Here is a 72,089-nt window from a genome sequence, read left to right as displayed (position 1 = left end):
GAAAATATCACAGAATTATCTACTTCATTCTGAAGTACAGTCTCTACCCTACCTAGGATGAATGTGCCTCAAGCATTGGACACAATTAACTATTTAAGCCTGAATTAAACTACCCCTGAACTAGTTATGTATATATGGTTAATTTCATATTATATTGTCTCGGGGATTTAAAGTTTAACACAAAATCCGAAATCCCAACAACTAATCAAACTAGTGACTGCAAAGCTGATCGAACTTACTGGAATTTAGAGTTCCCCAGGCTTCAACTCCATAAACACAGAAATGCTTCAGCCAACAATACACTCAGGGGGCCCCTCCACTGTGCCAGCCCTGAAGGAAGCCCACAGGTACATGGAGAAAGGACAGACCATCCGAGATGAAGGCCAACACTCTCTCCCTGTGCCTGTCGTGTGATAATTCAGCGCTTATACACAGGAACACAGCCACTTCTCTAGGCACAGCTGGGATTGTTCTCATCACAAGGTGCTGTTCTTGGCAAATTCAGACACCACCACTGACCAGTCAACAGACCATTCCCTGTGGGAGGCAGGCAGTGTAGAGGTCATCAGAGACACCCCTGGACTGAATTCCAACTCAGTCACTTACTAGTGGTGTGACTGTGAGTTTCCATCCTCTCATACATAAAATCTCATCTAGTTCACAACTTATATTGAGGATTTGAGATAATGTAAATAAGGTGTACCCCTAGAGAAGGAAATGGAAACCCACTCCAGTATTCCTGCTTGGGAAATCCCACGGACAAAGGAGCCTGGCGGGCTACAGTCCACAGGGTTGCAGAGAGCCGGACACAACTGAGTGACTGAGCAGGCACACAAATAAGATATAAAAATATATCTGTGGCAACAGCTCCCATTGCTCATACATAACTACAGTGGGCTCCCACAGAATGGATACTGTGATTTGTGGAGTGTTCTATCAAAAATAAAAATCCAGTAAAGCCCCTCCTCTAATACAGACCTCACTCTAGGCCACAGGTTACTTGTCCCAGAAGTCACAGGGAGACAGCAGACTCTTCACTTTAAGTCAGACTCTGATCACACAGGATCAATTGTTCCTAGCCTGTCTCTAGTACCTCAATTAGTCAGCGGATTGGAAACAGTCCCCATGAGAGGCTTGATGTAAGGTTTGTGTCCTGAGTTAACCCAAGTCACTGTAACAACTTTGAGCCATAAGACTGTTGGGTTTTTTTTTGTTGTTTGTTTGTTTGTTTTTTGTCCTCTCTTCACAATATTTCCTGGTATTTATTTTTAGTTCAGATAGGGTGAGGAATGTATGCCAACCACTAGCCAGTAGTCTATTGTGTCCCCCAAACCACTTTTACCCATGTCCACACAATCCGCTCTGCTCCCCACAGATTCCTCCACCACCCCCAACCCATCCTCGCCCTCTCACTACCACTCCCAATCCACCGACAGCCAGGAGTGACTCACTCCTGTCACCTCATCTCACATTTGCTCTCCCCACCCTTCTCTGACCAGACTCTGATTGCTGATGTCATTCTTTATTAGGTATAATTAATCAGTTCATCCATGTAGGATCAAGGAAACCAAGGTCTGAAGAGACCTAAAAGGAAATGAGCATGTTAACACCAAGTCCACACACCAATCCTGCAACTGTAAGTAGGACTTGCAAGCTGCCCACTCAAGCATACCTAACCAACACCAGAAACCCACATTTGTTTGATGTTTGTATTCCCTTGGGGGTATAACTGGAAAAGTTAATGATTACAACTCAACATAAAACAATGACAATGGTGAACAAAATAAACAAAAGTCACTTGGTAAAAAAAAAAGAACACAGGTCTAAGTCTGCCTCCCATACTAACTAACTACCTGGGTAACCAGGTAGTTTCTTCTGCATCCTCTACCTCATCAAAAAATTTGCCTCCACTAGTAAAGAAAAAGAATGTGTACAAAATATAATTTATGTTTCATAACAGAAAGGCAATATGAAAACTTAAACATGTACTTGATTTTCATTTATTCAACATATTCATCCAGCACCTACGGTGTTAGACTGTGAGTAAACAAAGATGAATAGTTTCTGTTTTTAAGGAACTTATTACTTTGAGAAGAGGATTCTAAAACAAACGAGTGATCCAAGTAAAATTTGGAGTAGGGGCTAGGGGAGTAATTACATATGGGGTTAAGAGGAGGTAGGAAACATCATCAGGGCAGATTTGTAGAGAAAGCAATAATCAACTCGAATGTTGAAGGTTCAGCAGATCCAAGGGAATGTGAGGGAAGTCATGACTGTATGAATGAGTACTGCATTTTCAAGAACAAGGAGGCGTGAAACGTATGCCTAGAGAACAGGCTGGTATACAACGGTCATAAGTGAGGCAGTGAGGAGACTGAACAGGCAGGCAAGGAGATGTTACCTACAATTGCACAGGACTTTGCTCTTTGTCCAGTAAACAATATATCACCAGTGAAGGCTTTTAGGCATATTCTTGGCTGCATACTGTGTTGCAAGGACTGCGCTGGTTAGTTGATGCACATTATGTTAATCCTCACAATATTCCTAATAGGCAGGATAGAATCACATTTAAATTTAAAAGCCCATCCTCCCATTCCCAGAAGCAGTGCTAGGAGATAAACTAAAAGGACATGCATCTGGGAGAAGGGAAATCAAGAGACTGATTGTAAACACCCTGACACAGACTTCTACAGGTCTGTACTAAGCCAGTGACAACAGAGCAGAGAGCAGAGTCTAAATACTCTGGACTATGACGGTGGTCCCCAGAAGCAGCACTCCTTAGCTTCTGCCAAATAGGAGAAAGTATCTTCCCCAGGGGTTGCACCATCATTCTGGCTGAGAACAGGCCCTCAGAGCACCTGATGCTTCTGGCCACTTAAGAGCAGCCCCCTAGGAGGGTTTTATACTCCAACTGGCCACCAAGCCAACAGGAGATGCCCTAGGGCTACAGACATTCCAAGGAGGCTTTTGTTCACCCTTGGCCACCACTTCAACAGGAGCTGCCAGAGGTCTGCACCAGGAGCTGCCAGAGGTCTGCACCAAGCTTCTTCTAGGACACCACTGGCACTGATCCCAGCATGTTCTTTAATCCCCTTTACCTCAGTCATCACCAGAAGCCCAATCTGCCCCATCTCTCACCTCCTCAGCGCCCCCTCCTTCCCAGTTAAGCCCTCTAGAACTCAAAACTATCCTTTTCTTCTCCAGATGTTCCTTTTGCCAGGTAATATCCTGAAAACATGGAGAAAGCAAGATTTAATCTGAATTTTGAAGGCTGAAGCCTACTAACGCTGCTTTCACAGCATCCCTCAAGGGGAGATTATTTATACTCACATATTTAAGTCTACTGTTCAGCCAGTATAAACAGGGATGGCTGTACTGCTGCTAAAATACCAAAACACCCCTGAACCAGGTGATAACTAGCCCCTTTCCTGGGAACTTCCTTTGATTAAGTGACTAAAAAGTTAATGTCCAGGTTCACAGAAGGCTCCCAGGACTCCTGCCCAGGCTAAAGATCTGTACCTGCAGTACCCATTCCATTTTAGTTGTAAATACTTTAAGTTAGACTCCTGCTTCCATTCTGCAAATCTCCCAGCCAGAAGATCTAGTGTCTCCCCATTTATCTTCCAATTTCTCCTCAATCCTCTCTCAAATCCTCTCTCGATTCTCTCTTACCTGTTTTGAAGTTCATGTCATTAGACTTACCACCCTTCATCCCTCCTTGCTGCCATCTACCCATCTACTGCTGTTTCTTTTCATTCGCTGATTACGTAAGCACCTGGCTCTTTCCCCTCCCAAGCTCCTGTCTTCATGTCTTCTGTCTCCCATATATACAAGGAGGTCCCAGTTCCTAAAGCTCTTCACCTCTGAGAGTGTTCTCTTTTACCTTGCCTCAGCCACCTGCTCTCATTGTCATAACCTTTCATTTTAGCATCATTATTACTTGCACCAGCTCTGAGACTTCAGCTTCCAGCATCTTACATGTGAACACCTCTTTTTCCAGCTTATCTACTCTGGTATTTCCATTCCAACATCTTCTTGGCATTACCTGGTTTTCCAATCCATTGGCAATTTCCACTACAAAGTTACATACTCTCTTCCTTTTCTGTCCAGCTTATGGTCAAGGTCCATCATTGTACACTTTCCCTTGAAAGTACCCTTAACTCCCTTGCTCCTCTCTTTCTGCTTCTAACTTACCAGGCAAATCCTCAAGTTGATTAAGCCCAACTATCTGCCTGCTCCACACCTCTACCCAAACAGCTAAAGAAACTGCCTGGAGAAAAAAAACTTCATCTACAACTAGCTCAGTTACATTTGTGGCTACAGGTCTCTAATGGGCAATACATATTGACCAGCAATCCTATTATTTCATTTCCTAGGATGTTTCAAAATAGCCATTTCACATCAGCTCTTTTCCCACCACATCCTCATCACACATCATTGGGAAAGTGGAGCCCATGAGGTAAGAACTTCATCTTCCCACCACTCAAACAGACCTCTCAGCCTCTCTATGCATTCTCTCTGCAGAGCTTCCTTCCTTTTTCATCCTTTCCTGAATGAAATGTCCCTGATCCTAGTGAAAACCAATCTCTTCACTTGTCCCTAAATCTCCCTTCCTGTCTCTTCAAGAATTATACTCCAGCAGGTATCCACTGCCTGCCTTCATTAGTATCACTCTCGCCTGCCTTCATTAGTTTTTCCTCTCTAGTTAATCATTCTATTAATATCATTGCCTCTCTACTTAAACTCATCCTATTACTCTCTGGTTCTAAGAAGCCCTGCCTTAGTCAGTAACTCCTTCCAGGAACTTTTCCATTGCTCTGCTTTTCTTCATGACACAATTACTTGAAAGAGTTGTCTCTATGCACTGTCTCTACTTTCACAACTCAATCCTATAAACTTTTGAAAAACATTTTAACCACTCCTTTTAAAAACACTTTGAACTTTTTTTTTTGCTTTGGGACTTCCCTGTGGCACCAGACTCAGTAGTTGCGGGACATGGGCTTAGTCACCCCGCTGCATGTGGGATCTTAGTTCCCCAACCAGGGATGGAACTCACGTCCCCTGCATTGGGAGGTGGATTTTAACCTCTGTACCACCAGCAATGTCCTTAAGTTTAAGGATACCACACTCTCCTGGTTTCCCTCATATCCACTGGCAACTCCTTCTCTTTCACATAATACAGTATTCCAATGGCCCTATTCTCTACCTGCACACTCTTCACAGGTAATTCCATCCAGCATCAAATACAGCCTATACGTAAATAACTTTTTGCTCCTCATCTTCAGCCAAAACCCCTCCTACTACTACTACTAAGTCGCTTCAGTCGCGTCCAACTCTGTGTGACCTCACAGATGGCAGCCCACCAGGCTCCGCTGTCCCTGGGATTCTCCAGGCAAACACACTGGAGTGGGTTGCCATTTCCTTCTCCAATTCATGAAAGTGAAAAGTGAAAGTGAAGTCGCTCAGTCGTGTCCGACTCTTCGAGACCCCAAGGGCTGCAGCCCACCAGGCTCCTCTGTCCATGGGATTTTCCAGGCAAGAGTACTGGAGTGGGGTGCCACTGCCTTCTCCAAACCCCTCCTAGAATCTCCAGATTCCATTTATCTGATTGTCTAACTGACATCTCCAGAGGAATGTCTAAGAAACATCTCAAATTTAACACAGCCAAAACAGAACATCTTACCGCTTCCTTCAAGTACACAAATTGCTTCTCTCCCAAATCTCCCCTTCTTGGTTTTATGGTCCAATAGCTCAGTTTAAAAATGTAAGCTTTTGTCTTGATTCCCGTTTCCTCTCTCCAGATAATTAATCTGTCAGAAAGTTCAGTCAACTAACTCAACTGCAAAGACAAGTCCTAAATCCATGCACTTCTTTCCATCTTTAACACATGCTTGTCTATACAACTGTAATCCCTTAGTTAGGCTACTAAAATAGTCTCTTAATTAGAGTACCGCTTCTAATCTTCCCTCTCCCACCTACCACAATCCAATCCACTTTGTGCACCCAGGTCAGTCTTGGATAGCACCCATGCTCAGTGGGAACAGTAACACCTACAAGAGACAAAGTTGGTTCTTGGGGGATGAGGGGAGGCAAAGAAAAGTCTTACATGAGTGTTGTCCTCCAAAGCTCAACTTTGACCAACAAAATCTTATTTTTTAATATTTAAGGAATATACCCTTGCTGGAGAAGGAATTGGCAACCCACTCCAGTACTCTTGACTCTTGCCTGGAGAATTCCGCAGACAGAGGAGCCTGGTGGGTTGCTGTCTATGGGGTTGCACAGAGTCGGACACTACTGAAGCGACTTTGCGGCAGCAGCAGCAGCAGCAGCAGCAGAGAAAAATTAATTTAAAATTTTAATTAATTAACTTCAACTTAATTTTGCTTCTTGGAATGATATAATGGAAAAAAAAAAGTTGAGAGACACTGTTTTATAGCAAAACCATATTTCATTTACCAGTACATAATCCTCCAATGGGTTGTACAACCTTAGAACGAAATCTAAATATTTTATCTCGGCTTGTACAGCTCTATAAGATCTGACCCTTGCCTACTTTTTAAAGCTTCTCTTGGACACTATGGTAGGTTGAATTTGTTGTTGTTTAGTTGCTAAGTCATGTCCAACTCTCTTGTGACTCCATGGACCGTAGCCCACCAGGCTCCTCTGTCCATGGGATTTCCCAGGCAAGAATACTGGAGTGGGTTGCCATCTTCTTCTCCATGGGATCTTCCCAACCCAGGAATTGAACCTGCTTCTCCTGCATTGGCAGGGGAGCCACCAGAGAAGGCCCTATTGGCATGGAAAGGATGTCACATCCTAAATCCTGGTACCGATGAGTTATCTTACATAACAACAACAACAACAAAAAGACTATGCAAATGTGATTAAATAAAGGCTCTTAAGTGGGGAGATTATCCTGAATTATCAGAGTGGGCCCCAAATGCAATCCCATATATCCTTATAAGAGGGAAGCCGAGGGAGATTTGAAAGGCAGTATGACCACAGAGGTGAAGACAATGCTGGGAGCCACGAGCAGCTGAAAGAAGCAATGAACAGCTTCTCCCTTAGCACCTCAGAAGGGAGCATAGTAACTGGACTTCTGGCCTCCTGAACTATGACAGCACACATTTCTCTTGTTTTAAGCCACCAAGTTTGTGGTAATATGTTTAACAGCCACAGGAAACTAATACATATACTAATATGTATTAGTATATGTAACTAATAATAAACTAATACCTCTCCCTCTCACTAAGTTTTGGCTATATTTACCTTCTCCTGCCCATCAGATTCATCAAGAATACAATTAGGGTTTTGGCACCGGCTGTCTCCTCTGCCTGGAATGCTTAGCTCATCTCTATACAAGTCAGCTTCTGCTCACTCAGGGCCGGGCTCAAATGTCAGCTCCTCAGAGGCCTTCCCAAACCATCCAAATTCAAAATAATAATATAGCTTCCATCAGTTCATATGTCTCATCTTTATTTAATCATTATTATTTCTTTCCTCTACCCGCTAGAATGTTGTTGGGGCTCAGGACAGGCCATCCCCAGAACATATAAAATGGCATATCGATTATTTTGGATTCAAGTTACTTAAGAAATGGTGAATGCAAGAGGGACAGTCTAACTCTCCCTTTTGTCTCTCTAAAAAATAAATAAATAAATCTCATGAGGGATTTATTTCTTGCTTTCAGGAAAGGTACACTCCTTACATCTAGAGGGAGGACACCCTTTTGGACAGAGATAGGAATTTGGGCAGAAATTCCTATGTGAATAAACCTTGTTACTTCTTTAGTACTACCTCAGGCCCAAACGTTTAGGTTCCTGACTAATGGAGCATCAAAACCTAAATTTTTTGCCCTGCTGATTTCTCACAAATGTATTGTTTCTTTGTCTAAAAAGTATAAAAGCTGCCTGCTTTGGCCACTTCTTAGGTCCCATTTCAATGAGACCTCTGTATGCACAAATTAAAATTTATCTCCTGTTAATATCTTATGTCAATTTTATTATTAGTCCAGCCACAAGAACTCTAGAGATGCAAACTCTACCAGAGAAGAGACTGTATCTGTTTTGTATACCAGTATACTTTTAATTTGTAGAAAAATGCCTGGCACATGGTAGGTGACTGATAACGAATGAGTTAGTGATATAGATGGGAGAAAGGATAGTGGCGCTCTTCAATGAGAGGATAAATAGCATGAGAGAAGAGTGGTGAAGAGGAATTATCAATCTTGTCTGGACTGTGGGACATCCAAGTGAAATCTCTATAGTCTGAACCCAGGGAAGAGGTCTGGTTGGGGATGCTGACTTGAAATGATCGAAAGCAAATATACAGATGTACTCGATAGTACAGAGAAAATCTACAATAAGAAGACAGTGAACTAAGAACAGACCCTGGGAACTACAACATATCAAGCAGAAGGACCTGCAAAGAGACCCATAAGGACTAGTCCAAACAGAGAACCAAGTGTCATGGTAGCCTAGTGAAAGTTCTGTTTCACAAAAGAGGAAATCAGCAGAATCACAAATGTTTCAAACAATAAGATCCATGTATTTGCCAGTCAGGAAGACAACAGTAATTGTAAAAAGAACAGATTCCTCTGAGGTACAGCCAAATTTTCAATGGTTGTGGGGTGGATGGAAAATAAGGATATAGAAAAACAACATAAAACACTTTCAGGAAGCGTAGCTTGAAAGGAGAGAAAGAGCACAAGCAAGAGAGGAGGGCAGATCAGAGGAACGAATAAGTTGGGATTTTGGTCTTTTTACTACTGTGATGGGAGAATCCTGAACATTCTTGTAAATATTTAGAATGCAGGTAAGGGACTTCCCTGGAGGTCCAGTGGTCAAGACACTGTGCTGCCAGTGCAGAGACCATGGGTTCAATCCCTGGTCAGGGAACTAAGATCCCGCATGCTCCTCGGCATGGCCAAAATTAGAAAAAATAACAATAATAATAACAATACAAAATAAAATAAAAGGCAAGTGAACACAGAGAAATTTCACAGAGTAAGCTAGCTGAAGAAATGGGGGATCCAGAACATTGGGGAAAGCATAAACTCTGGAAAACTCTAAGTTGGTTGTTAATGATAGAATTAATGGATTCAGATATAGGGAAGATGTGGAAAGGAGGACAAAATTTTAAGAGTGGATGTGATATCTCTGCATTCTCAGTATAACAGGAGGCAAGGACACTGTAATGGAGACAGCTAACTTTTTACCAAAAAAAAATCTTTTTACCACAGTCTCTTCCTCTCCCAGCCAGACTACACTTGCCAGTCTCTTTCGTTCATAAGTGTGACTGTGCACCTAATTTCTGGCTGATGCTACGTGAGTGGAACTGTTATCTTCATTTCAAGACTAACTATTTAGAGAGTGAATAGGCTTCTTCTCTTTTAGAGAAGCTGAAGACAGTTGAAAACACAGCCCTAAGGGACAGCAGAATCACAAAATGAAAGGGTCCAGGGTGCCTGAGTCACCAATTAGAGGAAAGTCATCCACCAACCAAGAACATGACATGATTGAGAAATAAACGTCTGCTGTGTCTGTGCTTTTATCTATTTTCAGATCTGTCAGAACGGTTTAGTCTGTTCTAACCACTAACGATCATCTTCTGGTAAGGAAATCCACAGTGGGGTAAGAGGCTTAAAGAAAATAGAAAATATGGGAAGTTTGGGAAAATTATGGGGGAAAACCATAAAAGGAGCTGTCTAGAAACAGGTAAAGATAAGAGAACTGCCCTGTGGCTAAAACTGGAGAACATAAATTTGTGGGTGCCTCCAGTTTGCACGACTGTGTTCATTTTCCTAAGAGCATTTTACAAGCCCAGGCATACAAGCAGAAAAAGCAGACTGATATCAAGTTGCAGGTTGTTTCCACAGCCATTAAGACTAAAAAGTATTTTAATAATGTCCCTGATGCTGGGAAGGACTGAGCACAGGAGGAGAAGGGGACAACAGAGGATGCAATGCTTGGATGGCATCACCAATTCAATGGACACAAGTCTGAACAAACTCCAGGAGATAGTGAAGGATAGGGGAAGCCTGGTGTGCTGTGGTCCATGGGGTCGCAAAGAGTCAGACACAACTTAGGAACTGAACAACAACATCACGGTTCCCAGAAGACAAGTCAAAAGGAATATTGTCTCAGGAAGACATACTGTGCTATGCATTCAATGTCTGAACAAGTTTAGCATCACTGGCGGAAACTGTTGAACCACAACATCAACTATTAGGAAGTACAAAAGGCAAAGTTCAATGAGTCGAGGAGGGGAATCCAAGGTAGCAAAAAAGCAGGAAATATATTACAGAAATGTAAGTGGGACTATCTCGAATCTATTATTTTCTTTACACAGTTTTCAAGGGAGTTTCTGTCCGATCAGAACTTGGCTGTGGCTTTGAGTGAGTCACTTAGGTTCTTTGGAACTCAGTTTCCTCATTGATGTAACAGAGTTCACTGCTGATGTATTAAATAATGTGTGCAAAGTGCTTAGCCTAGGGCCTAGAAAAGGGTGGTTGCTCCAAATGATACTTAACATTACCATTACTATTTATTATCAGTAATAAAAAGACAGGGTTGGGTTAGATCTTTAACCCTCTTCCTATGTTAAAATTCTGTGAATCTATATTTTTTTAGATAAATATCACAGTTCCTTGGATAGAGGAAAGACTAAGACAATGAAAGAGCGAAGTGAAAAGATATCTATTTTAACAGATCCTATGCGCACAAGCCAGGAGGGAGATACAGGGAATGTAGTATCCTCCCACTATGAATGCTACATCTGAAAAGGCTGAAAGGACATTCCAAACTCCGGGAAGTAAGATGAACAGTTAAACCAGGTCCAGTGGAGAACAGAGCCCATGTGTTCTCCCCTTGGAAGACATGACAAGAGAAATAAAAATACCTCTCTCTTTTATGGTTTTAAATTCATATAGTTCTATCACCTTATTTTACAGAGGAAGATACTGACAGGAGCAGAGAACAACCAAAGCCACAGGTAGGTGGCTATAATATGACTTCAGGGATGCAGAGAACTAAACATCACCGCTCAAAACTCCTTCTACCTATCCTACATAAATGGTTTCAAAGTTTTGTTCCCTTAGAATCCAGAGACTTTGGAAATAGTGACAAGCAAATTTTTATCAATCGGCTTCCCTGGTAAAGTGGTAAAGAACCCGCCTGCCAATATAGAAGATGCAGGTTCGATCCCTGAGTTGGGAAGATCCCCTGGAGAAGGGAATGGCAACCCACTCCAGAATTCTCCCCTGGAGAATTCCCATGGACAGAGGAGCTTGGTAGGCTACAGTCCATGGGGTCACAAAGTCGGACATGACTTAGCAACTAGAAACAACAATTTTATCAATCTTCTTGTTATAAATTAAATTTCTGGACTCTTTCTTAAAAGAGACTGGATTAGTTGGGCAGGTGGAGAAGAAGGGAGAAGTTAGTGAAGAGAAAGGAGTCCTAAGGGCTCTGACAAAGGTGACTCTTCAGTGGTTAGTATATGACCTTCCCATTTGCAGATTCCTCCACTGATGTTCTTCACAGATTGCTTTTATAACTTTGGTTCAAAACTTTGGTTCAGCAATTTCCCTTTCCTGCTCCTAAAACTAAAATCCTTTAGATACAAAAACTGCCAAAATGTGTAAAGAGGATGCCTGAGAAAAAGCTAAAGATTCCATTAAACTCATTAGCTGAAATGTATCTGCCTGTGTGTCACCTGCTGTCCAATCACACCCCACTCATATCTATCACTTACTCTTGGTAATTAAGGGATGAGTGAATTACGAGTCAATCACTAATTCAACAACTATTTACTAGGTGTCCCCCAGTAAAGGTGTCCCATTTCCAAATACACGCAGGGACTTGGGTTGGGCACGTGAGGGCTATAAAATTGTGTAGGATCCAGCCCTTGCTCTGCAAGACCTTCTGCATGAAAGGAAGTGATGCATGTTTTCAAATAATCACCATACACAGGAGTAAAGGAGACATTTAAGAGTGGCATTAAAAGAGTAGTTGAAGGGGTTAGGACATGTACAAAGCACTTCTGGCTGGGGCAGGGAAGGAAAGCGTCACAAACTGGTAGCCTTTGGTTAGAACATTCAAGAACTGCTAGGATTTCAAATAGGTGAAGTGGAAGGAAGAGCAATAGCATTAGGGGCAGTACTAAGATTAAAACACATCTAGGGAATTCCGCATTGTTTCACAGAGAAGAGAGGAGAACTTTAATAATGGGGCAAGACTGGAAAGGGCCATGAATTCAAAGACAAATATTTAGAATTGAATGCAATAGAGCAAAGTGACCCACGGAAGTGTGGAGCAAGCAGTGACATGATCAAAGCAGTTTGGTTATTATCAGAGTGACACAAAACTTCCTTTCTTTCTTCAGTAGAAACAAAAGGAAAATAACTTTTGAGAACCTAGTACTCTGAGCCACACTGTTTTTATCACTTTCCAAATACATTTAGAAGTTTATTGTGTTTTATTGAAACGCATAAAATCCTAATGAAAAATTTCCTAAAATGTTTACCTTGAACATCAACTTCTGTTCCTATTGTGAATAACCAACCAGACTTAGCCATCACTGGTGCATATAAGGCAAAGTGATACTGCTTTCTAAGCATGTGTCACCCACACTCATACCCATAGGCCATGTCATTTGACAGTAGTAGCTTCCAGAAATCTCATTTTCAGAAACAGTTTATCTGTTATAATTCATGGGGTTTGAAGCATATAGGTGGATAATCAAATATGGAATTCCACAGAAGACATATCACTATTTAAAGAATATGAGGCTAGAAACATCTAAATGAAACAGTTGTTGCTCATCCATTAATAGTCTGACTGTTACAGAATAAAGTACATTAGTAATCACTTCATTTTGTCAGAAAAAAGTAAAAGATAGCCCCAAGTAATTAAGTTTTGTTAACATATTTTGCCATAATAAATTTTTACTTAGGAGAACAACAATTTAATTAATTTTTCCCAGTAATTTTAGCAAACTAACAGAACCAGAACTTGATCTAATTAAAATCAGAAACCATGTTTTGTCTGTTGCATGAATCAGAAATCTTATTTTGAAAGAATCAACATAAAATTTTCAACTGAAAAATGGAAAACAAGAATACAGAAATGAGGTAGGAAGAAATATTTAACCCAAAGAACTAGTAAGAACTGCCAGCAAAAGAGGAAAATTTTGGAAAACAAGAAAAAAGAAACACATTCATGTCAGGACACAAAATTAGAGTTCTGGACAAACTCTGACCACAATCATCTTTAGGTATTCAAACCATCTGCTCCTCATTCTTCCTTTTCCTAAAATGCTCCTGAGACCAATATCTGGTCAGGTAATACAGGAAGAGGTCTGAAGTTATTAGAGATTTCCTGGCTTTTAGCCATACTGGCCTTTGCCTCTCTCACTTGGAATTGAATCTGATCATCTCTCCCTCCTACATTTCTTTCTCCCATCATGTCAACAACTATAAAACAAGGAAATACACAACATGCCATTTATTACATTCTGCTTTCTCTATAAAACAACTTCCAAGTTTCCTTCTTAACTCTAGGTGATGAGCCCTGATGGAACTTCTGAGTATTTTAAAGAGTATCTAAACCCACTTTCATTACACCATCTTAGTTCCATTCCATCCCTCCTTATTTCCCAAAATAACAATCTAAAATCAGCCAGTGTGGGAGTCCCAAACTTAATGACTAATAATTTTCCCAAAAACTTCAGATGAAAATGATATCCTATTGTACACAACTGAATAGAGTAACAGAAAGGCCATTTGACATTTTTTTTTTTTTTTTTAAGCAAGCATGTTAGAAGTGGCAAGAATGAAGACTTCTAATTTTTAACTTGAATCCTGGGCTTTAAAACTTCAGAGACACGGTGAAAAGTATCATGTAGTTCACATACAGAATGTAGGTTTCCATATGCTTTTCCATAGAAAGTTTATTTTTGAAAGCATATATTGTGCTGGTTTTTTAATACACTGAAGTACAAAATAGCAAACATTCTTAAAACAAAGATGATCTGCTGTAACCTTCAAGAAACTCTAAGTCTCTTTGTTGCTGAAGTGACATTCTCTTCACCACAAAACGGTCTCCAACTACTTGAGCCCATGTCAACCTCTCCCTCCATAACCGCAACAGTTACAGCCAACATTCTACCATGGGGTATGGACTAGGCAAGATCTTATGTTGGTCTCTAACTGTTCGGCGTTTGTATGTTTTACCTTGTTGAATGAGTTCTCACCTTCTCAAAATCAGGATGACCATACTTTTTCTTTACCTAGGACTTGTAATGCTACACAAAGCTACAGAAAATTTCATTTAAGAAGTCAAGCTTTACAGATATTCAATTTCTAATGCTCTTACTAAAATGCTATTTATGCACTTAGGACAACCTAGTGAGTCTGGCTGTTGACAAGAAGAAAGAATAAAGTTTTGGAAAACCTGAGCTGAAATTTTATCACATTAAAAATATAAAGAGGAGAAATTAGATAATAATCTGGAAACTGCTTCCCTTTTGTCATAACCATAGCTGCCATTAACCTCCCCTTCCCCCCACCTCTATCAGACACACCAAATTTATGTGGGAAAAGCCTAGATAATTCATTCACAACATTTAAGAGCTAAATTATCCAACTAACTGTATTTTTTACCCAAGTGATCCTCTTTTGAATATAAAAAAGTAAAATATGTAAGAAAGAAGAAAGCAGTATTTTGAAGTCTACTAACTAACAGGAATATCAGCAGTGATTTTACCTGTATGATATCACATATTTCTACATTTTGTCAGCGAGACAACTGAGGCTCAGTGAAGTTGAATAGTTTACCTAAGGCCAAAATGTCTGGGGTTTTTCTCCCCTACTATATCCAGCTAGAGTTTGTCCCACAGTTCAATCATTCAATGAGAAAATATTTATTGAGCCTTTATCATAAGCTAGTCATCACTCTAGGTATTAGAAATACAAAGGTGTGTGAGACAGACCAAGCCCTCTCATAGAACTTACATTCTAGTGATGAAAGCGGAAAACTTATACCCAAACAGGATAATCTGAGAATTATAATTGTTGATCTTTCTTATGTACAATAATAGTCAAATATTCTAAATACTTACAGGATTAAATAGTTACAAAAACAAAGCGGGGGGGGGGGGACACTGACCACTGGTAATACTGTGGCCCGCTCGTCAATTACTGAGCTAAACCACTGCATCTTTTAATAAATCAGGAGAGAGAAGGAAGCAGAGTATTTAAACTGCTCACAATGTCCTTTGAAAATAAAGTGACTCTGTGAGATATAAGAATGGGCAGCTCCAACAGTGCTGGTTCTCAAACCCCAAATTCCATCTTTATCCATTATTACTAAGGTACGGATGCATTATTTGAAGAGTTGATTTGGAAATATCAAGGGAGTGCTGTAATTTGACATAATCCCCCTATGAGAAACACAGGAGGGTTTCGACATCCTCATCATAAGACTCCCCATCACTATACATGATACCCCTTGAGCAATGACATCCAGCACTCAGTCCCAGTCCGTGGCCAGCAAGAACTGTGGCACTCATACACTATGGAATGGTCAGCAGTTCTCAGGAAGTGCCCAGCCCCAATGTGGTGGTTCCCCTTACCCTCCACCCTTCAAAACGAACTTCACTTCTATTAAATTTGGGAACATATGCAAAATTCTAAGTTTTGTTTTTAGCAATGAGAACTCAGTGGAACTCTCCCATCACCCACCTATTCATACAAGGATAAAAGTCGACCAAATTACTATTCCTATAGCTGCCCCTACCCCCTCCCATGATATTTATAGTGTTGTATAATGTGGATTGACCCCTGTCACTAAGATATAGTGAGAATTTGCGTTTGTAAATTACTTCGGAACTCCTGAGGACAGTTCCTGGAGCGAAGGCTCCTTTTCAGAAGGTGGAAGTCAGTCTAGAGACCAAGAGCTAAGATCAGCACTTCATTCACAGGGCTATACCTTCCTGCCAAAGCACCCTGCAAATCTATTTTTACTCGCAAGTTACTACGTGGGGAGTGGGGGCTGTTTCAAGTTCATCAGTGTAAACCTGTTTCCTCCGAGAACTGTCACACACCAGCAGCTAAGATCTCAAAGTAGCCTCAGTTCCCTTCTAGAATCTCTACCTCTCTTGCTTGAGAGAGGAGCAATGGATCTTTTTATCAGACGAGCGGCATCCACAAACTAAAAGTTTGCAGCAAACTTTCAATAAGATACCAACCCTCACCCAAAAGTCCTACCACTTGCCACCCTCCAAAATGTATATAGGTAAACCCCATAGGAACGAGCCCACGTTCTGTCGGTAGGGGAAAATTTTAAATCTTTCCCCAGATTCCGCCACCCACCCCAACACCGACTCCATCGGGTCAGAGAGGGACCACTCCCCGCTATAACCGGGGGCGGGGGTGGGAGTCGGGGGGGGTCTCCCAGGAAGCACACACCTGAGATTGATCCTCTCGCACGAGGAAAGAGAGGGCAGGAGCAAGGGTTCCTCCGGCCGGGGCGGAGTCTCTGCCTCCCCCGAATCAGAGTCTCGGCCCAGGTACTCGCGGCGAGGCGCGCCGGGATGTCACCCCCGGCCAGGCAGGCCGAGTGTAACCCGACGCGCCCAGCGCCGCCGCGCCCCCGCCTCCCGAGCAACTTGCTCCTCCCGCTCCCCGCCCCGAGGGCCGCCCCGGCGCCTCGGCCGCCACATCCAGCGGTAGACCTCACTCTGGCCCAGCAGGGAAATACGGAAGTGGAGGCGGGGGACCCTGCCGTGAAAGAGATGGGGTGGGGGGGAGGGGTACCGGGGGTGGGGAGCGGGGAAGCGTTGCGAACCAGCAGGCAGAGAACGATCAAGGTCTCCGCCTCCCAGTGAACGTGACTAGACGGGGACTCGGGGGACGCAGGGCCAGCCAGATAGGGCCGCGGCGCTGCGGATCCCTGGCCCTGGCCCCAAGCTGCGGGTTCTACCCTACGTCCTCGCCTGGCCACACTCCAGACCTTCGGGCCAACCTCGGCTGGGCTAGGCCCGGAGAAGACGGTGGAGGTGTCCGATTTCCTCTGCCCTCCCCCTTGCGGGTCGCTCTCTCCACCTGCCTGGGAGACAGGAGACACTCGTCCGCCTGCACGCCGGCGGGGCTGGCATACCTGATTTCTTGTTTCCGGCCTGAAACTGGCTTCCCCTACTCGGCAGGCAGGCTTCCTTGGGCCTAGAGACGCGTCTGGGAGGCTGTAGGACCCCTGGGAGCGGCCGACAGAGCCCAAAGCCTTGCCCCGGCTCCCCCCACCCCAACCCCCGACCCGGGTGCTCTGGAGGCGCGCCCGGCCTCCTGACCCCTGCCTGAATGTCTGCGAGGAGACCTGCAGGGAAGACCAAGTCCAAGCATCGGGGGGTGGGATGCTGAGCACCCGCTCCTCTGGCCCAGCCTCCTACAGGTGGGGGGAGGGGAGAGCCCGGGCAGCAGAGCAGCAGGCTTCCCGGCTGCACCCCCAAACCCGACCTTGCCCACTGAGCATGCCCAGCTCACTTGCTGCAATTGCAAGGGCTAGACGAGGCCAAGGGGGCCCAAGGAAGGGGCAGATGGGATTCAAATTGACCCATTTCCTTAAGGTCTTTCCTCCGAAGATCTCTGGGAGCTTTACACATAACTTTTCTACCGTGGCATTGCAAAATACCCAAGGAACAGCTGGAAAGGCCTTTCCAAAAAAGGCAGCCAAATTAGTTTGAATCAAAATCGCAGGGGTGGGTTTTTTCAGTCAATTATTTATTAACTCACTTACTAATTTCTTTAAATACCAAAGAATTATATTATAATTGACCCAGAGGAATATGTAGACTCACTGGGTCCCACACTTGTAGTAACAGGAAACCAGCCTACCCAATAGGTTGTCTTTCCAGTGGAACAGTGGTTCTCAGCCTTGGATACACATTGCAATGGGGGATGGGTGGTGGTGGTGGTGGTTTAGTCTTCTAAGTCGTGTCCGACTCTTGCGACCCCATGGACTGTAGCCCAACAGACTCCTCTGTCCACGGGATTTCCCAGGCAAGAATACTGGAGTGGGTTGCCATTTCCTTCCCCAGGGGATCTTCCCAATCCAGGGATGGAACTCTTTCTCTTGAGTTTCTTGGATTGCAGGTGGATTCTTTACTGCTGAGCCACCAGGGCAGCCCAGGGGCCTGTAGGGAGCTGTTAAATGATCAATGCCAGGTTCCCATACCCACACCAGTTGAATCAGTCTGCTGATGGAACCTGGAAATTTCTATATTTTGAAACTGTTGGTCTCAGAGAGTAACTGGAGGAGCCAGCATCTCCAGAGAATCTGCTTCTTAAACTCTGGGACCAGGAACTGAGCTTTGAACAAAACCTTCAAGTGATCCAGATGCACACTACTGCTTGAGAACTATTGTTGAAAGCCACCCAACCTCCAGATGCTTCAGGTGTGCACCCACGCAGGGTTAAGAATCTCTATAATAGACCATTGTGCTCTCATTTTTTCAAATCCTAAACATTTGTCTAGAAGAGGAACATGATACACAGAAAAGGAAAAATCTGGTTGCATTGAGGTGCCATTCAGTTCAGTTTAGTCGCTTGGTCGTGTCTGACTCTTTTCAACCCCATGAATCGCAGCATGCCAGGCCTCCCTGTCCATCACCAATTCCAGGAGTTCACTCAGACTCACGTCCATCGAGTCAGTGATGCCATCCAGCCAACTCATCCTCTGTCATCCCCTTCTCCTCCTGCCCCCAATCCCTCCCAGCATCAGTCTTTTCCAATGAGTCAACTCTTCACATGAAGTGGCCAAAGTACTGGCCACTGGCCAGAGTTTCAGCTTTAGCATCATTCCTTCCAAAGAAATCCCAGGGCTGATTTCCTACTAATTCTCCCAGGATAGTTCACTGCTTGGAATATGAAGACTACCTACTATTATTCACTTTTGTACCTAGCACAGTGCCTATAATACAATAGATGTTTGATAACTGTTCACTGATATGAAATGAATGCTCAGGTGTTGTGAACCCTGTTACGTCTACTATTTATGTTCCCCACAAGTCCTGGTCACCTTGCTAGCTAACAAGCCAGCAGGGATTCAGTTCTCATCAGTAACCCATGATTATCCATGATGGTCTGATCCAAGTCAGACCCTGATAGAATAGGATATGGGAGGAGGTAGACAATATTGGGGCTTCCCTGGTGGCTCAGTAGTAAAGCATCTTCCCGCAATGCAGGAGACCATCTGCAATGGTCTGGAAGATTCCCTTGGTGAAGGAAGTGGCAACCCTCTCCAGTATTCTTGCCTGGGAAATCCCATGGACATAGGAGCCTGGTGGGCTACATCCACGGGGTGGCAAAGAGTTGGACATGACTTAGCAACTAAACCACCACCACCAGAGAATTTTGTGGTGAGAAAACTCAGAAGTCTCAGATATGTTTTCACTTGCCAAGGTTGGGGCCCAAAGCAATCAAAGGAAAGCAGGACCCTAGGCATCAGTGGAATTCAGGAAAGGCATCAGATGAAAAAGTGTGTATGGGAGCAGTTAGGAGAGGAGAGATAAAAAGGTAACATGATAAGCATTCGGCTTACTCTGGATCTTCTTTTTCTAAACAACCCACCTCAGCCCTCCTCTTCCCCATGCTCCATACACATCTAAACTCAGCAACAGCCTTGACAAAAAAATTAATTAGAAATTATTGTGAAATAATTACTTCCAATTACTGCATCAAAACATAGCTGATTTGTAGTTTTTCAACATAAATTATGCATCCACTTTTATTCAGGGCGAAAGTGGTTTAAAAAAATTAATCCTTAAAGATAACACTGAAAGTGAAGTATTAGTCACTCAGAAATGTCCAACTCTTTGTGACCCAATGGACAGTAACCCACTAGGATCCTCTGTCTATGGAACTCTCCAGGCAAGAATACTGGAGTGGGTTTGCCGTTCCCTTCTCCAGAAGACCTTCCTGACCTAGGGATTGAACCCTGGTCTCCTGCTTTGCAGGCAGATTCTTTACCTTCTGAGCCACATGCACTAGATAATTTCCAAATGCAGAGTTTTATGATCTTTCTGCTTTAAGACTGACAGACTTACAGAATCAAAAATTATTCCCTATTTACTCCATCAGTATCTTCTAGAAGGAATAAAGTATAAAAATAATTTTTTCCTTTTAGCCTTAAACATAATGCTTTAAAACTTAGGTTACTATTTATGAATACCTAAAGTAGCTTTCCACCTCTCTATCTCTGCCCTTGTGTCTTCTTTATTATGATAAGAATTCCACTGAAAGAATTTGGCTGCTGATTGTGGTATCTAATACAATGTAATTTCCCATATGCCTAAGCAATTTCTTTTCATTCTTAAGATAATTTTGTAGGGAGGAGGGCAATAATCATTCATTTACGAATTACTCTTCAGAATTAAGTATTAGGTTAGATACACAAACAATACTTAAAAACATCTTTTCTGCACACATACACTTGCTACAGCTTCTCAAGGAATTAAAACCAAACACACTGAGGGTTAAAAAGGGAGAAAACTGAGACTGTAAAGGGTGTGGCACTTAGAACTAAATTTAAAAACATGAAGTAATTATTTCAGCAGAAGGCAATCTACTGATCTGACCAGTACCTCGGGAGAATTAGAGTCTTAAGTGTTTCTCCTTGTCATCATAAACATGACTCAGCATTTGGAATGAAACCATGTTTACTGTCTTTCAGATTGAAGGTGTCAAGTAACTTTAGTGCCACCTCTTTCCTCCTGTGCCTGTGAAAACTTCAGGACTACCATAGGTTTTCAGGCTCACTTAGCTACCGAAATTTGAAAACCTTTTCCCTTTTCATTCCTTCCTATCCAAACAAAATCTAAATTTGCCTGCCATTAATTTATCTTGCTTTTACAGTGCTGTCAGGTAAATCTGGGTTATTCTCTATATTCTAGTGTAACAATACAAGCAAGAAGTTCTTCCCTTCCTCTGTCAGCTGCTTAGACAACTTAAACCCAACTGTTAGGGATAACCTTTCTCTAGCATGGGGAACCTTCCATTGGTGATTCTGTTACACACTTTTTATGATCATTCATCACCTGTTCAGGGTCAACTCTTTTAGTCCTCGCCCATTTCTAGAGAGCAACACACTTTCTGCTAGTGTTCATTGATTATCAAAGCTCATAATAAAATTTATGGACTATAAGGATTGAATGGGGCCATTGTTGTTCAGTTGTTCAGTTGTTTCTGACTCTGTATGATCCCATGGACTGCAACATGCCAGGCTTCTCTGTCCTTTACTATCTCCCAGAGTTTGCTCAAACTCATGTCCATTGAGTTAATGATGCTATCTAATCACCTCATCCACTGTCACCCCTTCTCTTCCTTCCCTCAGTCTTTGCCAGCATCAGGGTCTTTTCCAGTGAGTTGGCTCTCCATATCAAGTGGCTGAAGGACTGGAGCTTCAGCTTCAGTACCTTGCCCATCTGGTGCTTCCCAGGTGGCTCAGTGGTAAAGAATCCACCTGCCAATGCAAGAGACACCAGAGATGCAGATTTGATCCTTGGGTCAGGAAGATCCCCTGGAGTAGGAAATGGCTACCTACTCCAGTATTCTTGATGGGAAATCCCATGGACAGAGAAGCCTGGCAGGCTGCAGTCCACGAGGTCAAAAAGTCATACACCACTGAGCAACTGAGCACAGTACATAAGACAGCACATGAAAACAAACAGTTTCAGCACAGTATGTTAATAACTCTAAACGGGGACCTCAAAGCTCTGTGTTGGGATGGAGCATACAAGTATTCTGGACAGCATCTCTTGCAGAGGAAGTAGCAACTTACTTCTAAGACAAGAGGGAATATACGATTAAAGGCCTAGAAATATGAAAAGGCCTAGGGTTTTCTGGGAAATGCTGTCATATAAAATCTGAGGGAGAAGATATTGGCAGATGCAGTTAGATTGATAATCAGAACCTGGGTCATACAAAGTCATACAAAGGAAAGGGGCCATAAATACTATTAACTCTCAGATTTTTGTTTTAAAAATGATAAAACCAAGGCTCCGAGTTATTAAGTATTTTGCCTAAAGTTACAGAGTTGTTCAGTCATGTCCAACTCTTTGCGACCCCATGGACTGCAGCATGCCAGGCTTCCCTGTCCTTCACCATCTCCCGGAGCTTGCTCATGTCCATTGAGTTGGTGATGCCGGAGTTAGCCTAACATTAATGCATATTAATTAATATGTACTACAAGTACATATGCCCTCCATCAAATCTGACTCTTTGTGACCCCATGGACTGTAGCCCACCAGGCTCCTCTGTCCATGTGATTTTCCAGGCAAGAATACTGGAGTGGGTTGCCATTTCCTTCTCCAGGGGATCTTCCCAATCCAGGGATTGAACCCACGTCTCTTGTGTTTCCTGCATTGGCAGACAGATTCTTTACCATTGCGCCACCTGGGAAGCCCCAGCCTAACATAGTGTCAAGACTAAAATGTGAAACTGTTTGGTGCAGAGAACAGTGTGGGAGCTTCAAATCTATCCTCTTCTAAGTTCTTTAACCTCTAACTTCCCAGAGCCTCTGTTTCCTCATCCAGGGAGGATGTTAATAGCGCACATTCAATACTAACTCTCTTTCAGGCACTAGTCTTAACCAAGTACTTGTGATCGCTAATCATCAGAATAACTATGAGTTTTTTGGTTTCTTGGCTTTGTTTTTACAAATGGGAGAATTGAGGCATACAACTGCTAAGTAACATGCCCAACATAACACAGCTAGCAACAGCCACACTGGGATTGAATAGGATATTCAATGGGATATTCAATAGGACATTCAATAGGATATTCAATGGGATAATATATGTAAAATGCCTGACTTATAGGCTGTCTATAAAACTATCACCAGTGTCGTTTCCCTTCCCTGAAGCCCACACATTCTGACTCGTGGTTCAATATTGGGCAAAGACACTTTTGTTCTGAGCTTTGAATGCTATGTATACTCACATCTTTTTTTTCCATTCTATTATTTTAGTAGTTTACATAATTTGGGAAGCACTATTAATATATTCACCTAATAATCTTAATCTAATCATCTTAATCTAATAATCTTAATCATTGTTAACAATAGTTACAAATTAAGAAGATAATCAAACATTGACCAAAGACTACAAGTTTACTACTTACAAAAGAAAAGAAAAAACTAATATAGAGTTTCTAGATTAGCAAACTCTGTCCAGAAAAATTAAACAAATTCTTCAAAATTAAAAAAATTAAAACAAATTCTTGATCTGGACTGGTCCAATACCTTTGAGGCTCAGAGATTAGACCAGGTCAATTATCATTTAGTTGGTCTCCACCTCCTTGTTACTTGAATTCTTAAAAGCAGAATTATAGACATCTAATATCCAACAGAAAATCTTCCCACATTAGTGATTTTCAAAGAGTTAGGATCAAGAATGAGGTAAAAATACAGGATATGATCTTCACCTTGAAAAGATGAAATGAAAATGCTAAGTATATTTTTAATGGGTACTTAAAGTTTTATCTCTGCTTTATAAGAATCTGGGGGCGGGGGGAGGGGGGCACTTCCTTGGCAGTCCAGTGGTTAAGACTCCACCTTTCATTGCAGAGGATAAGTGTTCAATCTCCGGTCAGGGAGCTAAGATCCAACATGCCTCACAACCAAAAAACATAAACAGAAGTAATATTGAAAGAAATTCAATAAAGACTTTAAAAATGGTCTACATAAAAAAAAATTCTGGGAAAGAATCTTCTAAATAAAAATAAAATTTAGAAAAAATGACATCAATAAAAAGTGACACCAGGAAACTTATTTAGAATAAAGGTTTTGAGGGTAAAGGAAATTCGAACTCCTCCTTGGGCTGGCATCCATTCTGTTCCTAAGACAGCACTGAAAACAAGTGTTTGTGATGTAAACTGAGTAACATTGTCTCTGGAACAAAGCCTCCCATTTAATAGCAGGAGGAAGGTTGCCGGCAAGTGTTATGTCCTAAATAACTCATTCGGAGAACATGAATAAGTATTAGGTTCTGATGTGGGAGCTGAAACAAAATGGAGGATTGGACTCTTGAGAGCAACTCTGGTTATGATTCAGTTAAAGAGCTGACTGAGCCAAGAGTAAACAGCCCAGGAAACTGGAGATGTGTTCAGTTCCATGTCTAAGAACCTGTTACATAACCTGGAGATTATTTCAATCTCATCAGTAAATACTTAAAATAAACTTGACCACAGTTTGTAATATTTTGATGTGATTTTTTTTCTAAATGAATCTGAACAGCAAAAAATAGAGCAACAATAGCAAAGGACAGGGTTTATGCCTGTGCATGTTTAGCCTTTAAAATAAGAAGAATGCTGTGTCTTAATTCAGCAGCCTTGAAACACATGGGCATTGACCTAATTTCTGCCAAGCCAAGAGGGAGGCCCTCTACACACAAGGGTATAGGCCAGAGTGACAGGTGCTGTTCCCTCAATAAATAGCTTGGACTCAAAAGGGAATCTCCTGCATTCCTCCTCTATCAGTAAAAGCATCAAGCAAAGCCAAAAAATGAAGCAGGGAAATGCAGAGAGTCTTTGTTCTGTTATCTTTGAGTTACTTATTGAATAGCTCTTTTTTTAATAGCCTTTTAAAATACTTTTTAAAATAGCTGTTTTAGGGGTCATAAAACAAAAGAAGAGAATGGTATAATGTAAACTTTATCAAAGAGAATTTGAAATCTTAATGAAAAGTCTATTAACATTCTCTAGACCACACTGTAAATAGATAATCCTATTTCCTTTCCACCTAATTTTTAATCCTGGTCATTTCTGAGAACTGAGACAACTTGACCTGTGATTAAAAAAAAAAGCTAGAAACTGGTGTCAGAGTATCTGAAAAAAAATATTTTTTTCCTAGTAAATTTAGAGTATATGTGTTCTAAAAATATCTTTCAATAGTCAAATGTAGAGGAAGGCACTTTTTCCTGAGCACATGCTCTTCAACCTGATCCTCTTGGGGGTTTGCAATAGAGAAGTCCAGTCCTCACAAAAAGGCCTTCCTACAGTGGGTCTCAAAGTGCAGTGGCATGGAATTCTAGCTTTTCCGTATTTTCCTCACCCAGACACAATTTACATTCCTGCTTTGGGGCTATGTGAAAGCAAATCATCCCTAGGCTTAATGAGGTAAGGTGTCACTATAAGCTGAATAGTGACCTCCCTGGAACCTCTGAATGTCACTTTACATGGCAGGTGTGGAGTATTAACAGGTATGATTTAACCAAGGATTCTGAGATGGAGAGTTTATCCTGAATTATCAGGGGGGACCCTAAATACAGTCACATGTATCTGTCAATTTAAAAAATAATTCACAATGTAGAAATTGAGAGCTATGTTTTATTTGGTGGGAATTTTTAGAACCACAAGCCCAGAAGACAGCATCTCAAATGACCCTGAGAGAACGGTTCTGAGGAGGCAGCGGGGAGGAACCAGGTTATATAGAAGTTTTCAGCAAGGGGCAGGTAGTCTCAACTAGGGGCAGGTAGTCAATAATAATTATTATTATTAACAATAATCAAAAGATTATTATTAAGGAAATCCAAATATCTCAGCTTAAGGAATTTAGCACTTTGGCACCCCACTCCAGCACTCTTGCCTGGAAAATCCCATGGACGGAGGAGCCTGGTGGGCTGCAGTCCATGGGGTCTCGAAGAGTCGGACACGACTGAGCGACTTCCCTTTCACTTTTCACTTTCATGCATTGGAGAAGGAAATGGCAACCCACTCCAGTGTTCTTGCCTGGAGAATCCCAGGGATGGTGGAGCCTGGTGGGCTGCCGTCTATGGGGTCACACTGAGTCGGACACGACTGAAGTGACTTAGTAGCAGCAGCTACTATGTATAGGAAGATGCAAGAGTCTGGTCTAACTGAAATCATCCCTTTCATATGCATCTCAGCTAACTGGGGTCAGCATCCTGCTTCCTGATTTTTCACATCCTTAGTTCCTTGCTTATTGTAGGGAGCCCCAGCAGCTACTAGATTGCAAGCATTGTTCTCCCTCTTGGGCTCCCTCTGGGCTCAAAAATTAACTTCGAAGGCACAAAATCACCGTGACATCTTTGTTTATTGATGTGGCAGGAAACATTCCATTTCACATATCTATAGAAGAGAGCAGTAATAGGGAGGATTTATACAGACACTAGAGTAGAAGACAGTGCCATAATGGATGCAGGTTAGAGTAATATAGACACAAGCCAAGGAATGCCAGCAGCCACCAGAAGCTGGCAGAAGCAAGGAGTGAATTCTCCCAGATCTTCTGGACAGAGTTGGCTCTGCCAACCCCAATTTCAGTCCAGTGATAATAACGTTGGACTTCTGGCCTCCAGAAATGTTGTTGTTGTTCAGTCCTGTCTGACTCTTTGCAACCCCAAGGACTGCAGCACTCCAGGCTTCCCTGTCCTTCATTACCTCCTGGAGTTTGCTCAGACTCATGTCCTTTGAGTCGGTGATGCCATCCAGAACTATGGGAGACTGTATTTCTTGTTTTAAACTACCAACTTCTGGTAATTTGTTAAAGCAGCAATAGGAAACTGGTAACATTTCCTTCAGCACTTCCTTCATTTATTTTCCTTTGACACCAACACCAGTCGATCTTTGTAGAGCTAGCCCTTCAGTACATCACTGACATTTGTAACGTACTCTTTGTTCACAATGACAAAGCAATTTACAGCAATGTAAATGGGCTCAATTTTCTGTCCTGTGGGACATTCAAGTGATACTAGAGACTTTAAAAATTTGAGAAATGCCTTGTTTGGTTTGTTTTAGCTTTCTAACAAGTGAAGAAATACCAAAACAAGGTTGAAAAAATTATTTCATAGTTTGAATGTTACAATTAGGCAACTAACGCTTAGCAGAAGGATGTCAGCAATTGCCCTTTTAGCTTCATTTAGAGGTAAGAGCAAAAATTTTAACATGAAGTCTGTACTAGACGGATTGCTGCACCACCCAGATCCTCCTTTAAGCAGATCTTCTTTCACCAGCTGCTGGAAGCATCTTCAGCTGGCAACTCCTCTATAATTTGCTTCTACTGCAAACAGCAGTCTCATTCAAAGCCATCCCTTTCCTGAACTGATCCTTACCATGAGATTGAGTGAAGCAGGAGTATAAAGGCCCAGCTAAATAATTGGGAGATAACACTAATGGACTGTGCAGACTCCAGAACTCCCTTAGGGGGTGAAGGAGGTTTTGTTGGCCTTGCATCACAATTCACATTTTCCTCTGCCCACTTCTGCTTCTGTGTTCTCCTTATCACAAGTGTCCCTAAAAATAACATCCATGTCAAGTTGAATCAGAGACCTTCATAAATAGGAAGCACAGGTAACCCAAACCCTTGAGTTCCACAGAATTTTTAATTCATTCCTTCTCCTTAATCAGATTTCTCCCCTGGGACTATACATTTCTACCCATCTCAAATAAAGAACCATTCCCCAGGAGCCTTTGTAATATGTTTCAACATATCTGCATATCCAAAGGCTATCCAAGGGTTTCCTTTCTGGCTCAGAGATAAAGAATCCTCCTGCAAAGCAGGAAATGTGGGTTCGATCCCAAGGTCAGAATGATCCCCTGAAGAAGGAGATGGCAACCCACTCCTATATTCTTGCCTGGGAAATCCCATGGACAGAGGAGCCTGATGGACTGCACTCCACGGGGTCGCAAAAAGAGTTGGACATGCCTCAGTGACTAGACGACATCTACACATTCAAGGGCACAAGGCTTCTCTGAACCACACAGAGTTTAGAAGTATGAGTTGCCCAACATCCCCCCAAACCATGCGTCCTTTCAAGTTTCTCTAATTTATTTGTTTCTAATTTTGTTGCAGGAAGGGGGACCCTTAACAGGCCCAAAAGAGGGCTCTTGTCTAACACTCAGAAATGAATTGTCCGAGGAGGCACACATGCTGACAAAGTAAGAGAGTTCATTGGGAAGGGGGTGCCCAGGCAGAGAGCAGGAGGGTAAGGGAATCCAGGAGGACTGCTCTGCCATGTGCTCACAGTCTTGGGTTTAATGGTGATGGTTTTAGTTTCCAGGTTTTCACTGGCCAATCATTCTGCCTTCACCAGGGCCCTTCCTGGTGGCGCATGCATTGCTCAGCCAAGATGTATGCCAGCGAGGATTCTGGGGGGTGGTAGACATGTGACATCTCCTTTTGACCTTTCCCAAACTCTTCTGATTGGTGTGGCTTATTATTTTCATGATCCTTACTGGGACCTCCTGTGACAAAATTACTCACCAAATGGTTACTCTGGTATGTGGCCAAGATGCGTGGTTTCAGTCAGTGTGTTTCCCCAAGGAATTTTTGACAACCACTGGATATTTGTTGAGCGTCACCAGGCTATTGTTTAGGGATACAGGCAACACCCAGTTGTGTATGTGTCTGGTGGTGAAACTAAAGTCCAATGCTGTAAAGGATAATAATGCATAGAATCCTACAAATTAGGCCCATGAATCAAGGTAAATTGGAAGTGATCAAACAGGAGATTGCAAGAGTGGACATCGGCATCTTAGGAATCAGTGACCTAAAATGGACAGGAAAGAGCAATTTTAATTCAGATGACCATTATATCTACTACTATGGGCAAGAATTCTTAGAAGAAATGGAGTAGCCCTCATAGTCAACAAAAGAGTCTGAAATACAGTACTTGGGTGCAATCTCAAAAACAGAATGATCTTGGTTCGTTTCCAAGGCAAGCCATTCAATATGCCCCGACCAGTAATGCTGAAGAAGCTGAAGTTGAACAGTTCTGTAAAGACCTACAAGAGCTTCTAGAACTAACACCAAAAAAAGATGTCCTTTTCATCATAGGAGATTGGAATGAGAACACAGGAAGTCAAGAGGTACCTGGAATAATAGGAAAGTTTGGCTCCAGACTACAAAATGAGGGAGGGCAAAGGCTAACACAGTTTTGCCAAGAGTTTTGCCATGACACACTGGTCATAGCAAACACCCTCTTCCAACAACACAAAAGATGACTCTGCACATGGACATCACCAGATGGTCAATACCAAAATCAGATTGATTATAGTCTTTGCAGCTGAAGATGGAGAAGCTCTATACAGTCAGCAAAAGCAAGACCGGGAGCTGACTATGGCTCAGATCATGAACTCTTTATTGCAAAATTCAGACTAAAATTGAAGCCTGTAGGGAAAATCACTAGGACATTCAGGTATGACCTAAATCAAATCCCTTATGATTACACAGTGGAGATACAAATAGATTCAAGGGATGAGATCTGATAGAGTTTCTGAAGAACTATGGACATAGGTTTGTAACATTGTACAGGATACCATCTCTGAGGAAAACCATCTCCAAGGGAAAATGGTTGTCTGAGGTTGCCATTTTGCAGAAAGGCAAAATGGTTGAGAAGGCCTTACAAATAGCTGAGAAAATAAGAGAAGCAAAAGGCAAAAGGAGAAAGCGAAACATATATACAGCTGAATGCAGAGTCCAGAGAATAGCAAGGAGAGATAAGAGAGCCTTCCTAAGTGATCAATGCAAAGAAACACAGGAAAACAATAGAATGGGAAAGACTAGAGATCTCTTCAGGAAAATTACAGATACCAAGGGAACATTTCATGCAAAGATGGGCACAACAAAGGACAGAAACAGTATAGACCTAATGGAAGCAGAAGATATAAAGAGGTGGCAAGAATACATAGAAGAACTATACAAAAAAAGGTCTTCATGACCCAGATAATCATGATGGTGTGATCACTCACCTAGAGCCAGACATCCTGGAGTGTGAAGTCAGGTGGGCCTTAGGAAACATCACTACCAGCAAAGTTAGTGGAGGTGATGGAGTTATAGCGGAGCTATTTCAAATCCTAAAAGATGATGCTGTGAAAGTGCTGCACTCAATATGCCAGCAAATTTGGAAAACTCAGCAATGGCCACAGGACTGGAAAAGGTCAATTTTCATTCCAATCCCAAAGAAAGGCAATGCCAAAGAATGTTCAAACTACTGCAAAAATGCACTCATTTCACATGCTAGCAAGTTAATGCTCAAAGTCCTTCAGGCTAGGCTTCAACAGCACGTGAACCGAGAACTTCCAGATGTTCAAGCTGGATTTAGAAAAAGCAGAGGAGCCAGAGATCAAATTGCCAACATCCACTGGATAATAGAAAAAGAGAATTCCTGAAAAACATCTACTTCTGTGTCGTTGACTACGCTAAAGCCTTTGACTGTGTGGATCACAACAAACTGTGGAAAATTCTTAAAGAGATGGGAATACCAGACCACCTTACCTGCCTTCTGAGAAACCCATATGCAGATCAAGAAGCAACAATTAAAACCAAACATGAAACAACAGACTGGTTCCAAATCAGGAAAGGAGTATGTCAAGGCTCTATATTGTCACTCTGCTTATTTAACTTATATGCAGAGTACATCATGTAGAATGCCTGGCTGGATGAAACACAAGCCAGAATCAAGATTGCAGGGAGAAATATCAATAACCTCAGATATGCAGATAACACCACCCTCATGGCAGAAATTGAAGAGGTACCAAAGAGGTACCTCTTGATGAAGGTGAAAGAGGAGAGTGAAAAAGCCTGCTTAAAGCTCAACATTCAGAAAACTAAGATTACGGCATCTGGTCCCATCACTTCATGGAAAATAGATGGGGAAACAATGGAAGCAGTGACAGACTTTATTTTCTTGGGCTCCAGACTCACTGGAGATGGTGACTGCAGCCAGGAAATTAAAAGACGCTTGTTCCTTCTAAGAAAAGCTGTGACCAACCTAGACAGCATATTAAAAAGCAGAGACATTATTTTGCCAACAAATGTCTGTCTAGTCAAAGCTATGGTTTTTCCAGTAGTCATGTATGGATATGAGAGCGAGACAATAAAAAAGGCTGAACCACAAAGAACTGATGCCTTTGAACTGTGGTGTTGGAGAAGACTCTTGAGAGTCCCTTGGACTGCAAGGAGATCCAACCAGTCCATCCTAAAGGAGATCAGTCCTGAATATTCATTGGAAGGACTGATGTTGAAGCTGAAACTCCAATACTTTGTCCATCTGATGTGAAGAGCCAACTCATTGAAAAAGACCCTGATGCTGGGAAAGATTGAAGGCGAGAGGAGAAGGGGATGATAGAGGACGAGATGGTTGAATGGCATCATCAACTCAACGGACTGGATGTGAGTTTGAGCAGCCTCCGGGAGATGGTGAAGGACAGTGAAGCCTGGCGTGCTACAGTCCATGGAGTCTCAAAGAGCTGGACACGACTGAGTCACGGAACAATAACCAGTGTTGGTGCTCCTATCACACAGTTCAGATTATAGCACGTTATCGACTCTAAGTTGACCTTTCTTCCAGGCAAGGTAAAATGAATTAATTAGGCTAGATATAAAACAAGGAGTCATGGGTCTAGGGAAAATGGGAGAGAGCATACCACATGCTAAAGAGATTACCTCTCTGCCTAGGCCTGGTGGTCAAACTTTGTGCTACCAGCTAGAACAACAGATATTATATCCTCCCTTCTGTGATACAATATGAAGTCTGTTATCATCTCAGAATTATTTTTGCCCCATGTCTTTAATCTAAATTAGTCAAGCCTTTAAATCTGGATCCTAGTCCATCAATAGATAACTGACCCTTTTAAGACAATGTCGTAGAAGAAAAGGGGGCTAGGGAGAGAGAGACTTATCTAGAATAAAGGTGACTTATGTGACATAACTAAGTGCAATAAGTATGCTTTAACTGGATTCTGGCTTGAAAAGAAAATGAATGTGAAAGAAACTTTGGGAATGATGGGGAAATTTGAATATGGCCTGAGTAAAGATGAAAAAGAGAAAGATGACCTTAGGGAGTTACGATTGATTTTTTCTTCAGCGTGATGATAATATTGCAGTTATGTGAAACTATCCTTGTTTTAGAAATACATGTTAATATATTTAAGGATGAAGTAATATAACCATGGGTTACCCTGGTAGCTTAGCTCATAAAGAATCCGCCTGCAATACAGGAGACCCCGGTTCTATCCTTGGGTTGGGAAGATGCCCTGGAGAAGGGATAGGCTACCCCCTCCAGTATTCATGTGCTTCCCTGGTGCTCAGATGGTAAAGAATCTGCCTACAATGCAGGAGATTTGGGTTCAATCCCTGTTGGGAAGAACCCTGGGAGGAGGGCATGGCAATTGACTCTAGTATTCTTGCCGGGAGAATCCCCATGGACAGAGGAGCCTGGCAGGCTAAACAGTCCATGGGGTCACAAAGCGTCTGACACGACTGCACAATATAACCACTTTCAGGTGATTCAGCAAAAGTATAAATGTACAGATATAAGTATTTAATTTTATAACAAATATTGGAAAACATTAACAATTGTTGAATTTAGAAGTAGATGAATAGATATTTAATTGTATTTCTACTCTTCATCTAGCCTTAAGATTTTCATAGTCAAAATTTTGAGAAAAAATAAATGGGGCAGTTTTTACACAACTTTGGCCCACTGCTATCATGGAGGAATTAGGCCCAGCGTTACTAGATATTCTGAATTTTCAAAAGAAGCCTGAAATTTGGAATTTTTTGTGATGCTTCTCCCACTTAAGAAAATATCAGCAACCGATTTTAAAAACACATCAACAACAACAAAGCCTCTGTGCAGGCCTAATACAACATATTTGGATGCTGAAGCTCTAGGTTCTTATCACCGACTCTGATTCAGATCCTTTGCACCTTAATCCTTACAACTTGCCTCTGACCCTCTGCCTCCGATTTTCTTCTTTCTCAAAGTGGCATCCAGCTAACTCAGTCCTTTTCTCACCTTTGCTCTTTTTTTTTCCCCCAACTGGTCTCTACCACTTTGTAGTTTCATTGAGCAGTTAGTGGATAATGTGAGAATGAATCAAGCTATGGATTTCTCTGGCATATCGGATGATTTAGCAAACTGGAGAATTGTTTAATAATTATCCTAGGGCATTAAACGTTATCCTAATGATCTAAAGTAGTTATTAAACCTTCCCACTTAAGGTTATTAAATTGTAACATCTGTCTTCAGGAAGCATTTCTAGTGCATGTAATATTCGTAAAACATTTACAACTGCTTTTAGTTATATCTCAGACCCTATGATAAGTTTACAGGTTCCCCCCGCCCCTTATTTAATGGCTAAAAATACTAGGCATGGAGTCCTAAAGGCAACTTGAGTCCTCTGTAGGAGAAGGTATTATATGCAGGCAAGCTTCCTGGATGACAGGCTGCTGTTTATCCAACTGCACCATGTTCTCTCCAGGCCTTGTTTGCTTTATTAGCTAATTACCAGGCTGCATATTCAACCCAGGTTCCAACTATATTAAGGGCTATTTACTAGCTAAAATCAATACTGTTTCGATTAGACACCTGGCGTGGCTTTTGGTAACTAAGCATTATTTGGGCTTCACTGCTTTTACTCCATCAGGGAGATGGGAAAGTGCTTTGTTTTGATTTTTTACACTTAGTGGCTACTGCTCTTAGCAGTAAGAGATAAAAGGGCAGTACAGAAGCTTTGTCACTGCCGAGACTAGGAAGAAATACGTAATATTTACAACACCAGGAAAGGGGCAAAGAAAAATACAATGATGGACAGTGATTTTACTATTTTAAGGCTCTTTTTTCATTAGATAAATCTCTTTGGATATATGTCTGTATTACAGCACCAAGCACTGTATTACCCCTAAAATTAAAAAGATAAATAAAATACAGTCTCCAACCTTGTTAAGTTAGAAAGAAAATTGAAACAATAAAAACTATTAAAGAGTGAAAACAGTAAATAGCAGATGTGGAACTGGGTTTGGATATAGCATAGGAAATGGAGTGATCTATTTTGTCTAGAAAGAAAAATTCCCCCAAAGTCTTTTTTGTTGGTGATATTGGTGCAGTGAACAAAAAAGTCCCTTTTTAATGTAGGTATTTTATTATGAAAGTACAGTAATTCCCTTTTATCAGCGAGGGAACATTCCAAGCTCCCCAGTGGATCCTGAAACTGCAGGTATATTACCAAATCCTATATATACTATGTTTTTTCCTATGCATGCATACCTGCAATAAAGTTGAATTTGTAAATTAGGTACAGTAAGAGATTAACAAAAGTAACTAACAATAAAATAGAACAGTTATAAAAATATACTTAATAAAAGTTATGTGAATGTAGTCTCCTTCTCAAACTATCTTATGGTACAAATTTAATGCCTTTTTCATCTTAACTAAGTGCTTACCATACACTGTGGCTGTAACTTTTTCGGTGTGAGATGCAAAACCAACGTAAATTTCTTTTTCTCTCCTCATAAGCTCATATAGAAGATTCCTTCTTACTGCAGATCTTAGCAACCTCAGCTCATGATTTCTTTTTCTTTCTGTATTAGGTCCAGAACTTTCAACTTACTTTATGGCTTCTCTTTGATATGTCTAAATTGCAACCATCACTCTTGAGCTTTCAGACCAATATTAAGCAAAATAAGGGTTTCTTGAGCACAAGCATGCAACAGCCTATCTAATCTGATAACCTATATAGCCACTAAATGACTACTAGGCAGACAGGATATACTGGGCAAAGGGATGATTCACACCTGGGGAAGGACTGAGAAGGATGGCTTGAGATTTCATCACATCACTCAGAACAGTGCACAACTTGAAACTTATGAATCGTTTATTTCTGGAATCTCCCATTTACTATTTAAGAACCTCAGAAAACAGCAAGTTACTAAACTGTGAAAAGCAAAACTAGATAAGAGGGACTACTACTGTAATCCATGGTCATTTTGTAAACATGAAAATATACACACAAAATAGAGAAAGAAATTCCTATGATCCCACTACTCAGATCACAACCTTTGGTAGTAGGCTGCTATAAACATATTATGAATTTTCTATTATATATATGTGCACAACTTTCTCAAACCCAAAAAACACGTGAAAATATAGGATTTGAGTCAGATTGTTCCAAACCAAGGTCTTGTAACTTATCACTGTTATAACTTTGGGCAATCTGCTTACTCTGTCTAAGAATTGGTTTTCTTATCTATAATAAACAGGTAACAATACCTACCTTGGTGGGTTGTTATAAAGATAAATGAGAAGGCAGAAAAAGTATAATTCTTAGAACTATAATCTCAGAGGCATATAAAGCACTCAACCTATTCATTCATCCAAAAAATATTTATTAAAACTCTCCATATACGCAGATGACACCACCCTTACGGCAGAAAGTGAAGAAGAACTAAAGGGCCTCTTGATGAAAGTGAAAGAGGAGAGTGAAAAAACTGGCTTAAAACTCAACATTCAAAAAACTAAGATCATGGTATCCGGTCTCATCACTTCATGGCAAATAGATGGGAAAAAAGTGGAAACAGTGGCTGACTTTATCTTTTTGGACTCCAAAATCACTGCAGATGGTGACTACAGCCATGAAATTAAAAGACACTTGCTCCTTGGAAGGAAAGCTATAACCAACCTACACAGCATATTAAAAAGGAGAGACATTACTTTGCCAACAAAGGTCCATCTAGTCAAAGATATGGTTTTTCCAGTAGTCATGTACAATGTGAGAGTTAGACTATAAAGAAAGCTGAGCACTGAAGAATTGATGCTTTTGAACTTTGGTGTTGGAGAAGACTCTTGAGAGTCCCTTGGACTGCAAGGAGATCAGTCCTGGGTATTCATTGGAAGGACTGATGCTGAAGCTGAAACTCCAACACTTTGGCCACCTGATACAAAGAGCTGACTCATTGGAAAAGACCCTGATGCTGGGAAAGATTGAAGACAGGAGGAGAAGGGGATGACAGAGGATGAGATAGTTGGATGGCATCACTGACTCAATGGAGGTGAGTTTGGGTAAACTCCAGGAGTTGGTGATGGACAGGGAGGCCTGGCGTGCTGCAGTCCATGGGGTCACAAAGAGCTGGACACAACTGAGCAACTGAACTGTACTGATATTAAGCACTTAGAACTAAGTTTAGTATTTAAGTATACTATTTTTTATAAATATTATAATTATATCCTGCAAATTCTCTTTCACTTAGCAACATATAGAGAACATCTTTTTATGAAAATAAATATATGCATGTAGATTCATATCATTCTTTTACTGGCTGTATAATATTCCAGTGGGATGAATCTATTCAGTCAATCACCTATTCAGGGACCTGCAGGGAATTCCCTGGGAGTCCAGTGGTTAGGACTTGGTTCTTTCTCTTCAGGGGCCGGGGTTTGATCCCTGGTCTGGGAACTAAGATCCTGCAAGCCACATGGTGTAGCCTGTAGAGGTGGCTTCCAATCTGTATTACAGAAAACATGCATATCTTTTTATTCATGCTTTGAATGTATTCATGTCCATATTTTTAAAATGGAATTATTGAGCCAAATTTGATGAACAAATAAAAATGTTTTAACACCTATGATTAGCTTGTACAAGGAAGGCTTTCAAGTAGAAGGGATATTAGAGCTGGGTGTTAAAGACTAGGTACAAGAGATTAGGGAAGAAAAGTGAGAGAAAGATGTAGTAGCAATGAGCTCATTATCTTTCAGTTAATCTGAGGTCATACTCTAAACCAGGCATCTTTGGGTACTAAACAAATAATAAGGAATAGAAGTTTTAAAGAGTGACTAATGTAAGGTAAAATATATAAAGGACAAGTTTTTTTTTTTTTTCTTTCAACCCTCAAGAATATGCTGTTGCTGCTGCTGTAAGTTGCTTCAGTCGTGTCCGACTCTGTGCGATCCCATAGACAGCAGCCCACCAGGCTCCCCCGTCCCTGGGATTCTCCAGGCAAGAACACTAGAGTGGGTTGCCATTTCCTTCTCCAATGCATGAAAGTGAAAAGTGAAAGTGAAGTCGCTCAGACAGTTGGATCACCTTCTGGAATGCTAATGTGAACATTTTCACGATCCACAACACCAGGCAGAATTTTTAAGGAAGGAAAACCATTGTTACCTCTTAGCCCACTCTTCCAATGCCCACTTAATCCTCTTTCTGCTCCCAACAAAAGTATAGAACTACAGGGCTCCCTGATACAAAGTTGTTGGGTTTTTGTTTGCTCTTTTTTAAATTTAATGTATGCAAAATTAGGGCTTCTCTGGTGGCTCAGTGGTAAAGAACCTGCCTGCTAAGGCAGGAGACAAAGGTTTGATCCTTGGATTGAGAAGATCCCCTGGAGGAGGAAATGGCAAGCTACTCCAGTATTCTTGCCTGGGAAAACCCATGGACAAAAGGAGCCTGGCCAGCTACAGTCCATGGGGTCGAAAAAGAGTCGGACATGACTTAACGACTAAATGTAAAAATAAACTGGGCCACTTATTTGAAAATGCTTTTCTGTAGAAGTAAAAGATACCTACATAGATTTTTTTCTCTGTAAAAACAGGTTGAGGACTAAGGATTTGCATTCTAATGAGCACCCCAAGCTAATCTGGATTTAGGGAGTCCTCCAATTCCACCATGTTGAGCATCTCTGCTATAGTCCCTTGCCACTCAGAAGGCAGTTCCAGTATATACATATGCAAAAGCATTACTTGGGTGCTTGTTGTTGTTGTTGAGTCATTAAGTCATGTCTGGCTCTTTGCAATCCTATAGACTGCATCACACCAGACTTCTCTGTCCTTCACCATTTCCCGGAGTTTGCTCACTCATGTCCACTGAGTCAATGATGCAATCCAACCATCTCATCCTCTGTCAGCCCCTTCTCCTTTTGCCCTCAATCTTTCCCAAGATCAGGGTCTTTTCCAGTGAGTCAGCTCTTCACATCAGGTGGCCAAAGTATTGGAGCTTCAGTTTCAGCATCAGTCCTTGCAATGAGTATTCAGGGTTGATTTCCTTTAGGATTGACTGGTTTGATCTCCTTGCTGTCCAAGAGACTCTCAAGAGTCTTCCCCAGCACCACAGTTGGAAAGCATCAATACTTTGGCCTTCAACCTCCTTTATGATCCAACTCTCACATCCATACATGTCTACTGGAAAAACCACAGCTTGGACTGTATGGACCTTTGTTGGCATAGAAATGCAGAATCTCAAGCCTCACTTGAGACCTACCAGACAGAATCTGCACTTCATATATTTTCCCGGATGATTTACGTGCACATTCAATTTTAATAAATCCTATTCTCTAGGTTAAGTGTCAATAAATAAACTGAGTAGATCCAACAAAGAAAAACTTTCCCATGAAAAGTTAGAAGACCCATCCATTTGGTTTTGTGGAAGACCTAAAATTCATATACTACTGAATACTGAGAATATGCATCAAGAAACCTTGTGTCTCACATTTTTTCCAGTGACTAATCTGGTGAAAAAAATCCCAGAAGGATAAATCAGTGAAACCAGTGGCATGTAAGAATCCAACACTAACATTTCAGGAAAAGTGATGAGGAAAAATGAGATCTAAATGATTTATTCATAGTTATCACCCTCTATGTGTGTATCAATTCTTAACTCTTTTCTAGGTATGAATGGCTTTATGAGGGAGTTGCAGCAAGAAAGATTTAAACAGCTCGAAGTATCATCAATGAGATGCAAAATGAAATAAAATTGATTTTGGTTTTATTTCTCTTGTCAGTTTCTACTGAAGAACTTTCCAAATTACAAAATTATGCAGCTGAAATCAGAAGCAAATAAAACAAATGTTGGAATTTTTATTTAGCATTGCTAATTGATATTTTAAGAGGTTCAAAATTGGTAGAAATGCATCTTGTTGAGTCACAAATGTCATTGTACGAATCTCTTATAGGGCTTCCCTGGTGGCTAAATAGATGGTAAAGAAACTGCCTGTAATGTGGGAGACTTGGGTTTGATCCCTGGGTCGGGAAGATCCCCTGGAGAAGAAAAAGGTTACCCACTCCAGTATTTTTACCTGGAAAACCCCAGAGACAGAGGAATCTGAAGGGCTACAATCCATGGGGTTGCATAGAGTTGGACACAACTGAGTGGCTAACACTATATAGGAATCTGGCTGGAGACAACCATCTTGTAACCAAATCTGAATATTTATTAGGATGTTGAAAGTTTCACTGAATAGTTAAATAATTATTTCAGATAGATATTTCAGATAGGTAGGATTTGGAACAAATCCAAAAAGAAAAATATATGTTGGATCAAGTAACAATTTTGTATCCCCAAATTTCTTGTTTTTCAAATATACTTAGAAAAAAGCTTCAAAGTTTGCTAAACCTTAAAGATGCAAAGAAGTTTGGCTGTCCTTATCCTATAAGTTTATTTTAAATAAGGAAATGTTTGGTTTTAACCAAAAAAGAGAGGCAGACAGACACAATTAACCATAGAGCCATAGACCACTTATTTACAAGTTTTTGATTAGTACTCAAAAGCATATGTCTCAAGGCATGTTTCACTATAAAACTACTCAGCTATAATTTCTCTTATGCAAATTCAACCACATTTTGTCTCTTCATACTTGTTCTTGTTGATGATAATGAGAAGGGCGATTTAAAAAAATATAAGAGGTCAAGAAAAATAGAAAAGCAGAATGGAAGTGGGAGAAATACAGATGAAATCAGTCAGTAAGAAGGTTTTATATCACTCAGATATATAAATTTAAAGCCAACAGTAAGAAAAAGAAAAAAAGCTAAAAAAAAGTGCTAGCTCTTTTCTCATTCAAGAAATGCTATTTTTCCTGAAACTAAGCTTTATTATCAGCTATAATACTTCATGGTCCATTTGACTAGTCTCTAGAAATTTCTTTGTTGTCACTTAATGGCTCACTGTATTATATTTCTCAAAGTTTTAGTATTTGTACATGTCCCTCACTATTTTACTTCCCTTGTTACATTTTTCTTCAATTTACTTTTTAAAAAGTTTAACTTCTTCCTAAGAAATAAATTTCATGAATTATATATTAATATAAACAAATTAAAAATTTAAATATCCATATGCACCTAAAAGCATTTCATGAACCAAGAGCATCAGCAAATCCTGATGTAATAGGTACTCAATAAATATTTGGTAAGTTAAGGAACAATCTTATTATTAGTAGTTTGTTTATGAACTTGAATACATAAACAAATACAGATTCAAATAGAAACTCATTGCCCATTCATCAAGGTTTTGCTCCAAATCATCAAGTCAATCATAATTTTCATCTTTTGGCATTTGTTTAATTTTATACAACCATTCACAGAGCTTACCTAATTACTGGTATTAATCAAATACTATTTTCTAACTTTTCAGTGTTCCTTTCTATTGATCATTCACCTTGAAAAGAATGAGATCTAAAGGGAAAAAAAGAAAAAGAAAGTGATCCTAAACCAAATTCTGAGTAAAATTGGTTGATTCATCCTTAAGTGAACACCTACAATGCGTGAGGCATTGTTCTAGTTTCTGAAAATGGAAAGATAAATAAGACTTAATCCTGAATTCAGATTGCTTAACATTTCATGAGAAAACAAGTCAGTTAAACAGATAAATGTCATTCAGTGCAATAAATGTTACAAGAGAGATACGCAGAGGAGTGAGTGACCAACAGTGCCTGAGGACAGCCAAGGTGAGGTTTCAGTGGAGTCAGGTATTAGATAAGCTCCAGTATCTGGCACCATACAAGACACTCACGAATCATTCAGAAAACTCATGAACAGTGAAGGAACAGAGTCAAATGTTGACCACTTGGATAAACAGGGGGAAAAAACAAATCAGTCCAGATCTAAGCTGTCCAGTATGCCAGGCAAATCAGTTTCACCTTTAGAATAAAGTGATATAAAATATGTGGAGACTTTGAAATATTTTCATTTAATTTTAAACAATGAATCCTAATACACGTAATCCCAATTACATTTAAGTAAGATTTTTCATTTTCCAATTTGATTTCAAAGGATGAGTTATTTAACTCTTATACAAGTGAGATTACTGGGAAAGTATAAAATGGAGTAGAAGAAGACCTGTGATCCAATGTCAGCTCTACAGGTTAACTAGTTCCTGTCTTAGTCAAACTACAGCTTCTCTGGGCCTGAATGCTTTTCAGCTTTGAAAGCATCTAACATTGAGTTGTAGTTGTAAAATACATTCAGTCTAACTACTGCTAACCATTGTCACTGCTATCATCTGTCCCAGCCTCCCTCATGTTTTGCATGGATTATTGAAATAATCTCTTACCTTGACTCCTTGCTATCTTTCTTGCCCCCATTTACCCTACTGTCAACTCAGCAGCCAGACTACTTCTGCTAAGTACTATTAAGTAAAACCATTCCTCTGCCGAAAACCTTCCAGTGGCATTCCATATCATTCAGAGCAAAATCCAAATTCCTTGCCTAGCCACCATCTGCCCACCTGTCTCCCTAATCTCATTTTCCATCACTTTCATCCACCTTCATTTCATTCCAACCACAGGAACTCCTTGCTGCTTCCTTAAAAAATCACCTTCCACCTCAGGGACTTGGAATTTACACTTTCTATTCTTTCTCAAAGAATACCCTTCCCCCTTGACACATCTTCCCTGGAATGTCACTTCCTCAGTGGGACCTTCCCTCATTACCTTATTTACAATTTTAGTCTCTTATCAACATTATGTTTTACCTTCCAGATGGCTCAGCAGGTAAAGAATCTGCCTGCAATGCAGTAGACACAGGAGATGAGTGTTTGATGCCTGAGTCAGGATGATCCCCTAGAGGAGGAAATGACAACCCACACCAGTATTTTTGCCTGGAAAATCCCATGGATAGAGGAGCCTGACAGGCTATAATCTAAAGGGTCACAGAGAATCAGACACCACAGAGCACATACACACAAACATTATATAACCCCTTTCCCTGGTCTGTTTTTCCCACAGCTCTTAAAACTATTTATGGAACTATACACTGTCTTCTTATATTGCATCTTTTTTTCCCTAATCTTCCCATTTAGAATGTTAGTGCCAGGAGGGTAGGGATTTTTGTCTCTTTTATTCAAGAATGTATCCTCAGTGACTTGAAGAGTATCTGGCACATGATTTAAAAGCCTCAAAAAATATTTCATGAATGACTAATTAATGAAAAGTAAAGACTTTGAATTAGACTTTCTTCTTGTTCTATTCTTCCACAGTAAAATAATAGAATGTGTGTTCGTTATATTGTCTAAGGAGCACATTAACTCATCATCATTATATCTAGATAGATATTATGTAATATCTTCATGTTCTTATTTAACAACATATATTAAATACCTACTGATCCTTTCTGGGACTGTCACTGTTATTTAGAATATATATGAAAAGACTGATGGCATCCCCTGTTTTAAAAAATGCAAATGTCATTGGAATTATAATCATTTGAAGAGTAAGTACTCATTAAAGTAATGCTGGTAATAAATAACCTAAGAAAAAGTTTTGAATATGTCATCCACTTTTGCTTTTTCTTTTGGCCATGCTGTGTAGTGTGCAGGGTCTTAGTTGTTTGACCAGGAATCAAATTTGTGCTCCCTGCATTGGGAGTGCAGAGTCTTAACTGTTGGACAGCCTGGGAAGTCACAGATCTCATCCACTTTGAATGTAAAAGTTAATTTTTTAAAATTAAGTTTACCAATAATATGATGCCAATAAAGCCACAGAAATGTGACAGAGCTACAGAGCTAGAAACTAACTTGAGATCATTTGCTTCATACCCTTTCCATCAAGCATATGAATATCTACACCATTTGTGTGTGTGCTAAGTTGCTTCTGCTTTACTTCTGCTTTATTGACTATGCCAAAGCCTTTGACTGTGTGGATCACAACAAACTGTGGAAAATTCTGAAAGAGATGGGAATACCAGACCATCTGACCTGCCTCCTGAGAAACCTGTATGCAGTTCAAGAAGCAACAATTAGAACTGAACATGAGACAACAGGCTGGTTCCAAATTGGGAAAGGAGTGTGTTAAGGCTGTATATTGTCACCCTGCTTATTTAACTTATATACAGAGTACATCATGAGAAACCCTGGGCTGGATGAAGCGTAAGCTGGAATCAAGATTGCTGGGAGAAATATCAATAACCTCAGATATGCAGATAACACCACCCTCATGGCAGAAATCGAAGAAGAACTAAATAGCCTCTTGATGAAAGTGAAAGAGGAGAGTGAAAAAGTTGGCTTAAAACTCAACATTCAGAAACCTAAGATCATGGCATCTGGTCCCATCACTTTGTGGAAAATAGATGGGGAAACAATGGAAACAGTGACAGACTTTATTTTCTTGGGCTCCAGACTCACTGGAGATGTTGACTGCAGCCATGAAATTAAAAGACACTTGTTCCTTCTAAGAAAAGCTATGACCAGCCTAGACAGCTTATTAAAAAGGAGAGACATTACTTTGCCAACAAAGGTCCGTCTAGTCAAAGCTATGGTTTTTCCAGTAGTCATGTATGATGTGAGAGTTGGACTATAAAGAAAGCTGAGCACCAAAGTATTGATGCTTTTGAACTGTGGTGTTGGAGAAGACTCTTGAGAGTCCCTTGGACTGCAAGGAGATCCAACCAGTCCATCCTAAAGGAGATCAGTCCTGAATATTCATTGGAAGGACTGATGTTGAAGCTGAAACTCCAATACTTTGGCCACCTAATGCGAAGAGCTGACTCACTGGAAAAGACCCTGATGCTGGGAAAGATTGAAGACGGGAGGAGAAGGGGACGACAGAGGATGAGATGGTTGGATGGCATCACTGACTCAATGGACATGAGTTTGAGTAAACTCCGGGAGTTGGTGATGGACAGGGAGGCCTGGCATGCTGCAGTCTATGGGGTCACAAAGAGTCAGACACGACTGAGGGACTGAACTGAACTGAACTAAGTTGCTTCAGTCGTGTCTTACTCCTTGCGACCCTATGGACTGTAGCCCACAAGGCTGCTCTGTCCATGGGTATTCCCAAGCAAGAATACTGGAGTAGGTTGCCATTTCTTACTCCAGAGAATCTTCCCGACCTAGGGATCAAATAAATCCATGTCTCCTGAATCCGCAGGCGAGTTCTTTACCACTAGCGCCACCTGGGAAGCCCATTTAGACTATTTAGGATCCAAGTATTCCTTAGGATGGGGCTTCCCAGGTGGTACAGTAATAAAGAATCTGCCTGCCAATGCAGGAGAAGCAGGAAACACAGGTTTGATCCCTAGATTGGGAAGATCCTCTGGAGTAAGACATGGCAACCTACTAAGGTATTCTTGCCTGGAAAATTCCATGGACAGAGGAGCTTCGTGGGCTACAGTCCATGGGGTTGCAAACAGTCGGACATGTCTGAGCACACACGCATTTCTTAGGATAGAAACACACATATATATCTATAAGAAGCATTATAAATACTTTCATATAATAGATCTATTCCATACGTTTTAAGGTGAATGTTTGACCTCACATGTTGACTGTCTGTACTTGTGCTTTAGCATCAATTATTACAGAACTGTTGAACTTAACTCAATTTATACACAATTTGAAGAATTAAAAACACAGGTAAGTAGTACGTTGTATGTTATTTATGTTTTAGTCTGCTTTAAAATGTCAGTTTTGAAAGCAATTTCACTTAAAATGTTAAAATGAAAGTAGATTAATGACAATGTTCTCTATATTTTTTATTACCATTTTAAAATTTGTGACAGCAAGACTGACATCAGGGGCTTCTCAGGAGGTAAAGAACCTGCCTGCCAAGGTAGGAAGCACTCACAAGAGACGAGTGCTTAATCCCTGGGTCGGGAAGATTCCCTGAAAGAGGAAATGGCAACCTGCTCTAGTATGCTTGCCTGGAAAATTCCATGGACAGAGCAGCCCCTGGTTCATGGGGCCATAAAGAGTTGAACACAATTGAAGGAATAAGCACACACAAGAATGACATCAAGACCCTATCCTTCAATTATAAGGAAAATCAATATTTGTCTCCAAGTAATTTGTGCATTTGCACCAAAACTTTTAAATTTAACACTGCAAATTATTTAAGTTGAAGTGACTGAATTTTTGAGGCAAACTAAATCCAACTGAATACTTCCTGCTGATTCACTAATTGTGTTAAATAGTTAAATCACTTAATCTACATTCTCCACACTCCCATGGAAGAAAATTCAGGAATTTAGAATGAAAAAACCTTCTGCCTCTTTAAAATGGTAGCTTTAATTTTTTAACCTTCAGTTTCTACACTACTAAAACAAGGAAATATTAGCTATCACGGAATTGTTGCAAAGCAAAATCACTGTGAAAGTGCTTCATGTCATAATTATACTATAAATATAAAAGGTCATGAAGATTAGTAGTTTTGACATTATCTCTACCAAAATAGCCACAAAAAGTATAAACAAAGATTATGAAATTTTGACGAAATAAAAGAACTGCTTTTTTTTGCTAACACAGCAAAAATATGGAGTTTTTGTAGTTTCTTCTCTACTACTATGTAGTAGAGTAGTATGTAGTTTCTTCTCTTAGTTTTATATTTAATGGTCCCTATAACTATGTTGCTCATCTTTATACTGATTATAAGGATATTTTATAATTGTTTTTGTTGTTTGGTTGCTCAGCAGTGTCCAACTCTTTGTGACCCCACAAACTGCAGCATGCCAGACTTCCCTGTCCTTCACCATCTCCTGGAGCTTGCTCAAACTCATGTCCATTGAGTCAGTGATGCCATTCAACCATCTCTTCCTCTGTCATCTCCTTCTCCTCCTGTGTTCAATCTTTCCCAGCATCAGGGTCTTTTCTAATGAGTTAGCTCTTTGCATCAGGTGGCCAAAGTATTGGAGCCTCAGCTTCAGCATCAGTCCTTCCAATGAATATTCAGGGTTGATTTCCTTCAGGATTGGCTGGTTTGATCTCCCTGCTATCCAAGGGACTCTCTAGAGTCTTCTCCAGTACCATAGTTTGAAAGCATCAATTCTTTGGAGCTCAGCCTTCTTTATGGTCCAACTCTCACATCTATACATAACTACTGGAAAAACCATAGCTTTGACTAGACAGACATTTGTTGGCAAAATAATGTCTCTGCTTTTTAATATGCTGTCTGGTTTGGTCATAGCTTTCTTAGAAGGAACAAGCGTCTTTTAATTTCATGGCTGCAGTCACCATCTGCAGTGAGTCTGGAGCCCAAGAAAACAAAGTCTCCCACTGTTTCCATTGTTTCCCCATCTATTTGCCAGGAAGTGATGGGACCAATACTATAATCTTCATTTTTTGAATGTTGAGTATTAAGCCAACTTTTTCACTCTCATCTTTCACTTTCATCAAGAGGCTCATTAGTTCCTCTTCACTTTCTGCCATAAGGGTGGTGTCATCTGAATATCTGAGGTTATAGATATTCCTCCCCACAATCTTGATTCCAGCCTGTGCTTCATCCAGCCTGGTATTTTGCATGATGTACACTGCATATAAGTTAAATAAGCAAGATGACAATATAGAGCCTTGATGTACTCCTTTCCCAATTTTAAACAACTTCATTGTTCCAGGTCTGGTTCTAACTGTTGCTTCGTGACCTGCATACAGGTTTCGCAGGAGGCAGGTAAGGTGGTCTGGTATTCTCATCTCTTTAAGAATTTTGTACAGTTTGTTGTGATCTTGACTTTCATTTCTTAGTATTAATAACTAACATTTATTAATCTAAGTCTATTATTTGCTAGATATTGTGGGAGAATTTTTGGAGAAGGCAATGGCAACCCACTCCAGTACTCTTGCCTGGAAAATCCCATGGATGGAGGAGCCTGGTAGGCTGCAGTCCATGGGGTCGCTAAGAGTTGGACACAACTGAGCGACTTCACTTTCACTTTTCACTTTCATGCACTGGAGGAGGAAATGGCAACCCACTCCAGTGTTCTTGCCTGGAGAATCCCAGGGACAGAGGGGGGCCTGGTGGGCTGCCGTCTATGGGGTCGCACAGAGTCGGACATGACTGAAGCGACTTACAGCAGCAGCAGCAGTGGGAGAATTTTATGTGTGTTGGCCCATTTACTTCTCACAAAAACCCTAAGAGGTAAGTACAACTGTGTGTGCATTTTACAAAGAAAAAAAAAAAAAAAATGAGACAGAGAGGTTAATGCTTTGCCCAAGCTCAGAGAGCTAGAGATGCAAATGGGATTCAAATCTTGATAACCTGACCTGATTGTGAACTTTTAACTAATATATTATGTGACAAGTGTTCCAAACAACTGTCTAAAGGCTGATGGATAAAGCTTACCTCTTTGTTACTCAATACTGCTGGGAGAAGCTTTGGGTGTTCTGTTTTACCAGTGCTCTCAACTGACTTGGGCAAGCAGTTTCACTCAGGGGGGCAAACTGAGCCAAAGGAACTATCTAGTATCTGAGCAGACTTAGTTTTTCTGGTCAGGTATGCTGCTGCTGCTGCAGCTGCTAGGTCATGTCAGTCGTGTCCGACTCTGTACGACACCATAGACGGCAGCCCACCAGGCTCCCCCGTCCCTGGGATTCTCCAGGCAAGAACACTGGAGTGGGATGTCATTTCCTTCTCCAATGCATGAAAGTGAAAAGTGAAAGTGAAGTCACTCAGTCGTGTCCGACTCTTAGTGACCCCATGAACTGCAGCCTACTAGGCTCCTCCGTCCATGGGATTTTCCAGGCAAGAGTACTGGAGTGGGTCGCCAGTGCCTTCTCCACTGACTAGGTATAATATTCCTCAAAACCATGAAGGATTCTGTAGGAAGAATTCCTATCAGTGATCCAAACATTTGAATGTTAGTTTAAGAGTAGGTACTAGTTCTATAACAGGGGATCATTAACTCAGAATATTATATTTTATAATATATACATTATATCAGAGTATTCCAGTTATATCTGGAATTCTTTACCCTTCTGAGGGACTTCAGGTTTAATGACCCTTAAGATCATAGTGGAAGCTACTTGGTGCTAAAGGAAAAACTGCTAGTAATATCCATTGATGCAATTATTTAATATATAGAACTTAACTGAAATTTATACAAATGAAATAGAAAGTAAATCTCTTGTGGGTCTGTTATAGACCAGTTGTCAAGCGTGTAAGTTCTAGGATCTTCCCTGGTGGCTCAGTGGTAAAGAATTCTGCTGCCAATGCTGGAGACACTGTTTGATCCCTGATCTGGGAGGATCCCACATACAACTAAGCCCATGTGCCACACTACTGAGTCTGTGCCCTAGAGTTCAGGAGCCACAACTACTGTGCCCACATGTCACAACTTCTGAAGACCATGCATCCTAGCTCCTGTGCTGCACAGTAAGAGAAGCCACCTCAGTGAGAAGCCTATATACCACAACTAGAGAAAGTCTGTGCACAGCAACGAAGATCTAGCATAGCCAAAAATAAATTAATTAAATTAAAAAAAAAGATATTCTGGAAGGGAATCTCTTAGTTATTTATTTTTTTAAAGAGTGTAAGTTCTAGAGTCATATTTCCAATTCTCCACTTATTTTTTAAAGGATTTTAAGCAGTTACTTAAACCTTAATTTCTTCCATCTGTTAACTAAAAGTGTTCTAGTTTATGTAATTACTTTGCTGTTAGTTCAAGCTGAACAAAGACTAATTTCCGAAAAATACTGCATGCAGTTGTAGTTATTTTCACCTACCCTGTTATTTTTCTTCCACTGCATAAGGTTAGTGTTAAAAGTGTAAAAAAAAAAAAAAAATCACATTAAAATGGAAATAATTTGTCTGTTAGACATTCAGTTAATTGACCAAATCGAATACTCCTCTCACCAGTACAATACCCTTTTGGGGTAAACATTGTGTATACATAACAGAGGAAAGGGGAAGAGTGAAGAGGTCTCCAAGTAACTAATAGCAGTATTAACATTTTAAGCATAAACTCAAGATAAGATGGTTCATGAATGTTAAGGAACAAAACAAAGTCAAATGGTATATGACTTTGCAATACAGCCTCTTACAGTAAATGAAGGTAAAGAATAATAAGGAAAAATGTGTTAATGGTTCTCAGTGTTCAAAGTTAAATCTGTAAGTTTCTATTAAGATACCTTACTCACTTTCACAACTTCTGTGCTGAGATGATTCAATCTTTGATAGAAAAAGTTCAAGGTATTTACAAACAATTCAAAAAATGGATTTGTCTATTACATTAGGACACACAGGAAATTAAATTTGTACAAAATGCCGAGGAGACACAAAATTAAGGTATTTCTTTGGCCCTATTCTATAAGCCAATGACATCCAATATGGGGCCTTAGGGACTTCGATTAACTGAGCCTTCTGAGTACTGACTTAAAGGAGGTAAATGTCCCAGAGAAATACCAGGAGGCAAGGAAGCTGGGAATCATTTCCAAGACCATGTCTGTGGGCCACAAGGACAAGGACACAATAAAATACACATCATCAAAAAACAAAGCCAGAGGGCTTTCTTGGTGGCTCAATGTAAGAATCTGCCTGCCATTGCAGGAGACACAAGAGACTCAGGTTCAATCCTTGGATTGGGAAGATCCCCTGGAGAAGGAAATGGCAATCCACTCCAATATTCTTGCCTGGGAAATCCCAAGGACAAAGGAGTCTGGCGGTCTACGGTCCATGGGGTGGTCACAGAAGAGGCTGACACAACTTAGTGACTAAACAACAACAATATATTATATATGTGTGTTTGTTGGATTGTGATGTTTAAAAAAAAAACAGCTAGAATTTGAGAGCAGAGGCTCTGTGGTGTGTCAGCATTTGCAGGGTTTGGCATAGGATGTGCTAGTTCAAAAACAGGAAAGTCGGATCTTTTTGTGAACCTACTGTGCCTACTGTAATTTGTCATGAGTGTGCTCTAGTTTTGAACAAAGATGTTTGAAAGATAATTCACTCTCAGTCAGAGAGGCTTTCTTGCCCCTTAATGTAATTTTGCATATGTTGTATATTTTAAATGTAACCTAGAAGTGACAGTCTGAGCCCTTCTTATCCTTAGATGAGTTGCATAAAGCTAAAGTGTTCCTCCCTATTGCAAACTGAGTATCCCCAATCAGAGACACACTTTTTTTTCTTTTATATTAACAGCCTTGATAAAGTGACAGCTGGTTCTAGCGCTTCAGCTGCTTGCTTAGGAGATCATTTCTGCTGCATATAACATATTTTCCTTATGATTTAAATCCATTATATAGCCAGATATCTTTGTTCAAAACTAGAGAGAAGGTTACTTTCCACATGCAATTTTCAGTATCAGTCAGAATATCTGAACACTGATTTTACATACAACATTGCTTTAGGGCTACTGAAACGCAATCTGCAGCAGTAGCCACAGGACTGGAAAAGGTGTTGTCATGCAAACAGAACAACGGTATAAAACTTTCTCTGACCAAAAGTATAATGTTAGAGGAAATATTTTTTATTTTTAGTAAAAAATAAAATATTTTTGGTAAATATTTAAGAGGTAAATTTTGACGGGGACCAGAAGGAGCTCAGAAAAGGAGCTCCTTCAATACAAGGAGCTCAGAAAAGTAAAATACAATTGAGATTTGTTTATATACAAATAAGCTGAAAAATCAATCTAAAAATGAGAAACATTCTAGTAAACAGGGTCCATCAATAGAGGACTGATTACACTATGTTCTCTCTCCCTGTCTCTCTCTCTCCCAACCTCCACCACTCCCATGACTGTACTAGAATGGAGGAAAAATTTTACTTCCTACTTTGTATCTTTTTGTGTTTTTTGCATTTTTATTACATATATGCTTTGCTTTTTACTTTTTATGATTTTTTGAGCTAGGGAGAGCTCAGTAGTCTGGAGATGAGCTGCTCATACTTTCTGTTCACGATACGTTATTCTTATCGGACCACACCTCTTCATTGTTTTGTTCATGTACTTATTGACTTTTATCCCCATATCCTATTTAATTCCCTTTGCCTCCCCATAAACCATCACCATATTGTGCTTAATATACATCTTTTGTTTATATGTGACCTTACAAAGGATGTATTGTTTTGCTTACATTATTTTAAACTCATATAACATTGTCATCTTTGTAGCTTATATTTGTAGCCTGCCAGGCTCCTCTGTCCATGGAATTCTCCAGGCAAGAATACTGGAGTGAGTTGCAATTCCCTTCTCCAGGGGATCTTCCTAACCCAGGGATTGAACCTGGGTTGAAATCAAACCCAGGTTGGAATCAAAGGTGGGTCTCCCGCATTGCGGGCAGATTCTCTACCGACTGAGCCATCAGGGAAGCCCCTACATTCTTTACTATGTACTATGTTTTTGAGAGCATCCATGTTACTTTGTAATACATCTGACCCAATGCCTTCTACATGCTGCATACAAGCTATGGTATGTCCCATCACCATCCAAGTGAGAGGCTCTGGGCGACTACACAGGACACACTTCTATGAAGCTGGCCCTGAATCTAGCAAGGTTTAGAAAATGTGGTCACACCTGGGATCCACTGAGGTTGGTGAACAAAAGAGTAATGTAATGAAATTAGTGTTTTTAAAAATATAGACCTTTCTTGGGAGTAATTCTGCAATACGTATGGAAATTTTAAATGCACTTACCCTTTGGCTTAGCAGTTGCACCTCTAGGAATTTATCCTGCAACATGTCCTACACATGAGCAAAATGGCATTTGTTCAAGGATATTCACTGCAGTTTATTTCCACTAACAAAAGATCAGAGATAGTCTGTCCTCTGTTAATGACCTGGCTAAGGTAATGATGGCTCCTTCGTGTAGTGGACATTCTCATCATCTTGATGCATCTTAGCATTACAGCTTCAGTCTTCATTTCCCTGCCTTGACTTAATCCTTAGGAAACTTGGCCTTGGGGCACTATTTGTGATTGGGAGATGGAATAAATAAAATTTTAATTTCTAACCAGTAAAAGGCAGTTAAAAATGATAGAACCGTTAAAAAGAAAGAAGTATCTTCCCATGTACTTGGAAAGAAATTTTCCCGAGATCAATTTTTCTGAAAAAAAGAAAGAGAGAGAAAAGACAATGAGCACAATAGTGTGTATGGTAAGTACCATTTGTGCATAAACACATAAAATGCTATATGTGTATCTACATAGAATATCTGTGGAGGGAAACACAAGAAACGAATGACTGCAAGTTGCCTGTAGGAATGAGATCTGGAAACTGATTGCAGTGGGGTGAAGACTTACGTTTTTTTAAGACTTACTTTTTAATGCATATTCTTATACCTTTTGAATTTTCTTACCACATTCATGGGTTACTTCTAAAATATATATATATTTTAAGAAACCACTTGACTTGAGAGGAGGAAGAGAACCCTTGAGAAAGGAAGAGAAAGCCATTTTTGCCATTAGATAGTAGGTGGCCAAGTGGCCCAGGTCAAGAATATATGAATAAATGCTGCTCCCAGAGATGGCTGTCAAAAGAAAAGGATAAAGAATTCCCACCCATAAACCTGAGGACTTTGTATGGATTTGAAATTAATTCAATTATTGAACCAGCAATAAAGGAACAATTTTATTTTCAAATATTAAGGAAATAAGAAACAGAGGGAGGAGGGGAAGGAGGGAGGGAGTAGGAGAAGGAGGGAGAAAATTCAACTGGTAACAGCATGAAGGATGGCCAAGGAAACCAGGGGTTTCCCAGGTAACCCAAGAAGTGTGCTGATAAGGGTCTGCATGAGGTAGGAGAGAGGGATGGGAGCAAGAATGAGTGCCATTTTAAAAGGGGGGAATCAGATGCGGTGACTGATTGGACATGCTGGAGGACTAGGCATGAGCATATCCCGAGCAGAAGGAGTTGGCAGTGACAGCTTTTTAGGAAAAATTGCTGCATTCTCAACATCTGCATGCATCTGAGAATTACACCTGGATTCTTCATTTCCATGCCTTGATTTTAATCCTTAGGAAAGTAGGCCTTGGGGTACTACTTGTGATTCTAAAATGGAGTAAGTAATGATTTAATTTCCAGCCAGTAAAGGGCAATCTAAATGACTGGCTCCACCATTTCCCCAGGGCTAGTTTGTAACCTGGGACAGAAATAAGCTGTGTGTATTAAATCAATACAATCACTCACAAGTTAAAAAAAAAAAGTCATTGCTTTGGTGGCTATGCATCCTATGAACTATTTCTGTTTCTTAATGGTTTGCTTTCTTCAGCTTTAAGCTTGGCCAGATTTCCACAGTGAGCCAGCATCAACCAGGGACTAGGTGCCTTGAGCAAGTGTCCCAAGGTGCCATGATGCAAATTACAAGCTCCTGCCTGCCCCATGGGGCTGTCACAAAGATCAGGTTTCCTAAGAGACATGATTGTGTAACCTTTCACGGCACTCCCTGCTTTCTTCCTCTCGGCCACCCTCACTGGGGCTTGCTCATCAGAGCTTGGGAGCATGGTAGACTAGGCAAAGTGTCAGGGTGTGCCATCTGGTGATTTTTCCATGCTTAACCATACCAAAGGGGAAATCACGGCCTGCCACAGCATCTCTGATGTGAAACAGGGTCAATATAGTGTGTATCTCTGAAACAAAGTAACTGTATTTGTCATGATGTGTCACTCACAACTGGCAAAGGAGGATTCTGCCTGCCTGATAAGCCGTGTCTCCACAGATTCCAGACACTCCACTTCCTTGTCTCTCTTTGACCCCTCAATTCCTGCTGCTCCCTAACATAGACCTTCCCAAGGCTCTGCTCTCAACTCTGTGGGATTGCCTCCGTATCTACATTCTTACCTTCCACTCCTAAGCAGCTGAAGCCCAACTCACCTTGGAGCCTTGATTTCTTCAGATCTAGATGACAGCTGCCTAGTAAGGTTCTCCCCTGAGAACCTTAGTTCCCATCCTTTCTCCTTCTGACTTCCCTACACTACACCACTCCTCCCAGTCACTTAAATTACTTGTTCTTCCATAGATTACTAAGATTGTAGTCTAGATTTCTTTATTCCTTAATCTCTCAGATTCATTTTCCTTCTTCTTCCTGCCTTGCCTCATGCTAGAGACCTCATCCTAATTCAAGACCTCATTGCTTTACTGCTCCCATTGTATTCACTTCCTGGGTGAATTCCCCTACTTACAGTTTCTCTTACTTCCACTTCTCTGACACATTGTTGCCAGATCATCTCTTCAGATGCTCTTGATCTTTTATCTACTCAAAAAAATCTTTGGTGGCTTCCCTTGCTACTGAATTAATACTAGTCCAACAAACTAAGGATGGGTCCTTCAAATTTTTCATATGGCTGTTATTGGTGATTCAACCACTGATGATGAATTTCTCTAAATTTTCCTTAAACTTTCATATTTTCATCTTATAGCACATTCTAGAGTAAAAAGTCCTCTAAATGTACTGTTTGGGGGTAAAATAGCTTCTCAATGTGTGTTTTTCATTTGCAAGCAAAATAACTACTACTTAAACTGATTTAAAAAATAAAAGGCAACTTATTGCATAAGGACAACTTACTGACTCATATAAGTGCAAAATCCAGAATTTGTTCTAGTTAGGCATGACTGTCATACCAGAGTCGGCCTCTCTTTCTCTTTTGTACAATCAAGATAGCTATAACCAACAATACCAGCTATACATTCAACTTGCTTAACCCCCGCCCCCACCACCCCAAATAAAAGTCTCAGCTTATAACTCTGGAAAGAAAGTTCTGGTAGGGATTTGATTTCCCTTGCTATGGTTACATATTGTCTTTAATTCAGCACAATGGTGAGGGAAAACATTTGGGTAGACTTATCACTGTGAGAAAAGGAGATGAAGGGCCAAGTTGTCTTACTCAAATCTCAAGGTATTGGTTCTCTACAGTATAGAAGACTTGTACCAGAAAGGGTACAAACTGTTGGGAGACACACACACACACACACGTCCTACATGCCCTTGGCTGCATGTAACAAAATACCTAATTCAAAGGGGCTTAAACAATAAAGGGCCTCATTTATTTTACCTAACCAAAAATCTGGGTGGAGAAAATTTCAGGATGGCACGGTGTCTCTTTTTCTTTCTGCTGGGTCATCCTCTGTCTCCCAGCAAGTCACTAGATGACTGGGGCAGCTCTAAGCATTATATCTCACAAGACGGTGTTACAAGCAGGAAAGAAAGGGCCAAAGAGACTCCAGCTTTCCCAGAAGCCCCTGGCTGACCATTCTTTCTGTCACTGGCAGGAACTGTCACAAACCCATCCCAGCTCAATCCTTGGAAAGGGGAATGGAATAACTGGCTTAATGCACACAATTTGTCCCTGGAGCTAGGTAGACTTTCAGGAAGAAAAAAAGTAAACTAGTCATTGGTGGGTCACTAATAATGTTTGCCATTAGATCATACTTCTTATTTGATTCCTGCCACCTGTTTAAATTTTTAAATTTGTAGTGTTTCTCATGAAGTTTTAGATTGCCTTTTTATTTTGAATCATAACATTTCAGAGTTCAGATGAACTTACGTCATCCAGTTGAGGGCTTTTCAACGTTTTTTATTCCAGACTTGTAAGCCATCAAACAAATGCAAATAAACGGGAGAGGTTATAAATGAGCTGGTGAAGTGTGGAAGCCAGGTAAAGAAGGTGAGCTCCCCACTCCCCCAACATGCCCCATCCCCACCCCACCCCTCCTGTGCTGGCTAGTGGCCCTGAGACACTTCTGGAATGCAATTTTAAAACCTCATTTCTCCTCTAGTTCTCTTATTTTAAGGAACTGAGATCCTAAAAAGTAAAATGATTTTCACTTGCTCCCCCATATGTTACTAAGACTGTAGTCTAGATTTCTTTATTCCTTAATCTCTTTGTTATCTCTTACATCTTTATAATTCTGTATTGTATTTGTCTTCAAATTTTGCTTTGTATGCACCCACTTAAAAAAATGCTTAAAAATAAATCTTGATGTAGAAGTCTCACCTTATTTCAGCAGTTTGTTATGTTCTTTCTTTAACCCCAGTCTTGATACACAATATTCCTGAGCTACACAGGAAATAATTCTGGTGTAACTACACAGTGTTTTATTCTGTTGTAGGCAGGAGAGTGGCTAAGCAACGAAATACTAAGCATGATACCACTTGTGTTCCCACCTTGACTCTGACAGCCTCACTTTTTCTCCTTTGCTAAGCTGAAGTAATGAGAACACCCACTTCACTGGGTTGAAGTTCACGTGTAATGTACTTACACGGCCCAGCACACAGCGACCGCTATGTGCTTACTGTTATTTCTCAGTCATCCCCTTCCCCCCAAATTCTTTTTGGCCTTCAAAGATCCTATAAATTGCTGGGAACTTCCCTCTCAGAGATAAAGGGGCAATAATGCCTAAGTCCAGAGTCTTCTATCTTATGTTTAGATTCATTTCCATGAATGCATTTCCTTCACTTTACTTTCTCCTCCTCATATAACTTCACTGTATGGTTTGCAATTTTACTTTCCGCGGAAACAAAGGGTAACTCATACTGTGGAGTATAAAAGAGTCCTGGAATCAAGTTTCTCACTATCAAAGAAGGGACATCTTACAGATTCTAGGTCACTTGTCAAGAATCACCAACGTTCCAAAGATGCCTGCTCACATCGCATAGTTCCAATATACTTGGATCTAAGCGCCAGTTCGCCTTCACTGCTCCGTCAATCCTACTCCCAACCCCTGACAAATACCCCATGTATTTGCCTGAATTAGCTAAGATAAGAAAAGTAAAACAGGAGTGGTTGTTTTAAAACATCTAAACATCTGAACACACAACTAAGTAATTATGTAATTTTGTGTCTACATATTAATAAAATTTTTATTTGCCTCATTCACCGAGGACAACTTCAGAAGACAGAACCTCCTCTCAAGGTTCAACAGAACTAGGTATAATGAGTTTTTTTTGGTAAATGTTAATTCAATGTTTATAGTTATTTAATTAAAAAACTCCATTGCTTTTTCTGAAGTTGAATTAAGGACTTCACTCTGTAACAGAAAACTCACTGCACATTGATAAATCTACTCTAGTAAGGTGTGGGAAACAACTTACAGGAAGAGCATTGGTGGTTCAGTGGTAGAATTCTCGCCTGCCACGCGGGAGGCCCGGGTTCGATTCCCGGCCAATGCAATATGATGTTTTCCCTTTTGCCACACGTCTCAGCTCCTCAAAACGAGTTCATTAGTAAGTTAGGAATGGTCATTTTATGCAAATAAAGATGACGAGCATAATTTCCCGTTTGGGTTTCTCTTGGAGCAATTAAAACGGCTGATTCCCTGAGGCGTGCCATATTTTTCGAGACTTTCTTTTATATATTTTTGGGGCGTCTAGAGTACACATGTGAAATGTAATAGGACATACATTTACTATTATATGGATTAAAAAAAAAAAAACAAAAAACACCCTGGGCTGGTTGGAGATGCCGGGGATTGAACCCGGGACCTCACACATGCGAAGCGCGCGCTCTACCACTGAGCTACATCCCCCAGCCAAGGGATCCCTTTCTGTTATAGGCATTCATTCAGGCTAGCGCCAGACCGACGACTCTGGTTAAGTTTCAAGACTTTATTTTGGTGAAAGCTTCCGCGGCATCTTCTTTTCTACTTTTGCCACTTCCTTTAGAAACTGTTTCTGGGATGTATCAGAACTCCATGCAGCCAGCGTTGTGGGACGCAAACCTGACTGGCTCTCGAGCACTCCTGCCGGGCGCCTGGAGCCCGAACTGACACCCTGCACCCTGCCGAGCGGCGGGGCGGGACGTCCCAGCACAGAGTGCCAGGCCGAGCCCGACGCCTCCGTCGGCTTACTGCGCAGGCGCTGCAGAACGCGGAGGTGGGGGTGCATCCGGCGCTTTGTTGCGGAGAAGAGCCCCTAGTACTGGGTACGAGGGAGCAGGCGGGAATCGCCGCAAGCGCTGTCCTGGCGCCAAAGGAGACCTGCTCCTGAAGCAGAGCGGTGGGGACCTTCTGTGCACAGCCGAAAATCTTTCGGATTTACCTGTACAGCCGCCCCTCCCCCACCAAAACAAACCCACATCTCAGGAAAACATGTTCACGCCAAATCCCCATAAACTGGCTTTGTAGGGGTTACAGCCAACTCTTGGAGGAGAAAATGACTTCACAGCATGCTTTTTATGTGGGGTCCAAACTGAAAGAAAACGACACCAACATCCTCTTTGTAGCTTAATTTTACATAAATGATAAGGTCGATGGGAGATACCTCCTCATGATGCTCTTTTCTCGCCGGTATTTACACCTTGGACCCATCTGACTGATACGCTGTGATAGAAACGTAAGTCTTTAAGACTACTTCATTGTGTCCTCTGAACTCTTCCTAATCTCTTAGCCTACTCCCAGCCCCAAAGGAAGAAATGTACTCCAGTCGTGTTTCCTTGAAATAACCTCTCTCTCTCTGAAATATGAGTGCTGGGTAATACGTTGGACTAACTTACCTTATAATGAAATGATGTGTTTGATCCTTTCCAGTGCAGTTTAAACTTATACCACCCCAAAGAAGTGAAGGCTGAGTGGGAAAAGCCTCGGGTGCCCTGATGGGAAAGAACAGGGGAGCGATTTTGTGTCGGGGGAGCTGGGCTTTAGATGACCTGTAAGGCTGACCCAAAGGGCACACGGTGAGGGCCTAGAATTTCCAGTTTTCCGTTGCAGTAGAGCGCCCCTCGTAAACTGAAAAGTCAGCAGGCCAACAGCCAGAGCAGAAAAGCAGAAGTTTCAAAATAACTCTGGGTAAACCACAAGTTTCATAATCAAGTCCTAGATTAAAAATAAGTTACTGTGTTTGCTTACAGTAATTTCAACAAATAATGGCTCAAATTCATGATCAGATTTTGTTTTTAATGAGAACAAGTCAGAACAAGCCACATACTGATTTAATACAACTTCAATGCAGAATGTCTTTAAAAAAAGATAAAAGCCACATCACTGAACCGTCATTAAGGAGCTCTGCTCCAAACTGAAACATTTCCAAACCAACCCCTGCTTTCCATCCAGAGTCACTAGAACATGAACCTCTTCAGCTAACTGAGTCAAGAAACAGAGAACCATTTTTTACCAACCAGGGTTTTCACCAATGCAAATGGCAAGTGTAGTATTCAGTTAGTTGTAAAGGAAGCATGTTTGCCTTTGGTGACCGCACCTTGACATCCTCTTTAGGATCCCTTCCTCATATTAAGACTTACTTCTCCATCATCTGAGGCACTTCCTTTCTGGGACTTCATTCTTAGGCAAGAACCTTTGTTCTTAAGGTTCAGAGCTAAGCCTCAAGAAGGCTCTTTCTAAATTGTTCACTCCTATTTATTCTACCAGTCCAGGACATAACTTGGTGAATTGGGTAAAGAAAATGAAGTCAAGCTCTAAAGCCAAGAGAGGATGTGAAATCGATTTACTGGCCTGGCATAACCCAAGAGAAAGATGGCTTTTTCAGCCACTGTAGTGGATGGGAAAGATGAGACATATGGCACACTTTAAATTAGGGACTACTTCTCGGATCCCATTTATTCTGTATGCAAATAAGACTGCCCCTGCTCTGCTTACAGATGAAGATAGGCTGAACAAGTGTCCAAAATCATGCAGTATTAAAAAGACACTTCTATCTTCCACCTTCCCATTTCTCTTGGTTGGGGACAAATTTTCCTCATTTTCAGTCTCTCTGTCACACATCGTGCACACTCCCCTCCCATTCATAACAATCAACCTTACACCCCCACTTTGAGGCAGGTGACTTTTATCTCTGGTACGATTTCCATATTTCCTTTCACATTCTTGCTTCAGCTCCTGGCAATCTTTGTCCAGCAGGTATACAGCATCTTTCCCTCCAAGTTGACAAGTTAAGGTGCTTGTTCCCAGTCCAAGCAGCAGTTCTTACTCCTATCCACACATTAGAATTACAAGAGTCTTGGAAAAAATGCTGATACTTGCTCGAGCCCACTCCCAACCAATGAAGTCAGAATTGCTAGGAGTGGATGTAAGCATCAGTACCTTTTTAAACTTTCAGGTTATTCCAAGGTGCAGCTAAGCCCTGGAGAAGGCGATGGCACCCCACTCCAGTACTCTTGCCTAGAAAATCCCATGGACGCAGGAGCCTGGTAGGCTGCAATCCATGGGGTCGCTAAGAGTCGGACACGACTGAGCGACTTCCCTTTCCCTTTTCACTTTCATGCATTGGAGAAGGAAATGGCAACCCCCTCCAGTGTTCTTGCCTGAAGAATCCCAGGGACGGGGGAGCTGGTGGGCTGCCATCTATGGGGTCGCACAGAGTCGGGCACGACTGAAGTGACTTAGCAGCAGCAGCAGCTAAGCCCAAGAGCTGGTACTTAAGGTCTATTTTTTCATGACAACAACAGATGTCTAGTGATGGTTTTAACTAACCTTACTGTGTTAGTCATCTCACAAGATATACATATATCAAATCATGTCATGCACTTGAATCTAGTACAATATTATATGTTAATTATATCTCAATAAAACCGGGGAAAAACCCAAGAGATGTCTGTGGCCAGTCCAGTGGTTCTCAAACTTGGCAGTAGATTGAAAGTACCTGGCAGGCTTTAAAAAAACTCTGATGCTTGAATTCCATTCCTAAATATACTTATTTAATTGGTTCGAGAGTGGTCTGGGCATAGGAATTTTAAAAGGTGATTCTAATATGCAGCCAAGGTAAAGAACCATAGTGTTCAAGTACATGCTTTCTCAAGATCTTCACCCAATTATGTGAGCAGCCAAGCTTTCTAAAATTCTGACAGTAGAGGACTACTCACTGCCCAGGGACTCCCACATTGGGAAGCTGGCATTGCTAGAGGATGAAAGAAACTATCTCAGTCCAACTTCTCCTCCCTATTTTCCTTCATATAAAATAAAGCTGGTAGAGGCAGGTGTTCAAGTGCTAAAAACAAACATGCCTTACCCTTGCATATCCTGTCTCCTCTAACCACCCCCATATCACATGAATGAGTTCTTCCAACCAGCTGTCCCTGCTGATTTGCTGGCCATTAGAAGGGCTCAAGATGAGACTAAGAAAGAATAGGAGTGGAGAATCTACACCTGGCACCTGGGAATGCCCTGTGCTTGTGGCTTCCTGGATGAAAAAGGAGTGCTTTACTCAACACCTAAAGGAACAGGCAGCTCTTTGAAATACATTCTTTTGCTTCTCAGGGTCATAACTATTAGTTATTCTTCATCACCACAGTTAATTATCATTAATAACAACCCAAGGGCCAAAAAAACTACTGGTTACATTTAATTCAGAGACAGCTAATAAACATTACTCTTTTCAATAAGTACCCCTAATGTGAAAAATGACAATGATCATAATTTGCATTTAGAATTAGAAGTATTTATTGAACAGTGTTAGATTCTACTTGGAAAGATGCACATTCTATAATTTAGATTCTGGTTACAAATAGATGGAAACAGAAGGAGGTACATATTTAAGATGACATTTAAGGGAGAAAAGATGTTACAGAAAGCCCATACTTCTGGAAACTCAATGGTCAGTTTCAGAAAGGGTGTTATAGGCCTACAGGGAGAAAAAAAAATTTTATCTGTATGGGATATGAAAGATTTTTCCAAACTTAAATTATCTGCTCAACCACAGGAATCCCTATAGTCTTATACTGGCCTATTCACAAAAGCTGGAAATAGGGTATATATTCTCTTGTGGAGTCCTCTGACTGAGGTCTTATTTTACCAACTAGTTAGTCCCCTGGAGATCAGGTATCATATTTTATTCTATATGAACTCCCCATAGCATCAAGCACTCACTGAGTTCTACTGAGGCACATAATACATCCTGGCTTTGCAATGTCAAGTGGGAAATTGGTAGAAAGGCTGTTTAAGGGTAAATGGACATAAAGGATTCTATTGCACTGATGAAGATATTCTAAAGGATATTCTAAAACTGGATTATGGTGACTGTTGCACAACTCAATAAAATTAACCAAAATTATAATACTTAGTCTGGCAGTTAAAACGGTTGTTTTATGATATGTAAATTAGACCTCAATAAAGCTTTAAAAGAGGGGGTGTAAAGAAATAGAATGGGCTAGCAATGGAATAGGATTAATGTTACAATAAGAAGTTATACATACAGATTGCATAACTGATTGGAAAAATAAAACAGATGATGCACAAAAGAGGAAAAGTGGAGAATGAAAGGCAATGATTTCCTGTGATGTAGAAAGGAACAAACAGTTGTTACACAGATAGGGAAATGAATGTTTCTAATAACTGTTACAAGGATAAGGGAATGAACAGCATTTAGATAAATGTTACGTGGAGCTTCAGAAAGAATTCCATAGTGTTGCAAATATAGATGTATATATTGCATGAATACAATAATAATATAAAATATATAATATATGTGTTAAGGACTCTGTACATATTTGTTAATGCAAAATATCTCTGATATTAATTCACTATTGATTTACTTACAGATATATTGAAAATTGGGATTATGAGAAAAGGAGGTGTCAAAGATAATTCCCAGTATTCTGGCTTGAAAAATTACATGCATCATGGTGTCATTCAATGAAACAGAAAACATGGGAGGGAGAGTGAACTTTATAGATAGTCATTAATTCCATTTTTATTCTGTTCAAATTGGGATAATTCATCTCTCTCAAATGGAATTTTAAATGGATACTTAGATGATGAATTGGAGACAAAAGAGAGGTTTTGTGTTGAGATATATATTTGAGAAACACTAGTGTAGACAAAACAAAATCATGGATTGGATGAAACTATTTAGGGAGAGAGCAGAGAATGAGACAAGAAAGAACTGAGGGTCTGGCTTTGAGAAACCCTAATATGTAAAGACTGAGAAAGGAGAATGAAAAGGAACAGCCAGCGATACAGAGGAAAACCATAGTAAGATTTCAGGGATCCCAATGAGAAAAGAATGTTTCAATACAGAGTTAAGTTTAAAAATACTGGCACCTGAGAAATCAGGTAAAATTTCAAAGATATAAAATGTCCCTCAGATTTAGTGACATGGAAGTCATTGGTTAACTTTAATAGCAGTTATTTCACAGAAATCAAATTTTAATTCTTCTAATATATGCCATGCGATTCACAGTTACTCTCTCTGGGAAGTTTTCTTGTTTTCTAGTGAAAGAGGTCTGTCAAGCTCTTTACTTTTAATACCTAAACTTAAAGAAACTATTTCTTTTGAAGCAAATTCATCTGGAAATTTATGAGATCCTAGGAATCAAGAAAGGACAAGAGACACAACTACCTTTAATCACAAAAAAGTTTGCAAATAGGAAAGATTATTCTTTTATTCTTTTCTGGTCTTAAAAAAAGATCATATTTACTCATTTACGTATTCATTGACTCAGTGGGCATCTATTGATCACATACCATATGTCAGGCACTATGCCTGGAACTGAAGCTAAAAAAGTGACAAAGTTAGCAATGCCCCCAAGCTAACTGTACTTAGAGGTAATAACTGAGGAAGCAGCAAACATAAAGAAAGCATTGATTATACAATAAAGGCTATGGTAGAAGGAACTAATGTGAGCACAAAAGAGGAACACACAATCCAGACCAGGGGATCAGGGAAGATTTCATACTTAAAGCTACTCAGACTTTAAGTATGAGTAGCGGTTAGCCTAGTGAGGATGGGGGTCGGGGGATAAGGAAGATGAAGAACAAACTAAGTAGGAGGAACAGAGTACAAAATGACCTCGAAGCCAAGAGGATCATAAACCTTTCAGGAATGGAATATATTTAGCGGGGTGTGTGTGCTATGTTGTGGAACATGACAAGAAGGAAGCTGGAAAGTAGACAAGGTCTACTTTACACAGAGTCTTGTAAATATCCTAGGACCATGGAGAGCTGTGAGAAAACATGCAGAGTTCTACAGAGAGAAAACACACGAGTTTTATTTTTAGAAAAAGCATTCTGGCCTTAGATTATAGAGCATATGGAGTGGGTCCCAGCAGGAAACCACTGGAAGCTTCCTTCTGCTCTCAAGCAATGGAATAATAGACTCAGGCAAGAAATGATGATCTAGAGTTGCATTCTACAATATAGTAGCTACTAGCAACATATGTCTATTGAAATATGGCTAATGCAAATTGAGAAGGTAAAATATCTCATTAGAAGTTTTTTTCTTTTTTTTTTTAGAAGTTTTTTTCATGATGACTACATGTTGAAAATATTTTTATATACTGGATTAAGTAAAATAGATCATTAAAATTAATTTTACTTTCTTTTTACTTTTTGTCAGTAGTAGTTCTATTGGACAACACTGATTCTGAGACTTTGTATTGGAAATAGAGAAGGAGAAAACTGAATTAATGAAGAGATATTGAGGAAGTGGGTTTGGCAGAACTTTCATAATCAATTGGACAAGAGGGATAAGGAAAAGAAAGGAATAAATGATTCCAAAGTTTCTGACTTGAGCAACTAAATGAAAGAATGATAGACTAAAGAGAATCAAGGATAAGAAAGTTTGTTTTATTTTTTATTTTAAGGTAGAAGAAGTTTCAGTATGTTTGAGTGAAAATATGGAGTCAGAAGAGAGGGAGACAACAAAGATATGAAAGAGTGAAGAGTGGTTAATAAAGATGAGATGTTTAAGAAACTGAAAAACTTGAAATATTTGGGCTTCCACAGGGACATTAATTCACCTCAAGAAGAAGGTTGAGGCCTGGGTGGAGTAGGCAGTGAGCCCAATGCATATCTTTAAGAAATGGAGGGACTTTCCTGGTGGTCCAGCGGCTAAGATCTGAGTTCTCAATGCGGGGGGCCCAGGTTTAATCCCTGTTAGGGAACTAGATCCCCCATGCCACAACTAAGAGTTCAAAGGCCACAATGAAGATCAAAGATCCAGTATGCCACAGTCTGGTCAAATAAATAACTATTAAATAAAATAAATGAACAAGGGGTTGGGGGATGGGGGTTGGTGATGGGAAGGAAGTAGATTTATAGCATAGTAGTTATCCAATAAATATTAGTTTCTTTAAACAGTTCACATACAAAGTAATAATTCTATTTTGTATTTGTAAAATAATTCTAATTTTATTCTAATTCACATTAGAATATTTCATGTTTCTTTCCACAAACATATGAAAACACAATAAATATCTACCCCTTTTCTCTCTCTCTTTCAACACACACACACACACACAAACACACATACACATTTACATATGCTCCCCACTACAGATATACATTAATCCAGTTTTTTAGACAAAAATGTTACAGAAATTGGGAATATCCCCTGAAGGAGGGCATGGCAACGTACTCTAGCAGTCTTGCTTGGAGAATCCCCATGGACAGAGGAGCCTGTGGGCTGCAATCCATGGGGTCACAAAGAGCCAGATACAACTAAGCATAGCACAGTTACAGAAATTGGAGGTAAATGTGTTAAATTGTGCAATTTCTTTTAGTGATACAAATAGAAAACAATGATATACTGTTTCTTAAAATCATTAACAATAGAAACTTCATAAATGTGCTCAAAAAATAGCTTCTAAAGGTTAGATGCAGGCCATGCTGGTAGATGCTGAAGAAGCATCTTTAGACAGATTTTTATACTGAAAAGAGTGCTGAACAGGAGTCAGAAGATCTGGTATCCCCAAAGTGGGCAAGGGAGGGTGGGATGAATTGGGAGATTGGGATTGACTTTATACACCACTATGTATAAAATAGTTAACTAACAAGAACCTACTGTATAGCACAGGCAACTCTACTCAATGCTCTGTGGAGACCTAAATAGGAAGGAAATCCAAAAAAGAGGGGATATATGTATACATATAGCTGATTCACTTTGCTGTACAGCAGAAACTAACACAACATTGTAAAGCAACTATACTCCAATAAAAATTAATTAAAAAAAAGAAGACCTGGTATCCAAGCAGATTGGTCAGTTATCAGTTAGGTGTCTGGGGCAAAACATTTAACTTTGTTGAAGCTCCACCTTCTCATCTGTAGAAGACAGATGGCTTTTATAGCTCCTACAACTCAATAGGGTCTTTGTGAGGATTCAGTAAGAAAATGTACTGAAAATTCTTCTGTGACTTGACAAATGCTCATATAAGTTATCTTGACCTAGTTCCAATAAAAATTTATCACAGTCACTACAGTACTGATAATATTCATATTCATAATGGGGAGTTATGAACTGAGTCAAATTTACAATTGCTTAAGGATGGTTATACTACTTGTTTACTGATTATTGATCATTCTGAACTTTTGTGGGATTTCTTTTCTTGTTTAGAGGAAATACCAAAATACATCACTTCTTTTAGATTTCCGTCAAAGTGTGGCCCTTGAGTCATCTCATCCAAGTCACCTGAAATATATGTTTAAAGCAGAGTTGCCTGAACTCAACATCCAGAGATTCGGCCCTTTGGGCTAAGATTCAAGAACCTGTATTCAAGTGTGACTCTACACACTATAAAACATTTTAGAACAACTTTGTTGAGACACAGTTTATCCATTTATGGTGTACGATTCACTGTTTTTTTTGTATATTCACAAAGTTGCACAATCATCACCATAAAATCTAAAGTCTATTGGGTTAGTTAAAAGTTTCATGGAGGTGGCTGTTCTGTGGGCCCAAATATAAAGAGCCCTCCCCTAACCCCAGTATAATGACAAATAAAAGAATTTTTGCATGCCATCAGACCTCTCTGCTGGTCTGCTTTCTGAGCACTAGTGCCCCTTGCTAAACAAATTTCCATTTTACAAAAGGGTTAGGAGATAGTATACAGACAACATGCAACTGTTGCACGGCCAAGTTGCTGAGCATAATCAGAAAGCATTTGTAAGGGGAAAAAAACACGATTAGGCTAAGGCTCCTCTCAGCCCCTCTTCAGATTATGAGACTGACGTGGTGCCTACTGTGCTAAGAGGGCAGATCTCTCAGGCCCTCTTAAGGCCTGCATTCTGATCTAAAGGTCTTTTTCTCTTAAGAATTCAGGATCGATGCAACTTCCTAGTATCCTTAGACAGAGCATGTTGTTAATAGCTTATTGATATTTTCAGTTTGTCAGCTTCTAGAACTCCATTGTTGATTCAGTTTCATCTCTGTTTAATTTGAGGGGAAAGACTTTTAAACAAAAACACTTCATTGTTCTGGTAAATGGTAACCTAAACAGTGACGTGTGAGCCATAAATACTCAAGACTTTAGAAGAAGCCACAACTCTAGTTAGGCTGATGTTTTAGGAAGTCTGCAAAGTGCTTTTCTTACTCTATGGGGAGAATAATGTTCTAGAGAAGCATCTTTGGAAAGCTAGGTAAGTTTCTTTTCTGGTTTTTACAGAGAGGTCTTATTTAGTTTACAGGGTTGTAAATTTCTTGAGCATCATATTCACTTAAGAGCATTATAGAGACTTCCCCAATGGTCCAGTGGCTAAGACTCTGCACTCCCAATGCAGGGGGCCAGGGTTCTGTCCCTGGTTGGGGAATCCCATGTGCCACAACTAAGAGCTCACATGCCACAGCTAAAGATCCCACATGCCGAATCTATTACACACTGCAGCCACATAAATAAATATTTTTTAAAAGAATAATAAAATACTGCTTTACCAAAAAAAAGTATTATATGGGTAGGTGTGTCTGATACACACACATAATCTTTTCTTATCCCCCTAGGCTTCTCTTCTCTTCTGTTGAAACTGATAGTCACTCTAGGGAGGTCATATCAACAACATCTGAATTTGATTATGAAGATTAAAAACCAAAAACCCCCACAAACTTACAGGGGGTTTAGACCAAACATTCCTTTTTATAGATGAGACAACCAAGGGTCAGATCAGACGATAACTTTGAACTCAAATTCACTTTTCTGCTTTCCTTGGAGTGGGTGGTCATACCTCTAGAGGGAATTATCTTGAATTAAAGTTAAAAGCTCAATGAAATATGATTTTCAGGGTAAATTCTAAAAGCTGTCATGAAGTTAAGTCCTACTCTCTGTTAAGAGCCAAGTATTATATTTTCAAGATTATGACATTAAAATGAAAGCAGAGTGGAAGTTATGTTTTAAAATTGGTTATCTTCCATTATGTCAAAATAAAAGCAGAGAGCAAGTTATATCTTAAAGTTGGGTATTTTCCTCTGCTATATGCAGACTGTCAATTCAGTATAAAGCTCAGCTCAAACTATCTATGAATGGTTTCTAAATTCCAGAAACCTCTCTGGGAACATTGTTCAAACAGCTGGTGATATTGCCACATATAGATCCTGTCTTGATTTAAAGCATGGGCCCCCACAACATTACCCTTGTTTATATGCCTTGAAGCAGCCCCTAGTTCCAGGAAACACTTTGTCATCATGCATTTGACAATTTTTGGTTGCCATCAGCCACGTCACAAACTTAACACTCAGCTTTCCCAGTCAGTCTTTCCAGGGACCTAACTCACCTCTGTCTGTTTGGGTTTCCATGCTGACATTTAGGAAAACAACAGCCACTCGACTCAGAAAGCCCTTTCTCTATATTCGTACTAATTTTAATATTGACTCTCCTAAAAGCTTCAAAATATTTTAAGGATTTTCCCCCCTCTTTTTTTTTTCACAGGATCGAGCTTCCAACTTGTATTTTTTAAGTGCTTCCAAATTTTTTCTTAACATATGTTGCACAAAGTCTGTCCTATTAACAGAACCCACTCCTCTTCCAAATAGTATAAAAATCCAAAGATTTAGCCTTTCAGCGAGCGTTTCTAGGTTGTACCATTAATTTGAGCTTTGTGTTTAGCTCAAATCCATTTGTTTAAATTCAGTTCAGTTCAGTTCAGTCACTCAGTCGCGTCCCACTCTTTGCGACCCCATGAACCGCAGCATGCCAGGCCTCCCTGTCCATCATCAACTCCCGCAGTTTACACAAACTCATGTCCATTGAGTCGGTGATGCCACCCAACCATCTCATCCTCTGTTGTCCCCTTCTCCTCCTGCTCTCAATCTTTCCCAGTATCAGGGTCTTTTCCAATGAGTCAGCTCTTTGCATTAGGTGGCCAAAATATTGGAGTTTCAGCTTCAACCTCAGTCCTTCCAATGAACACCCAGGACTGATCTCCTTTAGGATGGACTGGTTGGATCTCCTTGCAGTCCAAGGGATTCCCAAGAGCCTTCTCCAACACCACAGTTCAAAAGCATCAATTCTTAGGCGCTCAGCTTTCTTTATAATCCAACTCTCACATCCATACATAACTACTGGAAAAACCATAACCTTGACTAGATGGACCTTTGTTGACAAAGTAATGTCTCTGCTTTTGCATATGCTGTCTAGGTTGGTCATAGCTTCTCTTAGAAGGAACAAGGGTCTTTTAATTTCATGGCTGCAATCACCATCTGCAGTGATTCTGGAGCCCCCAAAAATAAAGTCAGCCACTGTTTCCACTGTTTCCCCATCTGCTGCTGAATTGCTTCAGTCGTGTCCGACTCTGCGTGACCCCATAGATGGAAGCCCACCAGGCTCCCCCATCCCTGGGATTCTCCAGGCAAGAACACTGAGTGGGTAGCCATTTCCTTCTCCAGTGCATGAAAGTGAAAAGTGAAAGTGAAGTTGCTCAGTCGTGTCCGATTCAGCGACCCCATGGACTGCAGCCTACCAGGCTCCTCCATCCATGGGATTCTCCAGGTGAGAGTACTGGATTGGGTCACCATTGCCTTCTCCAGTTTCCCCATCTATTTGCCATGAAATGATGGGACCGGATGCCATGATCTTAGTTTTCTGAATGTTGAGCTTTAAGCCAACTTTTTCACTCTCCTCTTCCATTTTCATCAAGAGGCTCTTTAGTTCTTCACTTTCTGCCATAAGGGTGGTGTCATCTGCATATCTGAGGTTATTGATATTCCTCCTAGCAATCTTGATTCCAGCTTGTGCTTCCTCCAGCCCAGCGTTTCTCATGATGTACTCTGCATATAAGTTAAATAAGCAGGGTGACAATATACAGCCTTGATGTACTCCTTTTCCTATTTGGAACCAGTCTGTTGTTCCATGGCCAGTTCTAACTATTGCTTCTTGACCAGCATACAGGTTTCTCAAGAAGCACATCAGGTGATCTGGTATTCCCATCTCTTTCAGAATTTTCCACAGTTTATTGTGATCCATGCAGTCAAAGGCTTTGGCATAGTCAATAAAGCAGAAATAGATGTTTTTCTGAAACTCTCTTGCTTCTTCGATGATCCAGCAGATGTTGGCAATTTGATCTCTGGTTCCTCTGCCTTTTCTAAAACCAGCTTGCACATCTGGAAGTTCACGGTTCACGTATTGCTGAAGCCTGGCTTGGAGAATTTTGAGCATTACTTTACTAGTGTGTGAGATGAATGCAATTGTGCGGTAGTTTGAGCATTCTTTGGCATTGTCTGTCTTTGGGATTGGAATGAAAACGGACCTTTTCCAGTTAGGCTCTCCCAAGTCTTTTTTCTATGATCAATCGAAGATTCTGAGTTGAAATCCATTTCTGGAACACTCAGTTTGGTGTTATATTTGAATGGGGACACATTTCTTTGTACTTGTGAAGGCAGTGAAAAATTTTTTTTAGTGAACACAACAGGATATTTGCTTCTAACATTTTTGAGCAGCTCTCCTTTGCTTCCTCTTTCCACTCAGAAAAGTCTATTTGAAATGAAGATTTGATAAATATGTGTAACAAAGTAAGAATTTTAGAGAGGTATTATTGTGTGTGATTAAGCACTTTGATGCTGGAATCAGATTGCCTGGGACTGAAACTTGGTTCTCTTACTTGCTATATGAAAAACCTTGAGACAGTTGCTAACCTTCCTGTGCCTCAGTTTCTAAAAGGAATAACAAAAGCTAAGTGGTAACTGAGTAGTAAATACATGCAGATCTCTTAGAAGTCCACTTGCCACAGAGAAGTAATAAATATTAGCCATTTTTATATAACTGAATTAAATAGGATAAAATTCAGAGATCAGTTACCAGGAATATAGGAACCATAGAATTTGGAGGACACACAACATCCCTGGGACACATAAATAGGAAAATTCTGGGAGGAATTTGTGAGAAGTTCCTTATTTTTTACTAAATGGTTTGAATTTTTACTTTATTGTTTTATTTATTTATTGCCTTGAGGAATATTACTTATTTCCTTGGATTTAAACTTGCCTCATAAAGAAATAATGAGAGGCTGTATTTAAGGACTCAGTCCTTTATGGCTATTACTGTGATCATATTCCATTTTGATATCCATTTCATGATAGGGTTAGGATCTGAATGCAACCCTTTCCAAATGATTGTGACTAATCTGAGCCATTATGATTTTGGAATTCTTCTATAACAAAGGTACCAGAAAAGACTGGAAAGTCTGCAGGGGACAGAGGGCAGGAAGGCTGCTTGCTCTCACCCATCAGGAAGGTCATCCATAAACACTAACCAGATCTCCATAGACGTGTGGGAAGGCTGGAAGCTGAAACAAATATTTAGAGTATAACCTAGGATGATTAATTCTTGATTTACCTTGTTTTGGTTAGATAGAGGCAATGATCCAGCCATTGCATAGAAACTTGTGCTTATAAAGCTTACTTGACCATTGTTGAACTACTCAAGCTATTCACAAGTCTTCACTTGCTCATTAAAGAAATGGTCAGAGACCATGATTTAAGAATTCATTAGAGAACGGAGATTAAATAGATTTAACTCTTTGGTGCAGGTAAAATATTTACTATACAGATGTATTTGCCTGTGAATATGAAGAGAATAGTGATGTCCCTAAAAATTCAGTGCCTAAGTAATGATGAAGACTCATTTGGGATATATGAATTCAAATTCTTTACGGTCTGTGCCCAGGAATTCAGCTATACTTCATCTGCTGTCTTCTGTTCTCCAGCTCTGCCATCCAGGTAAACCTTACCTTCCTGAGCAGGTTTCAGGACTTGCATTTCTTTCTCATCTCCTTCAACACTTGCCCTATATGAGGCTGTTCATTTAACTGTAGTACAGCTTTACAACAGGTATCCTAGCCTCCATTCAACCTCTCAGATGTCGTCAGAAAGGCTGTTGGCAGTACCATGGGTGGCATGGGCAACAGACCTCCCAAAGGCAAACATCCTGTGTATGTTCAACTACAATCTATGCCTCCAGAGAGGAGGTTCACAACTAAGGCCAGAGGGCAGACTATCTGCTCTGGGAGGCCCAGAGCACTATGCAGTGATAAGAGGAAGGCCATTGTGACTCCCCGCTTAAACATACACTCTAGTGCAAATGCACAACCTGCACTTCACCAGCACTCTGCATCCTTCAAGCTAATTGTTGGGCTTGGCCCTGCAAACATAGAAACGGATGTATCTGACACTACCTTTTAGGATGGAGTAGCCCAAAAAACTATTCTGAGACATTCTGAGACAACAGGGTTAGAAAGAAACAAAACAGCACTTGTCATTTC

The 72,089-nt window shown here is 40.5% G+C and overlaps 1 protein-coding gene and 2 non-coding genes across 5 annotated transcripts in view; 1 reads left to right on the top strand and 2 right to left on the bottom strand.

Moving 5' to 3' along the window:
* The window catches only part of GPD2 (glycerol-3-phosphate dehydrogenase 2), a 150,640-nt gene extending 133,456 nt beyond the window's left edge, over positions 1-17,184 (bottom strand). Inside the window, exon 1 of one of the 3 annotated variants that reach the window (XM_070357248.1) lies at positions 17,160-17,184. The gene's annotated coding sequence lies outside the window, so the exon portion shown is untranslated. Of the gene's footprint in view, positions 1-16,468; positions 16,641-17,159 lie in introns of those variants that run through there. The other 2 variants (XM_070357258.1, XM_070357243.1) reach the window with 2 other exon arrangements.
* A 39,598-nt stretch (positions 17,185-56,782) lies between these two features.
* TRNAG-GCC (transfer RNA glycine (anticodon GCC)) lies at positions 56,783-56,853 on the top strand. The gene has a single exon. It is a non-coding gene; the product is annotated as a tRNA-Gly (tRNA).
* A 284-nt stretch (positions 56,854-57,137) lies between these two features.
* On the bottom strand, positions 57,138-57,209 carry TRNAA-CGC (transfer RNA alanine (anticodon CGC)). The gene has a single exon. It is a non-coding gene; the product is annotated as a tRNA-Ala (tRNA).
* Positions 57,210-72,089: the final 14,880 nt, after the last annotated feature.

The sequence above is a fragment of the Bos mutus genome, chromosome 2 (genome assembly GCF_027580195.1).
Source record: "Bos mutus isolate GX-2022 chromosome 2, NWIPB_WYAK_1.1, whole genome shotgun sequence".
NCBI lineage: Eukaryota > Metazoa > Chordata > Mammalia > Artiodactyla > Bovidae > Bos > Bos mutus.
This window is presented reverse-complemented; position numbering and strand designations above follow the sequence as displayed.